This window comes from Micromesistius poutassou (assembly GCF_964030765.1).
Source record: "Micromesistius poutassou genome assembly, chromosome: 10".
In the NCBI taxonomy this organism is placed as follows: Eukaryota; Metazoa; Chordata; class Actinopteri; order Gadiformes; family Gadidae; genus Micromesistius; species Micromesistius poutassou.
Window position 1 is genome coordinate 15,052,091 of NC_140280.1, and position 61,538 is coordinate 15,113,628.

Sequence of the window (61,538 nt, forward strand, 5' to 3'; positions counted from 1 at the left end):
AGAGAGAGAGAGAGAGAGAGAGAGAGAGAGAGAGAGAGAGAGAGAGAGAGAGAGAGAGAGAGAGACGGCCTCTATTGTGGTGGAGGGTGATGATTTTTCCTCAGGAAGTGCCCGTCCCCCGTTCTCCCCCCCCCCTCCCCCCGCCCCCCCCGATCCCATCCCATCTCTAACCCAACCCACCTCCTCTTATCCCGCCCCAGAGACTGCTCTAACCACTGAGTTTGAAGGTGACAACTGCATGGCAACGGTGGATGATGTTGAAGGATGAGATAAAAAAAAAAAGTGTGGAGAAGTGGAGATACAGTTTGCACTTCCATTCCATGTGTGTGTGTGTGTGTGTGTGTGTGTGTGTGTGTGTGTGTGTGTGTGTGTGTGTGTGTGTGTGTGTGTGTGTGTGTGTGTGTGTGTGTGAGTATGTTTGTTTACTTGCTTCCTCATAGGGGACAAGTTGTCCGGGACCTTGAACTCCATACAGAAACTAGAAAAATGAGCAGTCACTCCACACATCAAAAACACATGCAAGAGCGACACGTGCTGAATGTATATATGCTCAAGATTCAATAAGTGGTCTTTAACGTCACCCATTTTATCACCAAAATCAATATATAGTCTAATCTTTTACCTCCTTATATCTTTTTTTCATCAGCTTTTCAGCTTTATCTTTTTTTATTTAGATATATTTTAAGTATTTGTTTCTGAACTATTTTAACTCCTGAATCTCAAGTCTGAGAGCGTTTCTCCAACACATTTCCAATTTCCCGGTCAACCTGTGCCCACTAGTGTACAATCCAGGGAACTGCAGAAACCAACAAGGAAGACGGCATTCCTGTTTTTCAGCTCTTCACTGAGTAACATTCCTCTAATTCCCTGGGGTTGATTTAATTGTGGAACGGACAACAGCAGCCAGTAAAAGGTAAAAGTAAAAGGTTTCCATATTTTATTATTACAAGAAGGATGTATGCGTACAACACATCTCTTGGATGGTTGGTCAATGGTGGTTGGTGAATGAGTGAATCCAATAAAAAAGTTATTCAGTTCAACATTCGTTCATATCAGTATGTCAAACAAGCTCTCATTATGACAGAGAATCCAAAGGGTTTATAAACTGCTTAACATAAGACACATGAATGCTGTTTCAATGCTTCTTCAATGTGATTAATGGTGTTTCTGCTGTCACATTTGTCTATGTTTCTTGAGTGTTAGGTTACATTATCGCATTCCAAAGACTTTTTAGGTTTTTTTTTAAAGGTTAAGGTTGTCTGAGGCAATGTGAAAGATATAGAACAGAACATGTCAGTAGAATATGTTGCAAATATTCTTTTTTTTTTCATTTTAGTACATTGCTTGTATATTGTTTTTTATATGGACATTCTCAACTACAAGTTCACAAGCCAGGAGTTATAGCCATGATAACAATAATGTAATAACATTGGAGAATAACTGTTTATTCTCCTATTATGTTCAATCTAAGTGGTAACATTAACAACAATTGAGGTATTCTCTCGATAAAAGGCATAAACATTTATCGCAAGCTGAACTGGGGCATTGCCTTCCCTTCTAAACAGATGGACCCACATCATCTCACACAGTGCTCCTTCAGTCTTGGCTTTACCAAACCTTTTTCAAAATGGTTAACAATCCCGATGGCAATCACTCAGCTTAACATTATTGATTCACACGAGAGCCACGGATGGCCACGTCAGTGTGGGCATGGCGTCTGAGTTCAGAGGGTCTGGTTGTGGCTTCGGCTCTGCTGGTTCTGCTGGTGTATGTTGCTGAATTGGTAGGGCTCGTGGCGGTAGTGGCTGTGGGAGATGACCGGGTGTTCAATGCCTTCGCTCTGGAGGTCGTCTTGCTTCTGGAGGCCCTCCAGCTTGCCCACCAACTCCTGGATGAAGTCCTGTGCCACATGCCCAGTGGGTCATCCAGAGAGTGGGAGAGAGAGAGTGGGAGAGAGAGAGAGACAGAGAGAGAGAGACCCTACATGGCTAACAGGACTTGAAGCGCATTAAAGTAGAGACCGGCCATTTTGTACTTTCAATGGACATCCATGGGCCAGGGGGCCTATTAAAATCTATGGTCAGATAAAGGGCTCCTCCTTCAAACTACAGTTTAGTACACATAGTTCAGACACAGAAAGAAGGCTAGAAGGCCTAAACGTTGGACTGTCTAAAGAAACCCTTGAGTTTGTGACAAAAACACAAAAACACCTTATCTTACTGCTGTGAACCACATCAAGAAATCACAGCATTCTCCAACATAAACACCAAAAAGTGTAGAGCGTCTGCACTTCCTGTAGCGGCTGTTTGATTTGAGTAGATGCAAATCAATGCTGGTTTCTAAGACCTTGTTTGGACCTTTGTGTTAACAGAAAGCACCACCCACTTGGTCTCTCAAGCAACACCAAAATAAATGACAGACATCCAATCTTTTTTTAACTGCTTGTGACTCTTTGTTAGTTGCAGTTAGTTGCTTATTGCGTTTGCATATATCAACCCGAAGAGACATGTTGTATACGAATGGGACTGTTTACAGAAACCCACATTTAGTTGCTTTCATATCATCAAGAGGATCCACCTCCCCAAGGGCCTTGTCAGGGTTTCCATAATGCCAAAATCTGTTTCCACCATCGCTGGTTTTAATCTCAGCGCTGTGCTTACTGAATTTGCACTACACAGCATGCACGCTACCCGCTGGGTTCAAAAGAGACGTATTGTTCCGAGGGTAAAGCTACAGAAAAAGAGAGAAGGGGTGAACACAAACGGTGTCTGTCAAGACATTCAGACCGACCGTGGCAAGGGGTGTCAGGCACTGCTATTCTATACTTGAGTTTAGCCTCTGGATTATGTCATGTGTGCATAATGTGTATAACATGTCAGAGGCAAAAAGACATACAAGGTAAACAACATGAGACATGCTCAACCTCATTCTGAATGTGGACCAGGACTGTGCATGAGTGTGGACCTACCTTGGTATTGTTTGTGCAGTTCTGAAGTAGGTCCTGTTTTGATGGAGAAATGTAAACCATTGAAACAAATACATTGATATTCACTGGATGAACATACACATTCTTATAAACCAAAACAAAATAGAATACATATGTTTTTAATTGTATTTTCTATCTATCTATATGACTATATTATGTATGATCCATTATTGATAATGATATGTATTATCTATTGCCAATGGGTTTTGTTTTTTTACATTTCTCCTGGGTGTCCTTACCTGCAACTTTTTTACTCTCTCTTCATCATTGGGCAATACTATCAGTTCATCTATGTTCACCTCCTCTGGCATGTCCACCTCCTATTGCACATGCACATGCACATGCACACGCACACACACACACACACACACACACGCACACACACACACACACGGTTTAGTCTCATGAGAATGCATTTCGGCAACTGAGTCAACATGACCTGGTGATAAACAATGCTGATTAAACAACATATTTTTTCTGAGTCCCACCTATACGTATATAAACTATAATTTCTCAGAGCTCAAGGCCGGCCGAAACAGGGACAGAAACAATGTGGATGTCATAGTGTACCACTGCTCTGAGTGAACAAACGGCCTTTGTATGAACCCACTGGACTGGCACGCTAACCCCCGTCCATCACCCAACACTTTGTTAGTGGGATTAGACTGGTGTCCTGGTACAAGGTCTTCCTTCTAGCGATATAGCACAAGGAAACTTTTTGGACATTTGAATACTTTTTAAACTGCAACATCACTAGATTTGTTAGATGAGATGACTCCTTCTTTAGGTTCAGGGCGTTTGATTCCCCTCTCAGTTCGAGTCTCCCACAGCCCCATAGTGGATTTATATTGACGCACCAAACACCTGTTGCAACAAGAGTGCACTGCCCTGGTGAAATGTCCTTTTTTCCACTCTGCTATGCAAATACCTGTTTTATAATGTAAAACAATTCACCAATCCCTACTTTCTGGCCTAGTCTTGTTTTTCCTACAACCTAAAGCGGAACGTATGCGCAAGCACCCCCATAGAGAAATTCAGCATTTCCTGTTTTGCGTCTCCTCAAGGGACATCAATTATAATTGTCTCTCCATCCCAGTTTCCTCATTCAGGTTCTGGGCCCAAATACTACCCTTCTAAGGCAGTGAAGAACCCCGCCCTCCCTTTCTGGAGACAGTGGTCCTAGGTTTCACCCAGTGATGCTTGGCCTTTTAAGGAGAACTGGACGCCTTTATCCATCATCTTCATGCTCCATGGCGATCGGGTGTCAATAAACAGTGCACGGGATCTCACGGCTAACATGGGTTGTTACTTCATCTCACACTCTGTTTGTCTAGAATAATTAATAGGCCTACTCATACATAATATGCCGGGATAAACCTGGGATAAACATATAAGCAAAGTCAAGAATGGTGTACTGTGATCATTGCGCAATGTACACACAGCTGTAAAGTTTTTTTTATAACAGCCCAATGGTCCGTATTACAATTTTCTCTCTCACGTAGCCTATAGGATAACGACATGAAACATAGCAAGTAAAAATCTAACTCGTGATGATATATATGATGCAAACCTCTCTGATAGTCAGTAGATACAATATTGACATTGTTGGTCGACGCAACTCACTTTGCCCAAGTAGAGCTTGTCCATGGACTCGTCGATCCACTTCTCCACGTCCAGCCGCCTCTGCAGCTCCTTCCTGTTGTACTTCACCGTCACCCGAGCCTGTCTCTTCTGGAGACTGCGGTCTGGAAAGTCATCCAAATCGGGATCTGATGAATTCACCTTTTCATCTACTTCGGCCGCGGCACTTCCGACCCGATCGCTAGCCATCTCTCGTCTGACTGGATCTCAGATCTGTGGACGAAGGAAGCAGTGTGTGTGTGCGTGTGTGTGTGTGTGTGTGTGTGTGTGTGTGTGTGTGTGTGTGTGTGTGTGTGTGTGTGTGTGTTTGTGCGTGTGCTTGTGTGTGTGTGTGTGTGTGTTTGCGCGTATGTGCGTTTGCGCGTATGTGCGTGTGTGAGTGAGCGTGATGAAAGAAGACGGCTGGGAGGTGACCATAGAGGCTATATAGCACTGACATCGCAAAAGGACCCGAGATGACGGGCGGCTCCTGCGATGACGCCTCGTTTAGTGAATGTGGCCACATTTGTCAAAAAGTAATTTATAGTCAGTAAGAATGGGCCTCCTGTTTTTGAGATTAAGCCTACAATTCATATTGTGAAATCTTTCATTTGAAGCAGTTTAATAAGGTTGTGTCTACGCCAAGGAGAAGACCGCGTCAAATTGACACTGGTCACTTTTGTTAGCTAGGACACGACGAGACGACCACGTGAGTTCAAATAGTTAATGGTAAAAAGTTGTTGGGCAGCAGCCCAACTAAATCACGAGCGATAGACTTGTGCAGAGGTGGGCTGTTTACAAATCAAATGCTGTCCTTGTATTGGTATTTTGTGTAACCATTGTTTATAACGTGTGTGTTTACTTCAGACTCTAACCCTAACTGGGTTGTCTAGCTATTGAAGGGCTGGGTCCAGTGTACATCCATATATTGATGGATATTATTATTATTGACAAGTTTGAAGTACTCTTATGTATTGTATGTAACCATAAAAAACACTACTTTGAGGCAGGGAATTTCTTGTTTTAAAAACATATTTTTATTCCATATTACAACCACATACAAAATGTAAAAATCAAGTATGAGTGAGAATGTTTGGGGAAACAAAACTTTGGCATGAACTTAAAATGGCACAACATAGTATAAAGACAATCAATACAGCAACATGTGAGAAATCCAATTAAGCTTTCATTATCCCTTTTAGTTTTAAATATCTTTGGGATATTAGATGCCAGGGTGGAGAAATCAAACACTGGGCTTTATTGACCTCAAATAAATATCTCTTTACATCAGAGCAAGGACTTACAAACATAAACTTTCAAATAAATAAATAATATAAATGATGGTGCTCACAAATGATAAGGAAAAAATGGGCAAAGGAAGATTGAAACGCAAAAAGGTTATGTAATCATTTTAGGATTCTGTGTGACAAAAAAAACGATCAAATGACAAAGAAAAAAATCAAGGATATATCTACCCTCATAAAGACAACGTTTTTGGGTGGGTTTTCAAGGGATTACCAGAGTATTGCGAGTATTTGTGTATTTGGTATATGTGATATAGGTCCTAAGAAAATTTTATTATTATAAGTCTCTTTGGGTCATTTTAACTTGAAAGAGCTGTCCCTTCACCCTTATATACATCTCAAATAATCTTTTCTTCATCATACAAGTTCATTAGTAAAAAAGTCATTAAAAAGGTTTTTTTTTCATCGCTTTTTGTATCTTTTTGTTTAACGCTGTGATCTCCGGAACACACAGGCAGCCATGGCCGACTCAAAATATGTCCCCTTCCTCCTCCATCATTACTGAAGAGAGGAGAAAAGAAGTGCTATGGATTCCCCCCCCCAAAGAAAGATCTTCTCTTGTGTGACACTCTCTCCCTCTCTTTCTCAATCTCTCTCTCTCTCTCTCTCTCTCTCTCTCTCTCTCTCTCCCACTCACACCGTCCAACCCCCAGTCCCGTTCACCTCATCCCCGGCCCGGAGCCCAGGGAGGCCTCGTCCCTCCACATGAAGTCCTGTCCGGGGGACAGCGAGTGGCGCTCTCCCCGGGCCAGGCCGCCCTCCGCCGGGTGGCTGGGTCTGTACCCTGGCCTGCCGTCGGCGGCGTGGAGCGCCAGGCTGAGTCTCGCCGTGCTGTTGCTGATCTTGAACAGGCCGTTGGGACCCAGGAAGGCCTCCCTCTCGCTGCCGCCGCCGCCGCCGCCGCCGCAGCCGCTCACCACGCCGTTGACCGTCTCCAGGTCGTTGTAGACCGCCTTGTCTCTCAGTTGCTTCCTGCCCCGCGACCGCCACCTCCGGCGCAGCACCACGACGCCCGCCACCAGGGCCACGGCCAGCGCCGCCAGGACGCAGGAGGCGGTGACGGCGGCGGACGACGGCTGCTCCGTCTGCCGCAGGGCGGGCCTGAGGGCGGGCTGCAGGGTGAACTCGCAGCTGGGGCCCATGAAGCCCACGGGGCACTGGCACACGGGGCCCGAGAAGTGGGTGAAGCAGGTGCCCCCGTTCTGGCAGGGCCGCACGCCGCACGCGTCCGAGCGCACGCTGCAGTTCTTGCCGGCGTAGCCCAGCGTGCACGAGCAGGTGTAGTCGTTCACGCCGTCCTGGCAGGTGCCGGCGTTCTGGCACGGGACGGCCGCGCAGTCGTCGATGTTGACCTGGCAGTTGGCGCCGGTGAAGCCGGCCTGGCAGCGGCAGAGCACGCTCTGGCCGAGGTCCAGACACTCACCGCCTGGGGGGGGTGGGAGGAGAGGAAGACGCGTTTAACCTCCCGTTGGTTGATAAGCGACGCCCGCTGTGTTCGGCTGAAGAGTGTTGATGACTCAAGTCTAGCTCTACTGCAGGCTCTCACTGAATACAATGGCCTATAGGTTATTAGTAAGGCAATGTAAGAACCATTAGCAGACCAGTACAAGGCCAGAAAAATAAATGTACTACAGCCAGCTGTTCACCTCCCTATCACCAGTAGGGGGAGCCAGAAAACCGCAAAATTAAAGGATTTATCAAATGTATTATGAATTATTAAATTATTATCACATTTCTCATCACCACTTTAACAATGTTGATCTGCAACTATCAATATTGCTGGGTAAGTTTACCAACGACATTTACCTATCGTAAAATACTTATTGAACCATAAAATAGAACATGCAGCAATAAACCTGCTACTCATCACTTCTACCAACAGAGGTCGCCAGCGGTGCATCTCCCTTCCTCGGCATCAACGTTTCAGTTGAACAGTTACCAGCAATAGCCTTTGCAGGGACTTACCGTGAAGACATGGGTTGTTGCTGCAGCGGTCCAGTTTCTTCTCACAGTTGGAGCCGGTGTAGCTCGGAGGGCAGCGACACGTGTAACCCCCCGTCATCGTTTCGACGCAGGTGCCACCGTTAAAGCAAGGACCGTCAGCGCAAGTCATCGCTATAATCTCGCAGTTCTTGCCGTAGAAGCCCTGGGGACACGTGCATGAATAGTCGTTCTCGAGGTCCTAGTGGACGACAGAAAGAGAGCAGTACAGTGTTAGGGAAAAGAAAACATTTACAGCACACTTAAATTGTTGTTATTGGTTTTTTTTTATCAGCAGTGCTCTAGCTTTTGTTTTTTTGGTGTGTGTATATACGACAAACAAAGTTCCGCCCGCTTACATTGCAGCTGCCACCGTTCTTGCATGGGTTGCTGTCGCATTCGTTGGTCTCCAGCTCGCAGTTGGTGCCGCCGTAACCTGGCCGGCAGGTGCACGTGTAGCTGCCCTGGCCCGTGTTGGTGCACGTTGCGCCGTTGGCGCAGGGCTTGTGGTTGGTGCAGTAGTTGAGGTCCTGGTCGCAGAAGAGTCCCCCCCATCCCTCCTGGCAGTTGCACTGCCACGGCTGGCCACACGTCCCGTGCAGGCAGCCGGGGTAGCGCACGCACTCTGTGCAGGAGGGGCCCTGCCAGCCCATGCGACACTTGCAGCCCCCAGGGGCCTCGCAGTAGCCGTGCTTTTCACTGCAGTCCGCCGAGCAGATGGCTGGATGGGGGAGGAGGAGGAGGAGGAGGGGGTATTATTACAATGGACACGCCCTCCTATACGTCTATCTTACAAACACACGCACAAAGCACCCCGGCCTGACCCCAACTCGGTTCCAGACTTCACTATTGGTTAAGCATTAAGACAGGCAGCTGGTCGGCACAACGCCACACGCAAATACCCCTCCCCCCTCCCTCCCCCCCACCGAACCGCACGCACGCCTGCACACACGCACACATGCATACGCGCACCCCTGACAAAGCACACACACGCACACACACACACACACACACACACACACACACACACACACACACGAACATATATACGACAATTTCACCACCACACGCCCATCATGTAAATACGAGTGTGCGTGCGCGCACGCAAATTATCTCCAACTCATTCCCCACAACACAGGGGGGGCGCGCGTGGGCCCAAACACACACACACACACACACACACACACACACACACACCGACAGACGCTTCCACACACACTGGGCCACCTTGAAAAGCGTCCCCTAGGTCATTACTCTTTCTTCTATTGTTCCAGAGACGGGACGGCAGATGGAGCCCTGGCCGCTCTGGAGGAGCAGCCACAACAAAACCCGACAGGGGCTCCCCTATAAGAAGGACCAGGCTACCCTATAGGCTCAGGCCAAAGTCAATGAGCTAAGACGTAAAGCACTTTCACTCAAACACACAACCACAACTCAGTCAAACTTGGAGAATATATCACGCAATGCCCCCCGCCCCACCCCCTCCCTTATTTTGAAGGGAAGTTTTCAGACCCCCTTTTTGGGTTCGGACAAAAGCGTAGAGGAACCCGGTGGGTGAACTTACATTCGGAGCAGTAGTTCCCCTTCCATCCCTCCAGACAGATGCGGCTCCCCTCCTCGTCGCAGGTGTAGTGGCCAAGCGTGTCGTCCCGCGGACGGCAGTACTCGGCGCAGCCGTCCCCGAAGTAGTACTCGTCGCAGAACACGTGGTAGGAGTATCGCAGCTCGCTCTGCTCCCCGAAGTGGACGTCCTGGGACCAGTCCTCCCCGATGGCCAGTCTTCTCCTGGTGGCCAGGCGGCTCACGAGGTTGTTCTGGTTGTCTGTCGAGTTAAATTGCAATTTTTAAGATTTGTTCTACAGCCTATACAGGACTTAACCATGCGTAAAAATGAATGAAGCAGTGAGTTTTAAATGACGTTTGGAGGAATGAGGACCGACCTGTGTATTCCGTTTGGGATTCAGCGTTCCAGGCTTCAATGATGAGCGAAAATGTTCCCTGAAAAAGACGAGTAATAAACAATTAACAACGGGAACTGTCTCAATAAACTTACTCAACTTAAATCCATCTATTGTAAACGACATGCCAAAAAAGTGTGTAGAATTGATAAAGCCCATTTACCGGCCACTTGAAATGGAAAGGCACCCGAATGGGGTCGCTGCTGGAGATGGAGGTGTGATCGGCGCGGATGACGTTGGTCTGTCCCGTCCCGAAGGTGCAGGGGGGCTCGGCGGAGATCACGTCCTCCGGGTGCTTCAGGCAGATGCGGAAGAATATGTGGCAGTCCCTGTGTCGCCTGCAGATGCGGTGCGCGGTGTGGAACGAGTGGATCTTCAGCTCAAACACGCCCGAGGACAACACCTGCAAACAAGGATACAAGTTGTGATCAGAGATGGTTGTGCTTCAAGACAACGTGGGGGGACAGTGTGTTTGTATCCGAAACCAAACTATAGCACGACTGAGTACCTACCACTTGTATTAAGGCCAAGGCCACGAAGTATCTTAGAGGATTCGACATTTTTCCACCCCAAAAAAGTTTCGTTCACCGTTAAAAAATAAAAGCGTACATCCGACGGATCCGATTAAAGCGCGAGTCAAACGAAGCGAAAACGGAAAGAAAACGCGATAAAAAACGAACGCAGATGCATGTATACGGAGGTCCCGGGACGAGTTCCTTCGGAGGTATATCCCGGTGCGTGGTTCCCTTGTTTATAATCTGCTGCTGGATGACAATGGAGCCTTTTATACTGCTGATGCTGCGCGTCACGCGCGCGCTGAGGAGGGACCCAAGCAGCCCCAGGGACCTGCGTGGGGCCCGAGGGGCCGTGGGGGGCCCGCGGGAGGGGGCCAGGGGGTTGCATAGACGTGATAACATTTGGCAAAGCAAGGCTCACTATAGCAAGATTTGAGATTTATTTAAATTCCAAATACCCCAAGTCCAAATGAGTGCGTGTTTTCCAGATAGGGATAACAGGGCAGCCTCTGCTGATACAACTATGAACGCTTTCAATGAAGAGGTATGTTACTAAAGAAAACGTGCCATTGTTAAACGAATTAAATCAGCATAGCAAGAGTTATATATGCCAGAGGAATTCATAAAATATCACAGGTAAACTTGACTAAACATTAGACTAAGTCAGGACGACCTGCAACTACACATAGGCCTAACTGTTTTTCTAGGCCAATGATGGTATTATTTGCCTTTACATTTTTAGTTATTTTTTATATAGCCTATATATAGCTTATATAAATATAAACACACACACACACACACACACACACACACACACTATAGATATGCACACACTAGCCTATATATACGTATATAAAATAGCAGTTATTATACTAAAGTAAATCTTTCACTTCTTATCTATTTCTAAAGTTTCTATAGATTTGAAGGAAGTAGAGGATCAAAGTTTTTCCGCCCTTCAATTCTTTGTGAAATACTCTAATTGCTCAGACGCGTGCGGGGTTACAAAAGCGGGCAGGTTAGGGATTCGACCTTTTAATTGTTCACTTCGGATATTCTGGGCTCCTTTGTTGCGTTCTCCAGGCCGGGGGAAGATGGGGGATGACGATGGGGGATGGGGAGGGTCTCGACGAAGATTGGCAGAGCGCTAAAGTTTGGAATATCATGTTGCCTTTGTGTTTGGAGCCCATGCGAACAGCTGTATGATAATGACCGGCACACGGTCCACCGTGTGCTGCTATTGTTGTCCCAAACCGTCTACCCCCTAACAGGCTTCATACCGAGAGCCTTCAGCAAAGCCATATCGATTTGGGCTAAATTATGTTCAGCTTTAATGCCCAGCACCTGTCACCAGCCACAATGTATTAAAATGTAGCCCCGATATTATAACACCATCTGTGACATGGTTGGAAGTAAAAAAACAACAACAACAACATGATGGCGAGCACAGCCTCGCACACTTAAAATAGCCGAAAGACACATTTGGATCTTCACCTAGTAGCCTAGGCTAAGAAACACTTTCTTTTTTTTTTTACTGAAACGTGACTAATAATCACATAGTTATTAAACACACTTGCACTGGTGGCTTGTTTGTTTATAGTCTAAACTAAAACAACTGAGATCGTTCTAAACGATTATGGGGAATCGTTGGTTATCCCTACCTATAATAATAATAATCGTCCAGTTTGCTGAGGAAACATTCTTGTCAAAGCACGGACGGTTTTATATTTGTGTGTGCTGCGAAGGCACGCGTTCGTTGTGTGGGTGTTTTTGGAAGAGGCGCGTGGGGGGTGGGGCCGGCGGCAGCAGGCCTTTGATATGCTAATGAGGGGACGCGTGCCTGGACTGAACATCCTTGGCACGCTCCACTCTTCTCCGAGCTCCACCAAAAAAACAAAATATAAATCAGTGCAGCGAGAGAGAGCCTACAGTTTAAGGGAAAACAATGAGTTATGTTTTGATTTTGTAGGGTCTCACTCAGTTTGCGTTTTTGCTTCCAGTAGGAAATTCTATTAACTTTACCTACTAGAAAAGTAAGTAATTCATTGTGTCTACAAAGATATATTTGACAGATAACATTTATTTTAAAAAGCTGACAACAATATGATAACAATGTGAAAACCACAGAAAGGATTCTGTGGACAAGTAAACAAAGCCAAACCCAAAACCCTGAAAGCAGAACCTTACACAGAAGTTGTTTTGGCATAAAACAGTGACACTTATTCCAGTAAAAAAAAAAACATGTAAAAACACAAAGCATACACATATATACGAATAATACAACTTGTTACGTAACAAGTTGTACACATCCCTCATATGCATCTGCTGCCTTGAGATATGTCGTGGCTGATCTGGGGGTTGGGCTGCACGTCCAGCCTGTATCGATGCCTATCAGGTGGCTATCGGCACAGATGAGGTGGCTATCTGCGGTCCATTGTGTGTCCCCCGACCAGATGGACAGTACACCCTCGCTCAGCCATGTCATCTGCATCCTACCCGGGGGACAGTGTGTGCAAGCGCACGTATGTGTGCACGTGCGTGTGTGTGTGTGTGTGTGTGTGCGTGTATGGGTGCATGTGACACAAACGCACTAAAGGGCATGGGAACCACAGAAGAGCCATGTCATGCCCTGCACCCAACCCAGGAGCTCCTGCTTCCGAAGGGGTCAGCATCTGCCTCTACTGCAGCCCGGCCGGCCCTATAGGACCCTGGCTCAAGAGACCTGGGCTCCCTGGGGGACACTGGGGGAGCTCAGTGTGTGTGGGTGTGTGTGTGTGTGTGTGTGTGTGTGTGTGTGTGTGTGTGTGTGTGTGGGTGTGGGTAGGGAAGGGGTCCTCAGGGGAGAAGTCAGGCTGTTGTGGACACTACTTCAACCCCTGCCTGCTGTCTGCCTTTGGGACAAAGACAAGTGTCTGGTAGGCCATAATGATGCAGTGGCTGTGTGTGTGTGTGTGTGTGTGTGTGTGTGTGTGTGTGTGTGTGTCGTGTGTGTGTGTGTGTGTGTGTGTGTGTGTGTCTGGGTGTGTGTGTGTGTGTGTGTGTGTGTGTGTATGTGTGTATGTGTGAGGCTTATGCACAGGCGCAAATATATGCATGCTTTTTGACTGGGTGTAGAATGCATTGGTGTGTGGGTGATGCCTAAGAGTGATTTATTGAAAGCGGGATGTCGTCTGCATATGTAAATGACACCATATAGGTCCTGCTGCTAATTTCCCTCGAGACACATTTCTTTCTGGTGCATTTATATGTGATCTATCGAAATGATATAACGCACCAAATGGTTGGTGGTGTGTGTGTGTGTGTGTGTGTGAGTCTGTGTGTGTATGCATGTATGCTGTAATGGTATATCAGAGTTTGACCCAAAAGTGAGGTTTCAGGGCGGCAACCAAAGAAGGGAGGGAATCAGCAAGAAAACGTTTGTGTATATTATGTTGGGTGATTTACAAAGGTACACATGCACATTCACATGCATTTTGTGAATCTTTGTGGTACGAGGCTATAAGGGGGTCCCTTTCAAAATACCTCCCTATAGCTTCCCTGTTCCTTCTTCCATCAGCGTATGTAGATTGACTCATTCACACATTGTGGTGCGACACACACAGATGCACGATAATAGTCTAATCCACCTTGCCTCTCCCTCTCCCTCTCTCTCTCTCTCTCTCTCTCCTACTTACCATCGCTCTCCCTCCAGCCTCTCTCCCCTCCTGCGGCCCCTCTGACAGATGGGACATGAAAGGGTGGGTGGGGAAGGGTGGAGGGGGGGTATAACCGAAGGAGAGGAGAACAGGTGGGGGCGAGAAGAGAAAAGAATAGGAGCAGGGCGCGGGGGTCAAATTGGTGCAATAGAAAGAGTGGGTGGGGTGCGTGTGGGGTGCGTGTGGGGTGGGTGCGGGGTGGGTGCGGGTGGGGGGGATAACAGACACTTGCAGGAGGACAGATCGATGGATAGATTTTTCTAGCCTCTTTTCTCTGAGCCTCTCTAATGGCACACACGTCTGTTCCCTCTCTTTTCTTTCTCAGTTGTGACTACGAAGCAATACACGATTTATCTATTCTGGGATGTAATGGCAAACCGACATTAGTTGGGCTTGAAGAAGACAAAGCTCTATCCATTCTAGAGACATCCTTTTTCCATCAAATACATAAGCGCTACAGGCAAAGAGATCTTTACTTTAGTGAGTTGGAACCTCTCCAACACAATGTGGTGAAGGAATGGAGAGGAAAGGAAATGTGCTGAAATGTGCTGATTAAATATGAACCTTATTCAAAAGAACATGTAAAGCAATACAAGAAGACAAACGGTTGACATAAGATTGTGATAAGAATTGTCAACTTAACATTATTTACAGGCCATTGTATACAACCATGTAACTGATCTAATTATTTTTACCCCAAGAATGTTAACAAAAGGTCTGCAATGCGTTAGACTGAAGCAATGACTGGTCTGAGGTGATCCTCGTCCACAGAATGCTACCTCTGAAAAAGTACACAGCATTTTTGTAAAAAGTCCCTCATCACTATATTAACCAAACTTATTATGTACAGTATTTTTCTTTTTAAGAGATCCACAGTCCAAGTGTCTGGTCTACAATAAGGATGGTACTTTATGGTGTCCAGAGTAAATCAAGTGAATAATGAAGTATTTGAGAAGGGCTTAAGACGCTGGCCAGGAGAGCTCTCTAAAGGTAAAGGCTTCAAGGCTCAAGTTGTGAATACAGCTGCCTGTTCAGGGGCCCTGGACCCCCAACCAAGCACCCATTCTGCCCCTGGCCTCCAGCTATGGAGGAGCTACACACACACACACACACACACACATGCACACACACACACACACACGCATGCACACACAAACACACGCATGCATTCACGGCACACACACACACACACACACACACACACACACACACACACACACACACACACACACACACACACACACACACACGCATTCACGGCACACACACACACACACACACACACACACACACACACACACACACACGACTGTACTCCTCCTGCGGTGTCCCGCTCCACAGACCGCCCTATAGAATACATCAGCCCCTGGCAGCTGTTTAACCAGCGAGACATTAGGAGAAGAGCACCATTCAGGTTAAGCCTGCGTGGCTTTGTGTGTGTGTTTAATAAAGAGCATTACGCTGCTAGCTACCTTTCGTGGAAGTGTGTTAGGCAAATGCAGTTCTTATTTAAGGCGTTGGCTACATTTAAATGATGTTATTTGGTGAGCAGAACTAACAGTAGTAGCGGCCCACATTAGGCGAAGCACACTAAAAGAAGAAGAAAAATAAGATGTATTGGAAAACAAGACCAAAAATATTAATGCTAATGCTACAATAATACTGGTCTAATACTCTTTCCTATCATCAGAGTATAATAGCCTACCATTTGCAGTTAGTTTCAACATTCAGTCATAAAAGCAACCTTTACTGAAATATCGCCATATTATCGTAATTTAGTAAGGCTCCTTTATTTGGCAAAAATAAATACATCAAATAAAATACAGATATTTGTTGATTTATTTCAATGTTGGAATTGTTGCCATGTATCGTGATATACTAATGTATTGTACAAATAATAATAATAATGTAAATATGCTTAATAAGAACACTGAACTCCCACCAAATTACATTTGAACCATTGCATGAAGAGGATCCTTGTGTTTCCCAGGTCCAACCCAAAATCAACATGACCTCTTCAAACAATTATAATTTACTGAAAATATTTTATCTTGTATTTTCTCAAGTTAATTGCAAAATGCTAAAACAAAAAGGTATTCATTGTCAACAATGACCCAAAGATTTTTGATGGGATGAGATCTGGGCTTTCTGTTATGGATCCACAGAGTTACCTGTGTTACCAATGAGATTGTCGAAAGGTGAACTTTCTTCCAAGACCAAGGCTTTTAACAACCGAAGAAGATATCACCAATTCTTCCGTTTTACCTACAATATGCCCAGTCCCACGAGGCTGCTGCTTCGATGCTTTACTTTCTTTCTTTTTAGCCATGTTACATGCTGTGGTTTGTACCAGACGACACAGCAGGCCACAAAACCATTGCCTCACATTTCACAAGGTTCTGGATTCCAATCCCAACGTCCACAGTCTAACCTGTAGGCATCTTTGAGCAAGATGACCCAAAAGAGAGGTCAGGGCCTGACCTCCATCCGACATATGTGTGTATGTAAAAATTCACCAAGTAATTTTGGTAAACGGCATCTGCTCAATGATCAAATGCTTTCAAGCAACCAAGAAAGAACCCTGCCATTCTTGGTTCTTTGTGGATTTCCTCATGCTCTAATAGACCTCTAAAAGACCGGTTTTACACAGAGCTCGTGATGTAACTGATAACCACGACACCTTCACCTGTCAGCCACTCAACTCCGTATAACATTGTGTTATCACTCACACAGCTGGGTGCTGTTCAGTCTCTTTTTTTTCCTTCTTCCTCAGGTGGAAAATAAAGTGATCTTATGATTGTAAGCTTTTTTTGGTTTTCTGTGTAAACTCTGCTTATGATTGTTCCTGTTTACCATTGCTTTACTTTCATATTCTAGTCATAGTCCTACAACATATTTCTCTTAAAACTACCATGACAGATGGAATACAAATACTATAAAAAATGACTCACTGAACATGAATCTGTATTAAAACTACCATTTGTTTTTGTAAGGGCGCCTGAAGATAAGGAGTAGGTCTTGTGGTTCACCATGTTTCCTGCAGGTGCTTTTGTGGATCTTTAATGAATGAACTAAGTGGGCCACTGTAACCCACACTATTTACACTCTATTCACCAGGCGGCTTCATGCCAGCAGAACAGATGGCCTGCCACGCTTTGTCACTTTACACCACAGATCTATTTCACATCTGGAAGACGGCGCAAAATGTTTGTGTGTGACTTGGCTTTTTAGGTGCGGTGGCTTTTTAGTACGCAGAACATACAAATTGCCTTTATTTTTCTGCGGACTGTTTAATTTGGTTTAGCTCTTTTGTTTTCTACTGCGATCACTGTCCTGTTCGAACAGTTGATACTGCACACCAAATATATATAAATTTAGTCATTAGTGTACCCAATTGATCTTACTTCTAACATTTGAAAGAAATACTAGACCAAAGAAATTAAAAAACGGGCAGAAATGGCAGGTTCACCGATCTTTAGATAGGGGCGCCCCCTGCTGGAAAACACGCGAATCATTATGGTATAAACAGTAAAATTGCGTTCACCATGCGTTTATCTCGATTGTACACGTCGTCTAACTACATATTACAAGCTGTTCCCCTACTTGGTGTGGAATATACATATAAATATCCAATAGTTTATACACCAGACAGGACATAACTTCAAAATCGTGAATGAATCAGAAATTGAGGTCTATGAGGATTTTATTGTTTTCAAGGAACTTCAAACATAGCTTATTGAAATTAACAAACAAAGAAATAGTAAAAGTCAAAGAGCTAAATGTGCAGAACTCCAAAACTGTATTGAAACAATGGACTTCAGTGTTTAATCATCTGTAAATATGATCAGTTCCTCATATCCTTTTGACCTTATTATTATTTTACCTCTCCACTTAAGGTATAGCATTGTTTTGAATCAAATATATATAAAAATCCTGCCTTGCTTAGAAATACACACAGAAATCTGCCTGGCACAAAAATACTGACCATATAATGGTCACAGGCAGAAAGAATGTATATAAAGTGTAAAAAAACCTGACACCCACATAGCAAACAATCTTTGCTCACATTAACAGACTGCATTAAAAATACACCTTATCTGTATCTCTACAGAAATTAATGTCTGGGGAAACGTCGCTAGCAGTGAGACACACACACTTACTCCTCCATTATCATTCCACAGGTTGGAAAGTTCCTCATCCCGTGGCTCTGGAAGCAATATAAACGGTACGGTAAGGTGATTCCACTGTCATAGGCCTCGAGTACGACACTAGTTGGGTCCAACGACCTGCAAACGAACAACACTTAAACCGCATGGCCCTTCTGTCGTTCCTTAACCCCCCGGCCCCCTCCACGCGCCGGCCGCTACAGCGGCGGCTTCCCGTTGAGTTTGTCGTGCATGAGGGCGACGGCGCCGCCGGCAAAGTTCCGCAGCACGTCCACCGTCTCGCGCTGCAGCTGCAGGGACTGGCGCACAAACGAGTGCTGGCTCTCGGCCAGCTGCTGCAGCGACTCGGCCAGCAGCTCCAAGGAGCGCGACACCGTCTCCAGCAGCACGTTGGTGGCGTGCTGCTCCTGCAGGCTGAGCGCCGCACTCTGCAGCATGGAGCCCTGCGCGTCCAGCACGGGCGCCGGCGTCTCGGGCAGGACGGCCGAGAAGGAAGAGGTGGACGTCGACGGCGACGGGTCCTCCGCCGCCGCCGCCGCTGCTGAGTAGGAGGAGTAGAGGGGGGCTGACGACGTGGCGTGCGGACGGCGGAAGTGGTCCGGCGACGGCGCTTTCGAGTCTGAGACAAAGGCGGGAAGGAGGGAGATTTGACTGAGGTGCCGTGCACAGCACAGAGCAATTAAAAGACTCGATATAACTTTGCATTACATTACTTAAATGTCCGTCCATAGAGTGTGACCTAGGCCTGGGCAATATGGCTGAAAGACAGATCACGATATAACTTGATCATATGGATCGATATCGATAACTGTAATTAATTAAAATCTAAATAATTGCATGACCTAAAAAAGACTAGGAATTACCATGCTGGATTTAAACACTTCTGTATAACACTTAATATGACCTTCCACTGTTCTTCATTGATAAATACTCGATACAACAATGAAAAACACTCAAATATTGTAATTAAGTATGGAACCGTGTTTGTGTAACAAACCCAGCTGCTAGATTTGGTGGCGCAGTCTCTTATCGATATATATTGAACATGTTTTATATTGATATTGATCAAAAGTCTATCACATTACGATAATTTATTGCCCAGGCCTTGTGACGGAAAACATCTGAATGAAGAAGCAAAGAAGCACTTACATGCGGCGACTGACGGATCGTCTTGAAGGTTCCGGATGGCACGCGTGTCCAGCAAGTACGAGGCAACAGGCGGCCGCAGGTCTAAGTCAGGGGGATTCCCACCTGGGTTCCAGTCCTCGTCCTCCATGAGAGAAGTCTCCTCCTGATCGTCCAGGCCGTCCAGCCCTTCCTCGCCCACCGGACTGTGTTCCTCGGGGCTTCCCTTTTCCGGGCTGTCCATCTGTAGGATCTGGTGCACGATCTGCTCCGTGGCGGTCAGGTCCCGGGTGATGCGGACGCCGAGGCTGTGGTTGGCCGGGCTCGAGGCACGCATGGCGAACAGCTTCCTGCGGGTGTCGCACTTGAGGTCCGACCACTTCTTGACCACCTCGATGACCTCGCGCTGGCACTCGCCGATCTCGTTGATGGCCGCGGTGACTGTAGCCCACGTGCGCTTCCTCAGGTCACTGTGTACGCTGTGATTGCGTCTCCCTGTTGAAACATAAGCAACAGTCAAAAAGGATCAACTCATCAGATCATTAACTATAGGCTCGTTCTCTGGCTCAATTTAGTGTTAGACTTCCTGCACACTTTTTTTTTTTAAGTAATTCAATCAAAAACCCTGCAGCACTATTTCATTTTCACAGAAGAAAATATAAATTGCACAATTTCAGATGCTTTTCATGAAAAGCCAAAGGCTTACCAAATCAAAACAAGAGTACAAAAGTTAGGAAAACCAAAGAATTGCTCTTACTTACCAACAAGTATATGGTGATGTTTTTTCACTTCATCCAACATGATGTGTACTTCACTGAAACTGAACCGCGCTTTCCTTTTCTTGAAGCGTACACTACCATCTTTGGTGTAGTAGATCTTTGAAGACATCATTCAGGCTGTGTTGATAAGGAATGTGTTCTTTCGCCTGTACCTCCACGTGAGGCCTGTGGAAGCAGGCTACTGAAAAGTGTAAATCATAGGCCAAGAACAGGAGTGAGATGTGGGGCTTCTGACTGCTTCAAGACTTCAGACGTCAGTGAAACCCCTACGATATTTTCCAGCAGTAGCGCTCACTGGTGTGTGTGTGTGTGTGTGTGTGTGTGTGTGTGTGGTGCACTATGTTGATGTGTGTGTTTGGACAGAGCTGATGTGCGCTGGTGCAGAGAGGTTGGAGTTTAATCACTGATTCCAGTCTGTTGCATTCCAACAGATGTTCTCATAGAACGTGATTAAAATATAACATAACAAGAAGCAGCAAGTGAGCGCACTATGTGCATTAGCAAAATGGTTGTGACATTAATGATCAAATAGTTTTCAGTCTGCAGTTTGTAGTCATCACATCGTCTGGGTTTCATTCATTCTTCTGTTATACACACTCAAATATGTATGCTACTTTATATTATTAGGTCACTTGTTTTACTTTTTCTCTTTATGCCTTTTTTTGTAAAAGCATTCATGAGCTATTGCCCCCTACAGCAATTTTGCTGTCAGTATACAACATAGACTATATTGTATTGTAAATGTGCAAAACATGTACATGTAGGTCAAACCTGCATTGAACATGTTTTGTATCGTAGATGATTGTATTTCGGACAATCACTATTCCGTCCCAACTCGCTGGCCAACTAAGATAAACCTGAAAGCCCTCAACCAAAATTTTAGGTTGTGCATTTACAAAAGGCAAAGACATGCTGCCATACACACACGTTTGCCGTATTGGGGGTAAAAGTGGATAGAGAAGGCCATTTATGTGGAAAAATAGTATCTCCCAGCTCAGCTAGATCCCAGGCTAGCTGGACACTCCTTCAACAAGCTAAGCCAAATTTAAATTCTAGCGATGGTATTAACAGTGTTGAACCTACACCAACTACAAACCAATACGAGTGTCGATTGCGTTACAATGCCATTACATTAAAACGTAAACAATGCATTGATAACTACCGACTCTGTAGTCTGAGCTCGGTGACGTAAGCTAACATGGCTAACATTATTATGGTTGAAAACTAGTAGGATAACACAAATTAAATCGGGTTCTGAATGAAATCGTGAATAATAAAGGTTTACCTGAAAAAAACGTTAGCATGTGCTTCTGTCCGTAAACGTGATTATTATAAAATAAACGAAAACATATGCTTGTACTTTTTAGAGACCGCGCGAATGTCCCTACTCCCTAACCAAGCATGTCCAAATTCTGCTCTTCTGCGCACTTACCATCTGCGCACAAACCTGCGTAGTTGTCTTCTGCGCAGTCTTCCTATTTTTTTGGGATGTCAGGCAGCCTAGAAAGTCTTCAAGCGTATTGCTGCCGCCCACATTTTGGGAAGTTTAAGAACGAAAGAAAATCCAAATAGAGAGATAAAAATAAAAATAAAACAATATCACGTACGGTTTCAGTCATCAGTCCTGTGGCGTGTAGGATTCTAAAACTAACCTGAATTCACCATTTATCTGTTGCAATGCAGACATATGGAGCACCGTTTCAAGCATCCCACACTCAGCACATAACCCATCTTGATGCTTACCCACCAGCATCAGACCTGCTCCAAAACCACAACCTCATTCTGGCTGCCACTTGGCGTAACCCTCCTCTGAACAAATCACAACCTCTGGTGGAACCAGGCCACCAACAACAACCTTTGGGAACTTTCTAACCTAACCAATAACCCCTATTCCTATCCCTTACCGCCTCATCACATGCCCCAATCACCAAGGCCCTAGCTTCCTGGGCCTCAAGCTGCCTTCGTTGAACATCCCCGGAAGGACCACCAGCAACAGCAGGGAAGAAAGCAAGGATCCCGACACCGCCTCCAAATTCATCACTTACACTATCTCCAAGGGTAAGATAGTGATGAAATAGTGGAGGAACGTAACGCCTCCAACAATTCATCCCACTATCTAACCCTCTATCACACGTTTCTCCAAATGTTTCCCAATCTGCCTCCTTATATTAAATGGTCATTCCCTAGTCTCACACAGGAGGTTTCCTCCCCACCTGCAGAGTATGGGGAAATGATTCCTGCCCACAGTGTATACCCCCAACACAGCCCACTCAGCCTTACATGCCATTGCAGCCGACGCCCATGTCCAATAAGGACATGACAGGCTGCCTCAACCCACCTGAAAGCTGAGGCATGACCACTATTTACCCAAACCAGCCAACTCCATCCCATAATTTCATCCAACGTCCAACCAACACCATCCAATCTAGAGCTACCCAACAAGGGGAATTCTAATTATAGTCACCTACCCAGGTTGCAGGCAGTGAAACTCCTACACTTTCTGGAGTTTGTCCACCGACAACACCGCTTGTAATAATTTGACAGAGAAAACTGACCCATATAACCTCATACCTCCACCAAAACATAAATAATCCTCCCTATAAGCTCGCCCCTGCCTATACTGAACACAATCTCTGATAGAGATGAAGGCCTCCCACACCTATCACGTTGAACACACACATATACATGCCCTGGGATAACAAATTACACTACCAAAACAAGGATAGTTATTTCTTGAATGAAGGATTCACACAGATGTAATAATGTGTTTTATTTCCAATATAGCACACATTTGTAGTATTAGACATTTTAGTAACAGTTCAGTGAATTTGGCAAAGACAAACATGGATTTTTTTTATGGCGTCTCTACTCTCCGCTGCATGCAGCATTGGCATGGTCATGTGTTGTGTTATCCTAAGTTCTAATGTTGTGCTGTTATAACTGTGTAGGCATTCCAAAAAACACTGCAAACCCTATCAAGATACAGACATGGCAAATCCTGTGGCCATGCACCAAATCCATAACAAACAAAAAAGTATAAAAGCTCCACAGATGGTACGATATCAACTTTCCCAACCATTGCTAACAGAAAACACTAAATATTTGTTTTGACTTAAATGGTTGCTCACTACTCAGACTGTTGGTGTTTATTATGGGATAAGAACCAGTATTGGTTCATGACATACGGATAATCCCAAGAAGAATATACTGGTATCCACAGGTATGGTGGAAATATTGTGTACGAATATCAGTGGGGGTCCTCCTTGTGAAAGTGCAAATGTGTTAGTATGGCTAACCCTCATTATTACCTAGAAAAATACACACCACCTCGCAATATATAAGAAATGAAAAGCCTGTGCTATGCTATAAACATTCAAATAAAGCCCCAATCATGCATGGCGGACCAGATATCCATGCTATATGATTGAGGGGGGAATCATTTTGCCCGTTTCTGATACCATTATGGGTGCAGGTTTACACTGAAGGCACCCTTTTCGGTCTTCCACAGATGGCACAAGATGTGTGTTTTGAAGGGACATGGTTGGTGCGAATTCTAGGTTTTCTTAAATTATTGCTGACACCTATAGTTTTTCTCCCAATAACCCGAGCACTACGCTGTGTATAAAAAATATTCTAAGATATTTATCTATACGTTTCCCACATTCAAATAAAACCTGCACACATATTGGTTCATAAACAGTTAATCGCTGCAAAGGTAAAATATATACGGCATTGTCGCATATATAAAGTTGTTCCCAGTCGTAGGCCGTTGCAAAATTCCCATTCAAGAGTACATGGTCAACTGGAGCCACTGAAACGACAAGGTAAAAAGAAAACATTAAAAAGAGAGCCACTTCACTTTTTAAACTGAGCTAAAACACCTTTTAACTCCAACTATTTGAATGTCAGAGGACCTTTTTGATTAAGTTACCTCTTTAATGTTGACCTTGATGGTCCCATTGTTATCTTTATCCAGGGTTTTGAAGGCACCTGAATTAAAACAATAGAAGAAATGACATCAAGATTACAGAATAATATTGCTCATTTTTCCCAAGGCGATGTCTTGAACTCCTCTTTGTATCAAAAAATACACTGGGTTTTAAATGAATAACAAGGTTGGGCTTCAAACCACTTACGACACATGGCATCCAGCCTGACGAGGCATCCAATGTAGTTATCAAAGTCCAGGTTGCCGCTTTCATCACTGTATCTGCGGACGATCATCTGACACAACTGATCGTTGAGGGGGAACCCTGTAGAACAGGAAAAGTGGGTAAAGCCGATGGCTGCCAGTGGCCTGTTTTGCCTGGCAAATGGACTTGTCTGGAGATATCAATGGGGTCATTCACAGTGGATTTCAATAACCCGTTTTATGATCTTATGCTGATTTAACTATTGCAGGTGTCAACTATTTGCATAATGAAATGATCTTTTTTTTTACCTGCAGCGCTGAAAGCACCAGGGAGCTCCTCTGCACTGATGACCCCAGAGCCATCCTGGTCAAAGTTCAGGTACACTCCCTAAAAGAAGAGAAGTTATTAGCATTCATATAAAAAGATACGTCTAATTGACTACAACATGACCTCTATTTCCCCTCTGACAAAGCTTCTTATCCAGCTGGAAATTGAGGTACAACATTATCTTTCTTGATTTGTTGTTGAGGGGCACAATCACAACTGGGAAACAGCCATGACACTTGCCTGCCATTTCTTGATGTTGTTCCAGAGGTATTTGAACTCATGGAATCCAAGTTTTCCGGTGCTGTCGCTCTAGATAAAAAAAGTTAAGGAAAATAAAGAGTGCTTTTCCTACCATGTGTACTTAAAACAAAACACATAACCACGACAGTGAGCTTCTACACGGCGACGATCCGGTTTAAACACGCTGCATTCAGAATTTTGACGACCTGACCTTAAGTATTGTATTATATTATGTGCATGAGTGAGCCCTTTGCTGTTATCAATAAACAGTGGTTGAAAAATACATTTGTTTGGTGTCAAACACAACGGTTGGCACATCAATCGTGGCACATCAAGACAGCGGGGAAAGATACATCCATGACGGCCACCATGCTCCGGCAGGACTCAATGCTGAAACCATCCGTCTTCAGGGAGGCATCTGAAATAAAAAGCCCAAACCAAGGCCGACATCAATGTGGGCTCTTGTGCGAACTTCAACAGCAAACAGTTCATAAGTAACCAATGTTAGAATATGCTGTAGGTACGATTTTATAGCCATAATTTGAGTGTCATTCGTTGGAAAGGGCATGGCCATCTGTAAGCCATTAGCGATAGACATGCGCTGTGAGAATATCTGTTTTGAGTTTGCTGAGCCTGCCTCTGTATGAGCCAGCTCTTTGACCACTCCCTGCTCATACCAACCCCTCAGGGCTCGAGATACAAGAACCACTCCATGGCGGAGAAACAGACGTATGAAGGGTGAGAGGGAACAGAGAGGGGGGGGGGGGGACTTTTTGGTTGGTTGTTTTCCTCTTACATATAGCAGCTTTGAAGAAAGATCAAACTCTAGCGTCCCAGGGCCCTTACGTTTAGAGACGATCTTGTTCAGGATGTCCATCAGTTCTTTGGGGCTCACCTCCATGTCCTACAGGGAGAGTGCTCAAATCAATGTTCAAACAGGCTTGTTGGAGTGGTATTCCACCACCCCCATCGATGCATTACCTTGCGTGCCATTTAGCGGTCACTTAGCTGAAGTAATTGTGTTGAGTTGATAAAAAAAATATGCATGAGACATTTCAGGCAACGCTCACATCTCCAGCGAGCTGCTTGAAGACTCTGCGGAACCTGGCGTCCTCTTCAGACTCATTGTGCTCTGCGTACGCCAACGGTCTGCGTGGTGGGGGCTGATGGGGACACACACGCCATTAAACAGTGATCGTTCAGTAAACACAGAGAGATGGCTGATAATGTAAATAGTTTGCTTGTGTAAAGTTGTTGTACAATAATATGAGTTATGCTTTAATAATCCCCAGACATAAATAAGGAGGTCACAGCATTGTAGTAAAGAAAGTTATGCTCATCTCATATGTAGTATACTTAGCAACAGTGTTGTGCATGAACTAGTTCATTGAACAAGTTAATTTTTCTATGAACTTTGAACTGAACGTAACATATTTTTAACTAAAGAACTTGAACTAGTTCAGATTTTGTGACATTCCGAATTGATGCTTAGGTCCAGATGACATGATTATTAAATAGAGTTACTGCCTTAGTTGTGATGAATGAAACAGGTGTACAAATAATATCCACAACAGTTTGAGATTGTAGTGATGGGCAGCATGTAATGGAGAGGATTCATTTAAAAGATAAGCACAGAATACAGTTTTTCTTCAGTTTCTAAAAAAAACTGTTAATGAACTGAACATGAACTAGTTCAAAACTGAATTGGTGAACTATGAACGTGAATTTATTCATTTTCATTTGTATGAACTGAACTTTGAACTAGTTCATGTGAAGTATGAACTTGCACAACACTGCTTAGCAACGTAAGAGGAAATGCTTGCAACTTACAGGGTCAGAGGGAACAAACTGGGCTGGATCGATGTTGCTGTAAGGGCAGAGAGGGTGAAAATGTCATTGTCTACATTCAGCAGAAAAGCCATTGTAACCTCTGTATCACATCTAAATGATGAGTAATCTACAAGACCTGTGGTTTTATAATATAAAATTAGAATAGACAGAAGCTCACCTCACAATATCCACGAGGCCCCCGAGAAGTTTTTTGGCTAAAAACATCTTCAAAAATGCGGAGAGCACAATAACATAAATTAGGCAACAACTTAATGCTGCAAGATGAATCACGTTTCAGTCAACATAATTATCATTCGAGCAAACTTGTTCTGTGTTCCAAGCCAGTAACTCAGACAGGAAGTCAATCGATTGCCAAAACTATGTTCTCCAGTAAAATATTTTATTTAGTCCATCATTGATGACATAAACACTTACAATGTAATCTTATAGACTGATATGAAACATATCATATCATGTTTGCTTAAGGTAATCGCATTGCAACCAACGCTTTCAAAACACACCTTTTGGATACACCCAACAGTTGTTGGCCGGAAAATATAAGTGGTAATGATTTAATCAAAGCTGTGTGCAGAGATCTGTGTTCAAGCCTTAGTCACGTGGCTCTGACAGAGACGATGAAGTGAAACTTCTTTTTATGTGAACAAATAATGTCAATCCGGCTTCAAGAAGCATAATTAATCCATATCAATAGATCGAAAAGCGTCAAGCTTCTTTTAAAATATACTCCTAGGCCTACATACACATCATAAAAAGCTCTATTCCCTTCCCTGAAAGTAAACATGCGAACAAACAACCGCATTGCTTGTAAAATTTATGGACTAATTCATACTTCTTCTAGTCTCAATCCTCGGTTTTAATTAATTTGGTCCTTTATTTGACCAAAGTACGGGCTGGCTGTTAACTATGGATAGATCCTCCAGTGTTAAAACGCCTCATGCCATGGCTCCTTTAGCCAGGAAGCTCACACCACTGCCACAGACAGGCTGTCTAGTTGCGCAAGGTATACAATCAACGACAACGTTGAGATCGAACCATCGTTGATCTGCAACGTACCTCTTATCAATACGTATGCTAAAGTAGTGCATTAGTAGTGAAACATGAGAGCCATCTTTCGGGTGGAGCATGTATACTGACCTTAACGTAAAGTACTTCGCAGAGTCGACGACGAACATGAAACAGCAACTGGCTCTGAATACCACAGCTGGCACGCACTTCCGGTGACACGCCCCACTCCGAGGAGACGCAACTCTCTCAGGAATACTCCCTCGAATCTCTAACAAACAACACGTTCAACCTGTATATACTGTGTTTTTATATAGTCGATGGTTCAACCTATATGACCCATAACCTAAAGTAAGTTTCATACACAACGGAGCAGGACACTCAGTTGTTCCTTTTTATGATGAATCTGTTATCGAAGTGTTGGAAAGCCTATAGGCAATACTACGCGGGCAGAATTTGCGTCATTGTCATCAACGTAGGATGCGGTGTCGGATCAGTGAAGTCCGATTATATTCAGTTATTGCGATTCAGTACTGCAATGTTCACAAACTTATGGTGCAATGCAAACACCAACGGCGCATATTACCGCCATCTTCTGGACGGTAATGTAAATCGTAGATGCAAACCAGCCACAAAACAGCCACTTTTACCAAAATACAGTCGTTTAATCCAGTAGCGAATATCTCATCGATGAGAACAAGAGGCGAACGCGTATTCTTTGAATGAAACACCGCCAGGCGTCCAGAAACCAAACACATGGCTATACAGATCCACCTTCACGTAGGTGATGGATTTAAACCATCAAAGACAAGTAAGATCATCATGTGTAAAGTGAAAGGTGGTTTATTGTTACCACAGCTATCAGAACAAAGCTCCAAAAGATTCTGCATACATTTTTTTACCCTAAGAGAAAGGGAAAGAGAATAGGCTTAGGCTATGCCTCTTGCTTATCTTAAGAAACCGATGATTAAAAGCAAAATCACAGAGCTAGATATTGGATACCAACTCAACTCACCAATTCCTACAGTCTGCCTGTGCTGCAATCACGAATCCCGAAGATAGGGCTACATTTAGTGATGTGGTTCCGACTAAATCCGCCAGGTGGGGTCATTTATAGGTGCAGGATATGAATTAGAAATCTTCCCTAGCCTCATAGGGTTTACAGGCGGACTACAACATCAATGCCATAGAATTGATTATTTAAATAATGTATAGATGATTAATTTCTATCCAAATAAACATTTACATATGTCTTAACATATAACGTAGGCTATCTCTTTATATATTTTTTTATATAATTGTAATAATGAGTTACACATAGATATGTATTCTTTAATAGTTACAAGCAATGAATAAAGTGTGTAGGTTTCTGTAATGTATAAACAAAGTGGACAGTAAAATAGGAATATCAAGTTATGTTTTCATTCTATACTTTTGGTGCAATACATTATTAAGGAGTGACACAATTTAGCTGAGTCAGGCCCTAACCATTTTGCAATTGAGATTCTATTGGGTAAAGCCTGTAAGTGTTATGCTACAGTATATGCCATATGTACGTGCACACTATTTTATCAAGGGAGAGTTAAGTTTTGGCTGCTGCTGCTGCAGTGTGTGTGTGTGTGTGTGTGTGTGTGTGTGTGTGTGTGTGTGTGTGTGTGTGTGTGTGTGTGTGTGTGTGTGTGTGTGTGTGTGTGTGTGTGTGTGTGCGCACAGGCACACACACGCCCAGTTGAAAGCAAGGGGGCCTTTATTCAATTGTGATCCTTATGTGCCCAGAAATCTTAAATGTAATTTAAGATTCATTCATAATAAAACAATCTATCTACAATCTATCAAGATATAAACATTTAGCCACAATACAATTATGTTCTCTCATCTTCTTTGTTCTTCCTTGTTCTCCTCCTCTCAAATGTTTAATTCCTCTTTAAACACAGCAGCTAGCTGGGCTAACCCTAGAGTCACTCACAACGTACACCTTATTGATGAATGTGACAACCAGGATCCCTTCCCTCCATCATGACATATACCAGAGATGCTACATTAGCTGTCATCACAGACGTATGAGTACAGTGATACACTGATCTGTTTATGGTTTCCTATCCACTAATAAGAGGGGACCAAAAAAACAAACCCCATACAACAACTGACAGGAGCACGACAGGGTTCTATAGAAACAAGATATCTACCCTTCAAATCCCACTTCAGCTCAAATCACTCCATCCATGAAATAGAGGTATCCATGGTTACACCAGGAACCATGTTTAGTGATTCCCTCAGTGACTCTCTTCATCCTCCAGCAGTCTTCACCTTTTCATCTCATTCAACGGTGGCTTCCAGAACACCCTCTACTGCACCATCACCACAAGGCAACGCAAACACCCACTATTTGAGTTTTTTTTTTTTTTTTTTAAGTCAGGATTCAATTATGAAACAATACTGTGTATTTATACTGATTCGATGAGAAAAATCTAATGCGGGAACCTTTTGTATTATTAATGCATCCAAAACATCATATTGGTGGGTTCACCTGCCTATATTTCTATAGGGGGTAAATTGGTGAGCCTAAGTAGTGCCTAGTTACCAAGGCTACAGGTCGAAGTCTGGCAGGAGCATCCCCAATATGACATATTTGCAGTCTTCAGAACAACCTGTTACCTTGACAACGCAATTTTATCATTCAAGCCCATTGCTACCTTCTCCCACAGAATCGAATGTACCCTAAGTGTTAAACGCTGCCAATTCCTTTCAGACTGCAATTCAAGATAGAGAGGAGGAGAGTAGACAGGCTGAGGAGATCCATGGAAATATTCCTGTTATAATGTCACTCTGGGATGGCACATTGAACAAACATTCGCAGATAATAGGCAAAGAGATAATAGGCTCCATGTAATGAATGGGGGAGCGCTGCAGTTAAGAAGCCATTCACCCAAAGCAGCAAGACTCTATAATTAATGTTATCAGGCCCTTTTTTCTTCCTTGTCCTTTATTTCGTAACTATAATAAGGACCACCCCGAAAGAAAAAAAGCCAATGTTGATTATCCTTTCTGCTACAGCTCTGAGTGAAGCAGCAAAAAATAGCCTATCAACATGAGTATCAAATGATAGGCTGCGAATGCTGCTGGTTGAGGAGTTAGGATCTCTTCCTGGTTGTATGTCTTAGCACGGACCTTAATAAACTACCCCACGTCTGCAATGCTGCTTATTCGTCTGAGAGGAACAGTGCATCTTACTCCATTCATGCTGATGTATAGCAAAGAGTGAAGAGCTTTGTAGTAACAATCAATATTACTCATTATTATAATAAATGAACATGAAAATATTGAAGTAAAATATATATATTAAAATATGGACAAAATATTATTTTGTCAAATATTGCACCAGCATCTAAACCTCATTTACATTGGTGTTTCATCTTGTTTCCAGGAGGTGATTTAACAAACAGACAGTTAACTATAAAATGATATACATATATTATTTCAAAATCATTTTCATGAATTTTAAATACTGGATGATTTTTTTCATTTATTTTCTTATTCTTTTACTATTATTCTAAATCTATGCTATATGTATAGGTACATAAGGATAACTTTTTTATTAAGGTTGAGGGCAAATCGAATAATTTAATCTGCTATAGCTTCAATCTATTAAAAGAACCCTAGTGTTGAGCGCATGCGTCACTCAGTATGTCCACACGCCAGTCAGTCGTTTATAGACTTTGCTTGTCTGTTCCTCCAAGTAAATTTGATTGCAATCATGTGAAACACACGCTGAATCTTTTAGCTCTCAAATGGCAAATAATAAAGAGTGAGGAGTCGGTGAAAGAAAGGAGCAGAAGACAGGTGATGTTAAAATGAACATTTATAATGAGTCTTTGTTGCCGTCGCAAAAATAATCTTTAAAAAACAATTCAATTATTAACACTGAAATGCTGACTTCACGGTAGTCCACGAGTCATAAAACACAACTCACTGAATTTTGTTTACAAACACAGTACTACAGTTACATTAAATAGTCATTACCCTTAAATCTATTAATGAATGATGATCAAATGAACCAAGAACAGAAACACATGTGACACTTTTAAAAATCCTCTCAGTCCTTCCCCGTAGCCGCTGTTGTCCTTGTTAAACAACAGTGTTTAGAATTCATACTGCTTATTCTGTGTTTCTCTGGTAAAAACAGAAAAACAGACTGGCAGCATAACAACAATGGTATATGAGGTCAAAGGTCATACAATTGGGAGGGGGGTCATTTTCAGGGGGCGGGGCATGGGGAGAAATGGGCAGGGTCATGCCATTTCCAGTGATCTAACACTTAGTATGTAAGCTGGCTGCCTTTTGGCTCAGTGTGATTTTATTTGGCACTCGTGTTGACAGTTATTCGCTACTTAAAACAGTTTTCAAACAAAAGGCATTTTCCGTTTTAAATATTTCCTACTTTGTCATTTTTAAAAGGCATTAAATGCTGTTAGAGAAAGCCCTTAGTGTAGCTTACATTGTGGACTTTCACAAAACGTCACTATTAGATCTTATGCTGTCAGTCCATTTTTGTCTGATGGAAAGAACAAACGCACCAACAGAACAAATAAAATAAAAAAATAAAAACAGTCTTGCTAGGTTTGACAATACAGTTGGCTTAAAGATGTCCAACAGGTGAAGGAGTCGTGTGAATGTTAAGGTCAACCAAGTACATCGGAGGTTCAGTGGTTCAAAGAAAGACGGCCTGGTGTCTGGCTGGCGAGGATCCTGCATTACTCAGACAAACGGTCTCGGAAACATCTTAATCCGTTTAAAGGGCAAATATGGTGGCCGGAGTATAATGCGACACAGATTGGTTGTAAAGTTCGAATAATGAAGGGTCTTTTAAACAGCTTGAGTCCGTTGTTGAGATTGTAAAACTCCCAAGTCCGAGCCTTTCCCGAAGGGGGCTCCGCAGAGGGGGGGGGTGCAAATGTCCAGAGTACATTGACAATGAAAACACAGACAAAACTAACTGACAAAAAGACGGTGGAATGCTTCTGTTTATCTATCAGCATTCAGTTTAGATTTCTGGTTTATTATTATTGTGGAGAAGTGACAGGGTTCTGTAACAAAAGTGAAAAAAAAATCATATTAACCCTCATAAGACGCCGTACACTCTTTAAAGTCACCCTTTATTGAAGTTCACGTATTTTGCTGGTGTCGTTTTTCCCTCACAGTTCTGACAATTATATTAGCAAAACATTGAGAATTCATCATGTGCCATGAATTGTTTTGGTAAAGATCAATACTAGTTTGTTAAAAAAAAACAGGAAAAAGAAAGCCAATTTTTGTATGGACACAAAGTGTGGTGTTGTTGTGGTGGTTATCTGCCCCCTGGACTGTGATTCACGACACCACATATTTTAGAGGAATTCACTTAGTGATTGACACAAACCTCTGCCACAGGGAATGTGAGGGAGAGGACATCGAGTGAGGAACAAAAGGTGCCACAATTGAGGTGAATCCAGATACTCCAGCCCCTTTCCATCATTAACCAGACCAGACATAAGGGACAAAAACAGACGGACAAACCACCAGTGCAAGAGCAAAGTATGGCAACGAAAACCAAAACAAAAATAAACCCTTAACTATTGAAAGTCAGCATGGATTCTCTTCATTTCACACCCAATATTTTGATGTTATTCATAAGACGGATATGACCCATTGATCGGTAAAGTGCATTTATGCAACACCAAACAAACAGGATAATGTTGACAGCGAATCGGAAGCGGTTTTGAACATGTATCTGGGTTATGACTTTTGGCCTTGTGTGGCCTACCTGACTATAGCTGAATTCTTGTCATTGACATAGATATTAACTCTACATGTATTGTGACATTCCTGCCCTGAATTTACATTAAAAGACATTCAGACAGAAAAATAAATGGGTACATTCATAGAATAGATCTGGGCTTTCAAGCTGTAGTGTAAAACAAAATCGTTTCTGAAGATAGTATGCCACAGGTTATGGGAGGTGTAACGTGATTTAACAAAGTAAACTGAAAGAAAACAAAACACATGCGGTGCCTGATCGTGTAAAAAGGCAAAACATGAGTCATGTAGCCAATGCACTGAAAAACGTCTTCACCTTTGCTTGTTTCACATTTTTTTAATACTCTTCACTGGACCGAAAACATAAATAAAAACAATAAATAAATAAAGATATTCTCTCATTAAGTGAAGAGAGGTGGACTTTATTGATGAGAATTATGTGTGGTGATTCTTGGGCCAACATGACAACAATGGGTTCCCACCCAACTTACAACAATAAACAAAACATTATTATTATTTTTTTAACATGAAGTGAGTAAACTTAAGTGCCTTACAATTGACCGCATGCAGTGTTATGCCTTTGAATGTTACGAGACACCTTGCAAATTTTTGTTAATTTTTTTTCCTCTCCAACCCCCAATAATTCACTTGGATATCATGCAATAGAAGACGTGCAAAAAGATAACACCTAACTCCACAAACACATTGCTGATTGTTAATGGCTATGTTATGAATGCTTATAACATGTTATGCTTAGTGCATGCTGGCCTATAAAGACATTTTTGTGAGAAAACAGCAGTACTTAAGCCACAGGTCAAACGAACACACAAAGGATGCATGGAGTGTAAAAACACATGGATCCATAAAAATCACAATTGTTAACTCTTACTCTATGTAACTATGGGATAAAACAAAGAGCACAAATAAGGTATCTTTGTCCTTTTGTTTTCTTAAGTAATGCATTTGATTATCTTTTTTTTTTCTTAACTTAAAAGACAGTGTTTGATTGGCACTTGATCAGCACTTCTAAACAAGTTATTGATATCTAACATTTGATCGCACATCTACAATTTTCAGAAGCTGCAGAGGTCTAGTTTGGCACAGGTTGTACTATGGAGTCTATTATTACTTTTACTATCTTATCGATACTGTATAGTTCTCTATACACCTCGCTTTATGCTCTGAGCATCTCAGAGCATACTTCTTCTAATCAACAGACCAGACATCTTTTCAGCTAAAATATTTTGTATAGTTTACTTTACTTATCAAATAGCAGCATTTTCATAACTTACAAAAAGTACATGTAAACCTATTCATTCAAAATCTTAATAATTTCAAAGGTTCATACAACAGACATGAAACACAAAACAGGACGACATGCTACTATATTGCTTCCAATATCTTTACATTTTCTTACTGTCAAACTAAATCATCTATGACAGAAATATGGACACCACCCGTTGATGATGAATCATCATAATGCACAAACAAATTTTGCGAAGCTAATCTTAATCAGGCTTAGTTGGCACTCTCATCATCCACACAAATATAACATAGTTCACATTGTATTGACAACGCTGGACTGCATTTGGACTACAAACTAGAATAGCTACAATAAAGTACATATAGATCATATGACATGACATATTGTATTCCACAGAAATGAATTCTAGTCATTTTTCAGATTAGAGGATATGCATAAAGGATGTCATTGTTTTTCAGCTTGAGGTCACAAACAGGTTACCTTTCCCTTTACCCTCTATCGCGTTCCTTCAAAACGTTTAGGCTCTGCTTTTTTTTTTCGAGGCTGAACCAAAAAGCTCATCTAGTTTTCCACCAACAGATGAATATTCACTACCACCGCCATGTCGCAGGTTTTTTTTTTCATCTTCTGGCAGAAAAATGAACAGAACCTTCCCCAGCCCTAGCAAAAAAAAAGGGCCACAGTTCATGATAAAACCCTTTTCTGAAGTCCTAATGGTTCTTCCCCATGGAAGGAAGTAGGATTGGTTGAGCTAATACTGCTGGTTCTGGTCGTGTGGGGGGGGTCACAGCTCTGAGGGGGGAGGTGGGCAGGTGTGTTCTGTGCATTCTCAGCCCGTTGTCACACTACGGCAAACATTCGGGAAAACATTTTCATACCCTCGTGACCTTTAGTGCATAACTCCCCGTCAGTACCGGTATGCCCATCACCGCCTCCTCCCCCCTACTACACTACCAGGGTAGGACACTTCCACCCGGGAGAAGAGGAGACAGGAGGAAGGAGAAAGAGGGGGAGAAACAGAGTGAAGGGAGGACAGGACGGGACAAGAGGCGAGCGGGCCGACGGGGGAGGGGGGGGATCTGTATATATATGTTAAACGGTAAAGAACGGCAACAGCAGGGGTAGTATTAAATGTTGAGAGAAAGAGGAAAGAGGATGGAGGGGGGTTAAGAGATAATAGTATTTGGCACAAGGTATTGATCAGACAGCTCTGAGGAAGAATTGTCAACAGTCGCACACGTCTGCTTGCATTGATAAACCTCATCTGGTTTTGTGCTTGTATCTCAAGATACCCTAAAAATTCCCGGGCAGTAGCAAGTCATCCTTACGCATCGCTGTTACAGAGGTGGCCGGATGCTTTCACGTATCTTTAACGGGTTGGGATGTTTCTTTAGCAAGGAGGAGCCGTTCTGCTCTCTAGGTTTCGACAGAGCATTGTGCAATGCGGACGCCGTTCGTTAGTGCTTGAGTTGAAGGGGACCATTATTAAAACACCTATTTTTAAAGGGGAGCAAGGCAGGTCTACGTTTAGAGAAGACAGCACTGGCATATGCAAGGGAAGTATCACGGGAGTTAACAACGCTTCGCAGATTATACAAAATCTTCCATGAATTTTAAGTATGCGTAGCCACCCTCTGCAGTGCATCGAGAAAATAAATGTAAAATAGGTAAACACAAACATCACAAGATGTCGACGTAGAAATGGTCTTGTGAAGATACCCATTCCATTCAACACGGACGAGTGTTGTGGACGTTGGCCTACATCTTCTTCAGGTCGAATAGATGTGTACATCAAAATACTCACATCCCACCAGGGATAGATACGCCACATAGATGCATGCGTCGCATCTCACAGTGCAGTCGTCAGACCCAGTGTACTCAGGGTGGGGGGGGGGAATTTGGGCGGGTGGGGGGGAGGTGAAAACCATGAATAGCAGCATGGAAGCAAGCCAGGGTACTCTATATGCCAAAACTGTCCGTCAACATGGATTCTGAAAGCCATTTAATAAAAAAAAATTTAAAAAGGGGTTATTTTTACCTAACATTGGGGGCTACACCCAATACGGGCGAGCATTGCTGTGTTTCTAGGAGAGGAGAACAAGCTGCCTCTGCAGACTCCACTGCAGAATCATCCCATCTGTCTGAATGCAAATTCAACTAAGGGGTGGGGGGGGGGGGGGTGGGGTTCACTTAAACCTGAACCCCAACCTTTCAAGTTTCACTCCATTTCTCCCCGATTACGTATGTCTCGTTTCTATTTGGTACCCTTAATGTAAAGGCAATGGTTTCTTTGTTCACAGATACTGGTTCACACAGCTCTTGTTTTCTGATCGAATGCATTTTGTGGGATTTGCGTCTCCCTTTGTGAACGGTCATGGATGAACCCTGCCTCTGGTGAAATGTGTAGTCTATGTTGCTACAAGCTTGTGTCTGTAACGCCGTCTCCGTAGAGTTAACTTTAAGCGTCTAAGGCAAAACGTATCGTCAAGTAAAATCGAGCGCGTAGCCAATTTTTTCAAGAAAGAAATGAAATGCATGACTTGCATTCGGAATGAGGAGCAAATTGCTTTAATGGGATTAAGACTGGATTGCTTTGAGTCGTAAAAAGTAGCAAATCACTCACTATCTTATTGAAGGTGTCGGCTGACAGTGATCCAATGGACTACCAATTACTGGAAAACCTCTCAAACCAATTTTATAAAGCCGCAAGATTCAGATTTTGGGTGTCGATGGTAACGGAGATTCGTATGCCCAATGGTATAGCACCAAGAAAGGGTTGGCTAACATTTGTTTCTGTCCGTTGCTGTGGAGATGCGAAAAATGTTTGTGCGTTTGTGGGAGCTTCATCTTAGTGTTCATGTAAAATATATTTATACATTCCTGTGTGTCTCCTCTGTCCTCTCACATTGTTTTTTTTTTTAACCCCTGAACTATACGCGCTATACACGACAATAACTGTAAAAGTTCAGACTGGGTTCAGATTATACATTTTGTTCACTGCAACACAATATTTGATCCCTGTAAATAAAAAAAGAGCAATAGGCTAACGTTGTTTTTACATTCAGGTCAACCTGAATTCACAGGCTTAAATAATCTATTTGTGTTTGAATGAGACCACGTCAATAATAAATAAAGAAAAAAATATAAAATACCCCCAAAAAACTTGTTTGAAAACTTCAATTATGCTGTGAGCAAGAATTCAACAAAATAGATACCGACTTCCTTTTTTTTTTTCTTAAATGATACTTGGACATTGCTCCCTCATAGCCTGAGGTGGCCTCAGGTGCTCGTCACAGGAACCTGGTCCCCCTGGTAAACAATGCCGTTACGCCACTGTCTACAGAGAGCGAGGTGGGCCGGCCCGCTTCACAAGCCGACCGGCCCTTCGTCTGGCGCGCTCCACTCACCGGAAGCCTAGGGGTTCACGGCTAAAGATCTGAAATCAAACCCCGACAAAAACAAAACAAAAGAAGAAAAAGAAAGATACAAAATAAAAACAGCTCGAAGGTTTTGGAGGAAGGGTGAAAACTGGAGGCTCAGCCGTTGAATCTGCAGCTTGGCAGTGGACCAGTTCAGCATTACTCTGATCACCGTCGTCAAAAGGACTCGACAGACTCTTTTAAAAAACATCAGGACGTCACTCCTAAAAACACATTCACATATCACACACATTTATCTTGGTTGTCTCCCCCCCCCGCCCCGCCTCCTCCTTCTGCGATTCCCTCGATTGAAACCGAAATATTGAACAGATATTTGGGCGTTTCGTTATTTTTTCTTTTTCTTTTTTTCTTACCTCCCCCTCCCCCATCAGTGACCCTCTCGACTTCCTTCCACCTTCATCATTCCTTTTTCTATCCTCTTCTCCTTTTTTTTTTTTTCAATTTTAGCCCACCTTCTGTGGGTTGGTGGCGCGCACGCCCTGCTCGTACGTGATCCTCTGGCTGATCAGGTACTGCGCCGCCTGCGTGGCGGCCGGGGACCCTGTGATGGTAACTTTACGGTTCCGCGTGCCCGGGATGAACTCTCCCTTTTTGGAGATCTGGATGCGGGCGCCCGTTAGCTCCTGGTACTCCACCAGCGTCTTCCCTCCTTTCCCCAGGATGGCGCCCACCAGGTTCTCTGGCACGGCGATCTCCACCACGTCTTTCGCCCCGTCGCCCAGCTTCTCGGCGGCCAGGAGGGAGGACGCCATCAGCGGGGACGAGGCGTTCAGGTAGCCGTTGGAAGCCCCGGTGGCGGCGGCCAGGGAGCCCAGCGAGAACCCGCCCAGGCCCGCCGCCGGGTGTCCGCCGCCGGAGGCGTCGCTAGCGTAGGAGGCTAAGAGGTTAGCTGCGGCGGCGGCGGCGGGGTTGGCGCTGGCGGCCACGGCGGCGAGGACACCGGAGGCGGCTGCCGGGTTGAGGCCCAGGCCCAAGGTGTTGGTGTTGTAGCCGTAGCTGGCCAGGGTGTTGAGCGCGGAGGTGATGGCCAGCAGGTCGTTGCCGGAGAAACTGGACATGGCCGTCGGGAACGTGCCCATTCCCGTCAGGCCGGCCTGGCCCAGTAGGCTGGAGGCGGTGGCGGCGGCGGCGGCTGCGTTGGGCAGCACTTCGGCGGAGTTGGCGTAAGGGGAGCCCGTGGGGTTGGAGTTGGCCACGGGGCCGGAGATGTTGGAGTAGGAGATGTTGAGGCAGCTGCTGCTCTGGGGGTCCTCCTGGATCTTCTGCACTATGATCTCCACGGCCTTGCGGTTCTGCTCGGGCTCCCCGCTAATGGTGACCACACGCTCCTGCAGGTTGATGCCCTCGGGCTTCTGGGAGAGCTGCACCCAAGCCCCTGACTGCTCCATCACTGCTTTTACTGTCGCGCCACCTTTGCCAATGATAAGCCCAGCTGTGCTATTGGGCACTATCAGTTTAGCCTGCAGGAGGAAACGGAGAGATTGAAATCGAACAACAAAAAAAAAAAAGGGGGAGAGGAGATGGGAGTCTTTTAAGAGGAGCAATGAGGGGACAGGGGAGACGAATCTCACTGAGTTTACTACAGCGGCTCTGGCTTTACTCAGCACTTCACTAATCCCAGGGGTTTAAACTGCAGCTGCCACTCGGCTAATGTCTAACTATGAAAGACTGGGGGGTAAAAATAACCCTGTGGCCTTACATTCTCCTGACCTCTGCCACGCTACGGGGTCACGGCCTCAGGGCACCACCAAGACTAGTGACTCATAAACACAAGACGCCAGGACCAGGTAAGGCATCCTAATGATCCGTCTATGTGGACATTAACTGCTAGACATAACGGAGACACGTACGGCATGCCATTCACTCGAGGTGTTAAAAGAGTGATTTACACGCAAGGAGCGGGGGGGCAGGCCGCATAGCTCATGCGGGGTTTCAGTGTGTCGCTACGGGGTTGGCGGCGGGCGAGTATTGTACCTGTTTGACGCGGTCGGGGTTGACGGTGGTCTGTGGCTGCAGTATGCTCACGGGCTCACTCTTCTGGGCACTCTGGGGCATCTCGCGGACCTTCTCCGCGATGAAATTGTGGACGCCATTCAGAGCTTCCACGGTACCCTGTATCAGACACACGCGCTCTGTTGTTCCTGCGTCGGGGAGGGAAAGAAGAGGTTAAAGAACCACCCGATCCAGTAGTGTGGATGGGCAACGTGCCAAAAAGGAAAACCCAGGTTTTTCGTTTATATATTTTTAGATTAAAAAAAAGGGCAAGTTGCTAAACCAACCCCCTTGTTTTGTTTTTTCCATTCACACATTCAACCGAAAAACAGCTGCATGAAAGAAAAAGAAGAAAAAAATAAAAGAGGAAGAAAGAATATGCGTGGTTAGCAAGCTACAGAGATATAAAGAATTCCCCACTGATGACGTAAACTATTCAGGGCTCTGGATCTGTGGAAGTGTGTAGTGGGCAGACCACACACTCTTCTCTGTCTATTCTCTATCTATAAGTAGGGTCTTCCACGCTAAAGACCCTTCCAGCATTCCGTTACCATGGTGAGGGGGCCATGTAGTAGTAACAGGTAATGCAACACCAAATCCCTTTTTAAATGCTTGTGTGTGCCGTTTCCTTTTTTTATTGCGTTCACTCTCTCTTTCTCTCTCCCGCACTCATTTTCTCTCTCTCTCTCTCACTTGAACACCCAACTCTGCGGCTTTTTATAACAGCTATAAAACTAAGGGGCTGTTGACCATACATTAGTAATGCACTGCACTGGCGATAGTCTCCATGCGCATTTCAATTGCTACAATCCGAAGCTTAGTCATATTGAGCCAAATCCTAACGGGTCGCAGACTACATCATTTGATTTGCACTAAAATCCGGTTTGATTACAGAATGATTTATAGAACCAAGAGACTATTTGAATTTGTTATTAGATATGTATGATTGAGCAAGGATACTGAAGAAGGGAAAACACGCACACACACACACACACACTACACACGCACTTATGATGAAAAAACAGCAAACAGAGCTGGCTAATGAGAAACTGTTAACACAAATTACAGAAAGAGAGCACATTGTAACTGGGATTTTCCTCAAGAAATTAACATCCAAAAAACTCACATAGATGTCATTTACAGATGGTTGCCAATCCATTTTGAGTAGCTATTTTGTATGTGCATTTTCATGAAGGAATAGGCATTAGCAAATATCATTTAAATGCTGCTTGACCATGTTTAACAATTGAAGCACAGTACAACAGTCTGTTAACTCACATCAACGTACATTATGAGTTAAACAGTCTTTTTCAGGCCACCCAGATTAGACAGGGGTTGCCCCCTCACACGGCTGAGCAGAAGGGCAGCGTTTTTGCGTCCGGTCGACGGTACAGACTTGAGTGCGTTCCTCGTTTGGTTCCCTTCCTAACCTCCAATCGTCCTCAAGTGGAGCTGTAGCCCCAGGTCGACAGAGTGATTCATCACCACACGGCCCAGCCTTCTCCATTAAACTCTGCTAATGGTCACCAGTCTGAGCTAGGATTCAATGTGGCGCTCATCTAGGTGATTTCTTACATGCCTGCCGGGTGGCACGCAACGTCATTCAAACTCTCCACGTCTTGTTAATTGGGAATTATTCATCTGAATTTTAAATTGACGAGCAGAGAAAAAAACAGCAGGCTAGGATCACCCGGTGAGAAATGTTTTATTGTAAGTTGTTTTACTGTGTCGTTCCCTTTGCGTTTGTGTTCCTGCTTGCATTTTAACTGACTTCAGTAACAAATGTACTAATCTAGTAGAACCATCATAACCAATATACACCAGTTAAGAGCATCTTCCACACAACCCCCCCATGTCATATAATACATACAGTACATACCATTTTCCATATATACATACTTTTTTTCATAATTTTGTAAATCAGGGCACTCTGCTATCCAAAGCATCCCATGGTGAGTTCAGCTGCATCTCCCATCTTTAGCTGTCTAAACGTGGCTGGGTTCCAATCTGTGCTACTGCCTGACGTGTTTGGGTAGGACATGATGGACAGCATAGTTTTTCACCGCACTCATCATTTTGTAGAGCTCGCTGTGCGTGTGTGTGTGTACTTGTTTTTGGCTTCCTGTAGGCGCCGGGTGAAATATGGTGCAGAATGTCAGTGCCGTCTGCCCGGGTGGATGGGAGAACGTACGTACTGTACATACGAGGAGGCCCAGCGTGACTTTTGGATGGTGCAGTGTTAAAAACTAACGGATAATTAAGTTTTTTTTAATCTTCCCATGTAGGCTACTTCGAGGGGTTTGTAAATAGCCCACGGCTAAATTGGACAGAATGGGGAATTGTAGTCAGCACAATTTGACCTTGGAAAATTCCATGATGCTAAATAAATAAATAATACAGTAAATAGATAATAAACACGTTTCACTGTAAAATATGACACTTTCTTTGAAGCAAACAAAAGCCCATTGTGCTGAATACAAGAGTTTATGAATGAGTTTAATTCTAGCCACATAGATAATATCAAAGCTCTCCCAGTATAAGGTCACACACTGCTAATGATGGTAAAGCTAGCTGGGCTGATGGCAAGCCAGACAAAGCACTTTTTGTTCAAATTAAGAATCCACACTGCACTATTTGCAGCTGCTTTAATTCCATGTGGATGCATAGACGTGCGCGTCCGTGAATGGTCGTGAGCAGTTACGCATGTGGGTGTGTGTGGGTTTAATGTGAATCTACAGTACGAGCAGTTGAATGCGGAAACATGTTGTCACATCGATGCAGACTGGGGTAGATTTGCACCAGGCAACTGTTGCGACAATCGAATCGCAACAGTAAGTCACGTGTGAAGCCAGAAACGGAGGAGAATCGCGTCAATGCGATGTCGCAACCTTCCAGATTAAAAAACTTTTGGTAGGGGCACAATGTCTTTCTGTCATCTGGTCCCGACTCTAACAACTATTAAACTTACGTGAGAAGAAGAAGAGCAAGGGAGCAAGACAGAGAAGGAGTGGGGGAAGTTGGCTAGCATTGAGGCTGCAGGAGTACAGCTGGGACAGGGTCACGTCCACAGAGAGAGGGATTGGAGCAGGCTATTTCTGGGCCTAAAACCCCCTCCCCTCTAAACTACCCCTCCAGCAGCTCCGCCCCCAACACACACACACACACACACACACACACACGACACACAGACACACAGAAACGACACACACAGACACACACACACACACACAGAAACGACACAGACACACACACACACACACACACACACACACACACACACACACACACAGACACACGACAGACACACACACACACGACACACACAGACACACAGAAACGACACACACACACACACACACACGACACACGACACACACACACACACACACACACACACACACACGACACACACAGACACACACACCTTACAAAATAATCATGCATCATCCACACCCTTCACTATCTCCTGCCATCCATCTCTGTCTGTAACAGCAGGGCCCAGCGGTTTGCACAGCTCCCATCAAAGAAAAACCCTTTGAATTCACCGGGCTCTCGCTCTATTCTCTTTCTTCTCATGTCCAGGGGAGGGATCCCAGAAAGAGTGGAGTCACCGCAGCATGGCATGCGAGTGAAAGAAAGGCAGTATCTATTGTGTTGTCTCCTCCAGCTCATTCGATTGTCGGGAACGATAGCGGCATTTGCGCGAGCTCTGGGATAAATCTTCCTAAGCCATATATCCCCCCTCGAAAACAGCTGAGGGCATGACCTAAGTGTAATGGCATTAGCGTGGCACGTTAGCCGGCACAAAGGGCAAAATAATTGATTATGTCAAATGAGAAGAAATGCGAATAGGTCGTGAATCGTCCCGATGGTGTGCTCCATACAGCTGGGGCGGCCTGCGTTAAGTTCAGTGGTTTCTTTTTTGTTTTTTTTAAGTGGTAGCCTACATTGACGCCATTGTAAGAGGCCCTGTAGAGAAACCATTGTGCAGTGTATGGTAGTGGTCACTTTACTTGGTGGGCCAGGACAGCGTCCAATCAAAAGCTTGCCAGCACCCCTCTCTCTCTCTCTCTCTCGCTCTCTCTCTAAACTCCTCTTCTCACTCATCACAGTAATGAGTAGGGGGATGGGGAGAGCAGGTGTTGACTACAGACTAAAAGCAGAATCAAGAATACATGTAACTCCTTTCATTGGTTCCCATGCCAACCAAAGTAACAATTATTATATTTTCTTCTTTTTTTTTTTCCCCCAAGACATAGCTGTACACAAGCGTAGTCTCTTTCAAGGCTAGCTTATTTCCAATGGAGGCAAACACAAAGGCGACTGGGCAAGAAATGCGTGGACGCACGCACACGCTTGTCCATCCTATTTCTCCCCCATCTGGAACTGCGGCGCGATGCATCGCCAAGTAAAATGCAGTATTTCACACGTAACGCTCTATAATAAAAATAAAAGGCAAGTTGTTTTTGCCAAGCAATATTTATTTTCTACTAACAAAATTTTAAATAATAAAAAATAATTGAGTATTAAACAGAGTGGAGCTAGTATAGCTCCACTAGAGATTCATACGATCCCATGTGTTGTGCAATGATATCAGATGGATTTGATCATTTGATAGAAGTATTTCATGCCTTCCACATTCCATCGACTATAAATCCTGGTATTAAAAAAAGGAAAAGCATAAACATCTCTGGTATGTGCGTTTCACTGTAGTAACACTTTACAGTGACCAATTTCCCTGCAGTGAAAAACTATAACAAAATGCACTGTGCATCTATTTTTAAAACAGGAAGTATTTGGCTTCATCAGTTATCACAGAAGACATCTGGACCTAATCAACCGACTCTCAGCTCCTATTAATGCTCAGCAGGTTGAGGTGTCCTCTGAGGCATGAAGGACAAACACACACAGACCTTCCCTACAAGACCGGGGCGTTTCTGTTCCTGGGCTGGGGCGCTCGGCAGTGGGTGGGTCCAGCCCTACGTACAGTAGAGGCTGGACCGGATTCCCATCCCTTTCCATGTTTCTGCTTCCTAGAATGTCTGACTCTAGGGAGCAGAAACATGGAATGTCCATGACTCATGCGGTCAGTATGTCTTCTGCTTGTGAGCTTGTTGTTTTTTTCACTGCGACCGCTCTCAATTCAATAAAATGGCGGCTACTATTTTTTTTGCTTTTGTGTGCATTATGTTGTTCTGCAACAGTTTAAACAGATCAAAATAGCTCCACGATAAATACTGACCCGTGCACCAGCAGCTGACCTGCTACACACACACACACCCACATACCGGCAAATTTAACCAAATTACCTTCAGGGTTGAATTGCATCTGACACAGTATTCACTTACACGTGTTACCCGATAAGAATGTGCGACCTATGTTGTGTTTTACGGTCGTTCGAACAAACATAGCAGCACTGCATGGCGTCATTTCCAATCGCTGCCCCATGTTGGTCGATACACAGTAGACCACATATGTTTGAATGGCGTCCAAACAGTGATGTCGCTGGTGACTGAATGCGAGTGCCTACCTGGGTAGAAGTCTTTGGATTTGGACAACTTGATGGTGGCGCCCGTCTCTTTCTGCAGTTGTACGATGGTCTGGCCGCCCTTGCCAATTATAGAGCCGGCTGCATAGCTGGGGATCAGAACCTTCAGGAAGTACTCACCCTCCTCTGAGGGATGGGGAAATAGAGGTGCACACACACACACACACACACGCGCGCGCGCGCACGCACACACACACACACACACACACACACACACACACACACACACACAAACACAAACACACATACACAAATACGTTAGAGTGGTTCTTATCAATATAGGCCTTCCAAAAGAAGCATGTAAAAATTGTGATATGGTAACATGAGGCTTTTTGGTGTAATACAAGTCGTCTGGTTGTTGATGTTGTTGTGATGTTGTTTTAGACTCGGTTCCTTGAGTAGGCTGTCATAAAGTGAGATTCTTGGTGACCTTCAGTACCACATAATCAGAACCACATCGCTATAATCAGAGATTGGTGGCATGCTCTATGTTCTGTCCCAGATTTCCAGTGGAGTAAAAGATGACCTCCTTTCCAGTTTTGCAGAGGACTAAATTTAACTGTTTTCAAGTTTTCAGCCACCTCTGAAAACCTGCTGTATGGAAACCAAAAAGGTCAGTACAAAACCTTGTTTAGAGTCCTGTAGCATTCCACGATAATCACAGAGAAGCTTGTTTAGGACTCATACTCACTTAATACAAATTAAACAAGCTATATACCTGGGCATTGTTACACAGACATACGCACACATGCACACGCACACACATACACGCACACGCACACACACACGCACACGCACACGCACACACACACAAACAAACGCAGACAGGGTTCTGGACAACGCGATACAATACACACACACACACACACGCGCACACACAACCGATATCTACGCTGTGCGTTGTGGGAGCCAATACGGCGTGATCCAGAGTAATGAGAGGAAGTGATGAAAGCATATGGGATACAATCCCTCAGATTTGTTCCGAGGGTACACTGCCAACACCGCCTCAATCTCCTCCATTTTGGAAACCACTTCAGTGGCTTACATAGGCTCAAGCCAGCCAGTGATTGATGAAACTTAAAAAAGATCCAAAACAGAACAGGACAGAGATGCTACAATTAAAACAATACCCCTTTCTTGCCTTTTTCCGCCACTAATCAAGACTTTAATCAGCGGGGTGAGAAGTGCGTCCACAGAATTCCCCATCCACAATTAGCGCACTGATAATGAAAGAAGCAATCAGCCACACGCCGTGCATGGACTCTGACTTAGCAGTCATCGCGCAAACACACCGAGACGGGGATGACGAGAAGGGATGGAGAGCGTTCGGCCCCCTTTTTTCAGCCACGGTGACTCCTCACCAAACACATGCAATGAAGAGTGTGCACGATTGACACACTTCAAAAGGGGCACCACGACGTTATAAGGCACTGGGAGCGGGGTGCCTCTCGCTGCCAATTCTTGACCTCTGCTTGCAATGCTCCGATTGCAATGACGTCATGTCCAGACCCTTTTTTCCCCCCTCGCTGCCTTGAGAGGATGACATCACTCCACTACGGAACACATGTACACGACCAGCTGCGCATTCACACACCGACAACGCTCATACAACAGTTCATTTTATTTTTTGATGGAGAATGTCAATGGCACAAGGTCTGTGACCATTCCACTGCGTGCCATCTCTCATTTTGTGGTGGGGGGGTGATGCGTGTGCGTGAGTGTGTGTGTGTGTGTGTGTGTGTGAAGACGGATGGACAGAGGTTGGAGAACCCTGGGCTGCTGACTTGTTGCCTCTGTAATGCACTCATTAGTTTCAGATCATAATGAACATGACACTGTGACATCGAAGCATTTCACAGCCGATATGTACGCTGTGCTCGCCCGCTCCCATTAATATGCCCCTCGCGTTGCATTCGGTCTTCGTCCATCTCCATCTTTCTCTATGCATGATGTCTGCTGAACCGTTTACAATCACCAAGATACATTCACAGGTGCTCGCTAATATGTTTACCCATGAAAGCCATTGAGCGGACTCATGCATGCGAGAGTGTACGTTAAAAGAGATCTATTTAATCGCTTGCGTATGTCTGCCAACAATTGACAATAACCCATCATTTTTTTTGTAAATGATTGGGCGTCACGCTACTAGTGGGTTTATTTGATGCCTCTTTCTGCACACATCTGCCCTACGTGGAAGTCAGCTGTCCGTTTTACTGGCAATGAATGCCAATAAAGATGACCTTGGTGAGAAATCGGCGATGGACTAAGGTGATCAATGGAAATTCTTTGTCGAAAGGTCCCTTTCTTTGGCCAGCAAGGCTGCCCAGATGATTCTGTGGTGCATTGTGGAACTATCTCCAGCGTAGGAGCTAGACCTGTTGTTGACGACACCTACGACCCACTGCGTAACTTTCCCCTCCGTCTCCGGCCAGGGGAGCCAGAACCCCGACGGCCACGGCAAGCCACTCGGGGCCAACCTCCGTCACCCAGCCTGCAGCCGTTCCCGCTGCCATTAGTCAATAATGAATTCCCTCCTTGTGTTCGGAAATCACAGTAACAGGTTTTAATGGTGTCATGTAACAGAGTAAACATGACAATCTGTTGCTGCAAAACCCGCCAGGGAGCGGGGAGAAGTGGGGAGAAGGGGAGCAGTAGTGTGGGCCCACTGGGGACGACAAACGCCTGCCGGGTTTGGCAGTCCCAGTACACCCCCCGCCCCCCCCCACTACCACCACCCACCCACCCCCGAAGCAACAAACCCTTGCAGCCAAGGCTCGGAAGAGAAAGAGTGGGAGAGAGTGGTGGGAGAGAGGGAGAAAAGGGACACGGACACTGAGCCAAACGTGTTTAGTTAAGTCACCAGAGGGGGGTGGGTCAGGAGGAAATGCCTTGTGACTGTCCTCCCTCCTCCCCACTATAACCCCTCCAAGTACCCACTATGCATTTCAATAGGCCAACCTGCCGCTGACGGACGGCAAGGACGGTAGCCCAAAAATGAGCAATTTAAATGAAACAAATTGAACTGCGGCGAACTGGCAACGCTGATTTTCTTTTTTTTGCAGAAGTAGTTTAGCACAACCGGATCAATTCAACAAGTCATATCACCACACCACCACCCCCCCCCCCTTATCTCCCCCACCCCCCCTTAACCCCCCCCCAAAAAAAAAATGTATTACGAAATCAAGAAAGAGATGAAAACGAGTAGAATAAAGAGGTGGTTTGACTCTTACCCATTCTGAGATCTGCTGTTTCGGTGCCTCTCTCTGTCAGATGGCCATCAATGCCGGAGTACGATCACTAAAGCTTTCCTTAGCGTTAGACCAGGCATAGGTGCAACGGTGGTGTTGAGGAATGCGACCAGTCAACCCGTTTTTTTTTTGTTGTATTTTCGACGGGATTCTCAATACATCAGCGGGCGCGAGAAAACAATAAAACAAAACAAAAAAGAAAAAAAGAAATAGGTTTCACCGTGACATCCAAGCCATGCCTGCAGCTGGCCAGAGCCTCAATTGTCTGAGAAAATGGTAATGCAGAGTGTTTCTCAGTGAAAGACGGCACGCATTGTTCGAGCTGCATCGGTTTGAAGGCAGAGGAGGAGGAGGAGGAGGAGGAGGAGGAGGAGGAGGAGCGGGCGGCGGTGGTGGTGGTGGTGGTGATGGCAGGGAGGGGGGGTCTTCCCTGCCGCATCACCCTTTTCACTTGCTCTCATCCATATTCATCGAGTGGCCTGTCCGTCTGCGGCAGCGCGGCGCAACTGACGCCTGCCTGGCCCAATCAGCAGCCTGCTCCCCCCCCACCCAACCAACCCCACAGCACGTCATGGACCCGCCCCCCTCCGATGCCGGTACCAAAAAAAGAATACATTTTCTCCCTCCCTGTGCTCCGCCTCTTTTGACGCAGCACTATAAAGTATGGCGGCCCATTCAGTCCCCCCCCCCCTTTCTCTCACCCCTTCACATGCACACTTTTATTTGTGGAAAGTGACAAAGGTGAGGTGGTCGCGGGAGCCGTTGGGTGGAGTGGCGAGCGCGTCTTGAGTGACCTTCAGTCGCGTGGATCTCATAAGCCGCCGATGACGCCGACATAGCGCCGGTCTGAGAGAGAGTGTGTGTGTGTGTATGTGTGCGTGTGTGTGTGTTACGCCCCCCCGCCCCCCCCCCCCCCCCCCCACCCCCCGAGCCCCCCCGACCCCGCCCCCGCCAACCCTCTTTCTTTCCTCTTTTTTTTTTTTTCCCCCACCAACCCCCCATCCCAAATCCCTGAGACGGCCATGTTTGAGCGGGGCGGAGGGGCTCATCAACCATTGCAAATGGCAGTGCCGCAGAATGGTGGGAGTGGGAGGGGGTGGGGTGGACCGGGTGGGGTGTGGGGGGAGAGGGTGGGGGGTGATGAAGCCAATCACTACGCCTATAAATCTTACGGCGGGAACTGGAAGTATCCTCGGTGAATGGTATAAGTGTAATGCGAATGGTGCAATGGGCATGTCGGTACGCCGGGGGTCCGTACCCTGTACGAATGCTTTTGCTTGGTGGGTGGGGGCTCTTAAAATGGGACTCGTTTTTTAAACAAGTGCATTTTTTTCTATTCAACTCAAGGACTGTGATCGTGGCCCCACATGTTTTTTTTATGGTGGCGGGTTGTGTGTGTGTGTGTGTGTGTGTGGGGGGGGGGGGGGGCTACGCCTCCTTGATAATTCAACAATAACGCTTATCTTATTGATTGAAACATCCGCCGGCTTTACGGACACAGCCGGCACTGTGAAGACTGCTCCCCTTTATTGTCTATCCATCTCTGCTTTGATTTCAGATTCCCTCTGTCTTCATCTCTCTCTCCCCCTTTCCTTCTCCCCTCTCCATCTCCCCTCTTTCTCCCCCTCTATATCTCTCTCTCTCTCTTTCTCTCTCTATCCATCTCTCTCGACGCCACCTGGCAAATTCACAGTCCGCTCACGTCACGGCACTCTGCAAGGGCACCTGTGTCCTTCTCCCCCCCAAAAAAATAAAAGATAAATAATAAAATAAATGAATTCAAACAACAGCTCCCATGTCCGTGCCAACCTTCCCATTAGCAACATTACGGGATCATACTAAATCCTTTTGGTGACACGACCTTTCTGGAGGAAGACGCTTTGCCAACGTCATGCACTCACATCTGCTAGTTAATTACAGGTTAAATTAGAAAACGGGAGCAAAAAAAATATGCGGGATGTTCATTTAGAAGAGAGAACAGGGCAGCTGATAGGAGTGTAATTTCCCCCACCCCATACCATGTCTATTGTGGATTAATTGTCTGTCGAACCTGGAATCCATGTGCAGAGGCTCTCGCTTGGAAAAAGCACAAGCCTACTATCCCCTCTTTTGTTGTATCTGCGGTCATGTTAATGATCAATTCAGTCCGAATATGGAGATCAATATCAGACACAGTCAAGGGTTTGCTGATTAAAGGGAAGGGTGCGTATTAGCTAGGCTATTTACCTCTCGGCAGGCGCTAGGTTATACAAACCTATGAAACATTGAGTGAGGGTTGGTGATGTGAGGTTAATTTGATCATATTTATGACAACGTAACACACACCCTGGTGCTGTGTATTTGTAATAGCCTCTCTATGTATATGAACAGCGGGCAGTTCTTCAATTGCATTTTTGTGGGGAGGGGGGTGGTGGGGGGGAGGGTGTAAAGACATGGTTGCCATGGTTGGTTTCTGGGCTCTTCCTTTGTGATGCTTAAAAACAAAAGCCACATCAGCCACACTGGTTCAGCTAATATACACGAGTGGTGCTGAAAGAACAAAGCAATGTTACAAGTGAACCACTCACAGCCAACATTATTAGTTTAGTAATACAAAATAAATGCGGATGGGATTCATTTGGATTGGATTGTGGTATTGAGTGTAAACCTGTACAAGGCTGCATGACATTTAAAATATGAGTTTTCCATATCTTACATGATCTTTTTGCATTATTAACATCAATCTTAATAAACATTGTGCCAGTCGTATTTTCCCAAATTGGTTAAAACGACATGGAACAATAAGCTAACATCGGTATTGAGCCTGTATAAGTATGGAAAGGATTTTATCCTACGTTGATTCACTAAGGATTTTGCACCAAACAGCAATGTCTTGTTTTCGTAGCCATCTGGAAAATATTTACCCCTGAGAACAAAATGGTATCCTCTAGTGATTTAAAAATTATACTAGTCAATATTGCTTCCAGCCCCTCCCCACTACAATTCATTGTGAAGAAATATGGAGAGTTTTGGAGTTATTTTAAGGACCCCACCAGTACAATATAGTGCCTCTTTTTCCAATCAAAATGTCTGCGCCTTCTGTTCATCACGACTGGCCTATAGCATATTGGAGTGTATCAGGTTGAATCATCCATTTTAAATCAATTTTCAGTCCATTAAAATAAGAGGCTTCTCAGTATGTTTTCATTCTTGGTTGCGAAGGTGAAGTCGCAAACGGGGAACAAGCAACAGCACAAGCATAATCTAAAAGATTATTATAGGAGTTATAATAGTCCTTTGAGATTACATAGAACATATGTAACCACATCTTGTCCTAACCATTAAATGTGATGGCCACGTGCTAACCTGCACACAGAAACACCATTGGTTGGAAGCCACCAACGTTGACTAGCCTACAATCTGATAGCCGTGTACATGTGGGATGCACAGACAGACAAATTGAACATACCATCTGTGGAAGAAATGGCCATGTCTATGCTCCATGACAGATAACACACCACTCATTTAAGATGAGCTCCCCATGGGTACTGTGCAGTTCAAAATGACCGGTGAAGGTGAAACATGGATATGGATAAACATGCTACTAATGTGTTGACCCTTACCCAAGCTACCACACTCGGATTACAAGCCTTGTTGCTACTGATGAATGATAGCCATGTTGTAGGTGTGGAATGTGCAGTCACTAGCAGGACTTCTGTTGGTCTTAAGGCGGTGTGTTGGCAGTACAACATGCTCTATTTGGCTATGATGAAGCATCATGACGTGTAGCAATATCCCATCAGGAATAGCTCTACATTTCAATTTACTCCTACTTTCGTGGGTGTCTTATGCCAACTTGATTCTCAAGTTAATCAATTTGCATATAATACGCCTTGAACACAAATTAACTGTATACAATTAAACCTGTGCTGTCATGATTGTCAAAAGGGAGGGTTCAACATCCCACATATTTCAAATGATTTGCTTGGAAGGTCAGGCCCGATGCAGGTCTACTAAAGGGGTCTACTAACAGCTAAGGTCCCTTTAGTCTATGTATCCTTTCATAGAGCTGAAATAGTGGCCTGAGATTTATGTTAATTGTAGGCCTACGTCAAATTGTATGTAATCTTAAAATACAATGTTTATTGTTTTTCAACATGTGTCCAATATTACAGCCCGAGGCAGCAGTAACCAAGGACAATAGTTATAGTAGCCTGCATGAGCTTATTATATAAGAGTTGGACTAATTAATGCTGTTCTGTGTTCCAAAACATCCAAACCAACAGTAGGACTACAGTCAATTCAATCTCGATATTTTGAAAGGCATTTACTTTTTGGAAACCACATAGTAAAATGTTTATGGTTGAGCCAGTGGAAAGGTCTGTTGTCGTGGCCCGTAGTCAGAATAATTCTGCTGGGACTTATGTGAAACTTTCTCACCTCCCTAACGTTACACCCCTCACGTTTCCATTCAATGAAATATATCCAGATGTGGAGCTGCAGTGTGACCGGGGTTCATGTCCATAGCTGACCTCAGTGTTCACCATGCAGTCATAAACTAGGTTCAAGTCAACACCAAGCGGAGAGGCTGCACGAATCAGTGTAACTCTGAAAACGGACAGGTGTTATACTACAACACTTGCCTACGGACCGCACTGTTCACTGTGTCATCTCGGCCTGTGGCCGATGAGCGAGTTAAAAATAGTCTCCCAAGTGTCCACAAAGAGACCCCTTACGACGCATACCGTGTGATGTGCGGGCCTCAGCCGACGTGTCGACAGGGTGTCGATGGGGTGACTCATGTCTCTCTTACCTCCTGTGTTGGTGCGTTTGGTACAACCAGCCTCCTCAGCCGGAGTTTCCAGCGACCGTTTTCGGGAGTCTGGCAGCTCAGACTCCATGTGGGTCGGTTGTTCGTGAAGGTTGGCATTTGAAAATATCCCGTTATGTTCCACGGCTCCACCGGCCATCATCATTCCGAGCCGTTAACGCTGATATATATTTAAACAGGAAAAAGTGTGCGGGTCCACGGCCCCCTCAGCATGTAAAAAAAAAGCGCAGCGAGGAGAAAAAAAGGGCGAGTTTTCTCGATAACAACGGCAAGTTTGGACCGTTTTGTTTTCCCCCTTCAAATGTTATCAACCGCGAACGACGGACGAGACAGTCGGCGGTGGCCGCGGTCGTGCTGCCAGGAGCTCGGCGCTAAAGCTAAATATAAAAACCCATTGAGGGAAATGAATTCATTAGCGCGCGCACTACACTTTACTTTAAAGACAGGATCTCCTCCGCCAATTCAGCACGTCAACGTCCTGCTGCAAGTCAACGCTGGACTGTCCCCATGGCGAACTCGCAATATATTATATTACCGCAGAAAAAGATGTGGGATAAATATTTTTTTTATGTCCTCGCCATCTTCCGTACAGTGTTCTTAAGTCCCGGGTCGGTATCTGATAAGTAGTGCAGCTGTTGTTATTGTTGCCTTTGTAGTGCAAGAGAGCGATCTCTTCTAACGAACATGAGCGGACCACAGTGCCACTGGCAGGCGAACGAGGACATCTCCTGTAATCAACGCACATATAAAACGTCTTCATCAGCCCCAAAAATGTCATGGGGTTTGAATGATATGTCAATTAAATCTGCTACAGTAGTCACAATGGCACAGGCAAGTTATACTGTCCAGTTTATTAAACGCAATACATTTGAGGTAGAATAAACAAATACTATTGAAGTAACATCAATTTATTAATGTATATGTGATTTTTTTGGATTAAGTTTCAATCAAAAGCAATGCAGTGAATACAAATAAGAGGCAGATATGGGTTAGGCACCTGGATGAGGAGTTGAAGGTTCTGCCACATTATGTGCAGTTTTATTTATAATTTACAATCAAGCAATATATCAATACAGTATGTGTTCATGTGGGCTACTTTAAGATAGCCTACAAGGCAAATATTTTGGTTTGCCAAAACATTCCTAAAAGTTGTAACTAATCAAAACAAAAAGTTAATTAACTTATTTCTTTAGCTTCATCATAAAATAGCCCAAAATTGCAAATGTTGACTGTGGACTAGGCCAAGGAGATTGTCGTAATCTGTTATTTCATGGCGGTGGTGGTGGTGGAGGTTGGCAAGTCTACTCCGGTGCCCTGACTGTGTCTGCCTTATCCTGGTTGTCTTGACCCGAGGACAACTCAGAGCCAGCAGTCAGCATGGGCAGCCTTCTGGAGAGTCTCTGGAGGACCAAATCAGCAGTGCTGGAGAGGGAATGCTGGGTAACAAAGAGGGAGATAAAGTGTTATGAACAGTATTTCAAAAGGGGGACTTTCGGACTTCAAATGTCTGAAAATATTAAAAAGTTTTACAAAAAGTTGAATTTAGGAATAACACATTGGATTCCATTTGGGTAGTCCTAAATCCTCTAGCTGACGCTTTTATACTAAAAGCTTTTTCATATATACCTTGCTCAAGGATGCCTACAGGTAGGCCGTGTGGATATTGGGATTCAAACCAAGAATCGTTCAGCTCAACCTTGCCAAAACACTGCCTTGGAATTTAATTGTAGACAAGTGGTGTTTGTTTTAAGTGGTCGTTACAAACCTGCATAATGTGCAGTCCCTTCAGTGTGAGAATAGCCAGCTCTTTTAGCCCGTCCCCGGTCAGGTCTGAGTACGTAATGGATAGCACTGGGCTCTTGAAGCTCCGCCTCCACACCATTTGAAACAGCCTTTCAGACCCACTGTGTAGCTGCTCCTGGAATTTATAGCAAAGTAATTCCTGTTTGGAAGAAGAAAAAAAAAACAGAAAAGCATAATTAGTATGGCATCCATTTCTATTACGATGAACTCATATTTCATTGTTAAAACCGAGAGGTACAATTCGTCAAAATCATTTTCAGGTGATAGCTCTCAAGAGGCCCCTCCCCCCACGGACCTGCCCATAGGTTCCAATCAGCACTTCCTTCTGCCCGTCAAAATCCAGGTCAACGACCATGGCACAGAGCACGGCATCCCATTGGTCGCTTTCCAGGAGGAACACTGGGTGGGACATACCGTGCTCCTGGATATCTCTGGTAATAACACACCACAAAACAGCATATGCCTCTGTGAGAAAGTGTGTAAGTCTGTGTTTGAGCAGTGGACACTCTCGGGTTGCCATGGGGACCCCTCCAGGTCAAGCATAGGAGGATTAAAACAAAAAAACTATTGCACAATGGAGGAACAATGCAGTGGATTACACAATAATAGTTATACAAAAATCAATTAATTCACAAACACCTGTTTAGAAAAGCAATATTTAAAACAGTTGTATCTTGTTTCTCGCTGGCATCATTTTTACCTCTCTTTTATTCAATTGTGTGCTTTTACCTTTATGCAACTAAAGGGTATATATCCACAATGAATACCATATATACGACTGATGCTTACCTGTAGACAATAGCCGTCTCTATAGTGCTGGTTACCAGAAGATTGTAACTACCCATTTCTTCGCCTGTAAAACAAACACCATTTATCTTTCCCAAATGCTGTTTATTTAAAAAGATACATTTTAGGACATATGGTTGAATGAACATACTAAGGGAATCCATTTAAAACAAAGCATTTCTTGAAGGCAATAATTATTGCCTTCAAGAAAGAAGCAGTGAACCTGTTGTCAGGTTTTAGTGAGCGGACCAATCACAGCCCTTGCTGCTGCGTCGCCTCGACACAAGGTTACAATTTTTGGGAGGCGCACGTCAGGCCCTTACGGTGGATGCAATAACTATGCCTAAGGGAGGGGAACTAAGCCTTTAGGGAGGGGTTGGGCCACGCAGGAAGCATCCAGAATGACTACAGGAAGGCTGCAGACCTTTTGTATCATACCCAGTAGCTTCCCTTTAGCCACTACACAATCTAGCATTGAGGTGTTATCGTTGTGTAAGAGGAATCAGCTACCTTTCACCTCTGCTGTGGTGCTGGGGGAGTCACTGCTCAGAGAGAACAGAAGAACTGTGGATATAGGGCTGTCCTGTAGCACCCGCCAACTCTGCAACACCTCTGATACAGAAATTAATGGCAACACAGCCGAAAAAGAAGCACACAAAAAAACACATTTTCAGTACGTGAAGGGAGTTTTTGAAGGAATGGAGCCTTTACATGCAACTTGTTTGGTATTTGATAATCCTATAAATTGGCCTTGTTATATGGTCTATATTCTATAGTTATTTTTAACTTTAAATAAAATAACTTAAAAAATACTCTAAGAGATCAGCATTGCCATATTACGTTATCTGAAACCTTTTTCCTCTCATGTTCACATGAATTATGATGCATCATTTATTTAGACCCAAGTGTAGACTGCACCATGAATCTTGGCCTAAAGCCCCTATCCTTTTCTCACATCCCACCTGCCAACCTACCACAGTCCCATCTCACCTGGCTTGCTCTGGTCCACCAGCGCCAGTCCAATGCAGCCATTCTGACAACCGTAGGTGGAGAATCTCCGGCCCCCGGGCACACTCAGCATGTCCAGCCACAGGACACTAATGGTGGGGTGCAACCAGAGAGAGTGAACTTGAGTGGTTTATGTTGTGCTTGATTCGACCAGTACCTGGTCACTTCGTGCTGTGGACACAATGCTGGCTTAGCAAAGGTAGCCCTCTCCTGAGGAAGTTTTTTGAACTGAAAGTACAGTTATAATATGTCAATAACAAAACCCAATTATCTTTATATTATTATATTATATCCATTACCCACTCCACTGTAAATAAGTCTGAATTGTATTATGGGTTAGGTGAGAAAAAGTGAAAAAAAAATCGTAACTTTCAACCTGCTGTGCATGATTACACAGTTTGCTGTTTGAAATGAGAACCTTTTTTTTATTTATTTGTTGTTCATATCAGACATGCCTTTATTAATAAATCCACAACTAACCATATTCCGGGAGGCATTAAAAGGAAGTGCTGGGAGGCAGACTAACTTGCTGGGCAGCTCCTGTAGCTCTGGAAAGAGCCTCTCCACTGGCTGCTCCTCAAACTGGTGGAGGGACGCATTCTGGTGGACACAGGAGGTCTGCGGTCAGCTTAGTAATACTACTTTGAAAAAGATCAACAGGCGAACGCACACAAGCTCGGTTTCTGACCTCTTTGTAAAGGTGTATGCTCTGGTCGTGGCCGCTAAGCAGAAACACTGTCTCACGTCCTCCTCCTTCACAATGGACCCTAAAGATTGAATTATAGACGTTGAACATTTGATAGAAATCGACTGATAAACACATTAAGCCTGCCCTTCTGTTTCTACGTTCACACGATGACCTGAGAGCAAAATGTAAAGGTCATGAGGTTATTTTCTCAAATATTTAGCATCTGTGATAATGATGCATCACCATTTTGGAAAGAAGTTGGTCAACCAATCCTGTGTTAATCAACTTACTCTGTGTGGTAGAGTTGGAAAGGAGTAAACTGCAACTCCAGATTAAGGCAACTCTCTATTCGGGTAATGGAGAAGAACGTCAGTAATCACAGGTAGATAAGATCGGTGATGATTTGGTGGATTAGATGAGTGAATGGACATTATAATAGATGATGGATGAGAATAGATGAGAGAACATAATGGACATTATAAAAACATAGAACAGTTAGACTCACGTGCGATGGACTCCAGGTTGAACTCGGAGCCAGGTTCATAGTCACAGTAGATATTCAGGAACGGAGTGGCTTTGTCACCGGAGTCCTGATGCACATTGAAATGAACAGTGACGGACTAGAGATTGACACAATTCCACATCATCACAACGGTATATGGCACACTTTGAAATCAAAATACCTTTATAAACGTGATCCCTACAACCAGCCCTCTGTTTGGTGCAGATTTGTTGAAGGCATCGATTGATACAATCTCGGCATCAACTAAGACAACGAAGAGGCAGATATACGCGTTTCACAAAGTCATGCCGTGTCCATTTAGTGCTAGCCCATGTCTTCTGGGAGCCTAAACAGTCTTCGAGTTGATAAAGTGTGCAAAGTGTTCCATTTGTGCGTGCTCACCTGGGATGTACGTGAACTGTACCTCTTTGGCAACAGGTCGTATTTTTTGTTGGAGTTCTTGATACCTGAAGCACACCACTTTGCCTTTGAGGGTTGCAGCCAGCAGCTCTTGCTCTCCAGCCTGACATAGTCCATATATATTACTTTGCGAAGGAAAACGTGAAAAGCTATCCTCGACAAAAGGAAACGCGTCCTTCTCTTCAGGTTGCATCCTCGGGAATATTTCACGACGGCATGTTAAGATTTAATACTTTTTTTTCATAACCTGCAAATTGTAAATATAAAAACATGAATCGTGAGCGTCTATAACAGTACATGCAGTAAAACATCCGGTTTGGGCGGAGTCTTTCCCACACCGACCAATCAGGTAAAGCTGACCAGTTCGACTCTCTCTCACTTTCTTTTATTCAATTGTTTATTACATACCTTTGCCTTTATTTCTGTCCTCCATAAATACACATTTATATCACAGACAGTCATTTAACGTGTCCGTATAGAAGGCCGTCTGTTTCAAGATTGATACATGCTTTACCATGTCTTACAACTATTCACCATGTTATACTAAAATGTATTCAATTATTCTTTAATGAAATAATTCTGTGTGTAACCAATACCTTCTAGCTAACGTTCAATGACAATGGAGAAATAAAAAATAATATTGTTTTTGGATGAACCAATCATCTTTGTCCACCAGAGGTCAGTAAAGGCCCGTTAACTGTTCCAGCGAATTAATTAATTTAAAAAAATCGTTTTACGTTTATACAGTCAACATATAGAAATGATTATATATAATAGTCACATTGGGAACGAATTGACTATGGTGAATCGACCTAGTCGTTGTTTTGAATATGATTCATTAGTTTATGTATTTATTCATCTCAAATGATGTTGCTTGAGACTTCTGCAATGCATTCAACCCTATCAACCAGCATTTGCCAGTTGGATAATAAATAAATTGTTGCCAAAAGATTTCGTTTATTTATGTAATCATTTATTTGGATACATGGTAATTTAGTAAGGTGCAGCAACATTTCTTCCTCAGGTCCAAAATAGATTTTAAATAGGTCTAGTGCAGAACAGGATATCAAAAGCTATCTCTGCATAACACAATTTTTTGTGTTGTTTCTCAAATACTATGAACATATACATACACACTTAACACAGTATAACAGGTCCAACCCATTTAATGCATACACCTGTCTACATGTCTATTTGCATATTCTGCACTTTATAAAGGTTATACAATAACAATAATTGATAATAATAATAATAATAATAATAATAATAATAATAATCTAACTGTGAATACAACCACCAAACTTAGATTATCATTATGAGATAGACCTAATGAAGGTGATTACAGGCCAAGGTCTTGGAAAACACACACACACACACACACATACACAGACATTCTGTACAGAGACCTATGTATCCATCTGTCTTGTCATTTTCTTCACCAGCTTATTTGTGGCCAGGGTTATGAGGGGGGGCAGCCAGTCCTGTCTTATGACAGGCTAGGCAGAGGGGCCCACATGGGCTCCCCGGTCTCACATGTATGACACTACGGGGTCCCTGCCCGCCGGACCCACCCTGAGGGGGTCGGGAGAAGAGTGTCAAACTCTAGACGAAGACGCTTGGTTTCGAAAAGGATAGTTTGAGTAGAAAACACACACGTCGTGAGCCAGCTGCTCCATAGTTTAAATGACTGCTACTCCATCTGCTGCAGGGCGGTACTGCTACTGTTGAAGAAGAAGCCGACAGACTGGTGTAGGACACTCCCGGTAGTCCTAGAACCGCTTGCTAATCCCAGCGCGGGATTACTGCCCACTGTAATCACTTATCCTCCCCACGGACACCGGTACACTGCACAGTCCAACTTCTGACTCATCACACACACACACACATACACACACATGCACGTGCACAAGCACGTGCACACGCACACACACACACACACACCCACGAACACATGCAAACCTGCAGATGGACACACACACACACACACACACACACACACACAAGCTCACGCACATGCACATGCATGCACACATACATGCATGAACACACACACACACACACACACACACACACACACACACACCATGTATGTATGCACACACACACACACACACACACACACACACAGATGGACACACACACGCAAACACACACACATACACACACTGTGTGTTTATATGCACACAATGTGCATATAAACACACATATGCCTGATGAACACATCAGACATCTGGTAACATATGCATTGATTGACAATGAATACAAACCCACAGAATCCTAGACACGTGCAATGATATCGACATGCACATATGCACTAACGCACAGAGACATGTACCAAGTGGCCAATAAGACACTAGTAATAATTCACTAGTTAAGATGATACATTGAAAAGGAATGCACATGTCAGATAACTTAAAAATGACAATTTGACATGCAATAACATAATATATGTGGAGAACATGATCACGCAATACAAGGAGTTTACTGTGACATTTCACTTGAAATTGAATTCAAATTCAACCACATAGGATGGCTGTACACAGAGCAGGTGAAGTTTA

At 44.2% G+C, this 61,538-nt stretch overlaps 6 protein-coding genes across 7 annotated transcripts; all 6 read right to left on the reverse strand.

Moving 5' to 3' along the window:
- Nucleotides 1-943: 943 nt before the first annotated feature.
- ppp1r14aa (protein phosphatase 1, regulatory (inhibitor) subunit 14Aa) lies at nucleotides 944-4,816 on the reverse strand (the record flags this gene model as incomplete). Its single annotated transcript, XM_084474427.1, has 4 exons — nucleotides 944-1,900; nucleotides 2,969-3,001; nucleotides 3,226-3,306; nucleotides 4,610-4,816. 4 exons carry the CDS (start codon nucleotides 4,814-4,816, stop codon nucleotides 1,724-1,726), a joined length of 498 nt encoding a protein of 165 aa, XP_084330553.1. The 3' UTR covers nucleotides 944-1,723.
- A 1,753-nt stretch (nucleotides 4,817-6,569) lies between these two features.
- dlb (deltaB) lies at nucleotides 6,570-10,408 on the reverse strand (the record flags this gene model as incomplete). Its single annotated transcript, XM_084474118.1, has 7 exons — nucleotides 6,570-7,336; nucleotides 7,876-8,092; nucleotides 8,250-8,611; nucleotides 9,455-9,712; nucleotides 9,831-9,888; nucleotides 10,012-10,251; nucleotides 10,361-10,408. The coding sequence occupies 7 exons, from the start codon at nucleotides 10,406-10,408 to the stop codon at nucleotides 6,570-6,572; spliced, it is 1,950 nt and encodes a 649-aa protein (XP_084330244.1).
- Nucleotides 10,409-17,852: 7,444 nt separating this feature from the next.
- On the reverse strand, nucleotides 17,853-21,526 carry LOC311354890 (uncharacterized protein). Of its 2 annotated transcripts, none has more exons than XM_084474759.1 (4): nucleotides 21,411-21,526; nucleotides 20,108-20,306; nucleotides 19,371-19,841; nucleotides 17,853-18,840 (listed from the first exon to the last, which is right to left on the reverse strand). In XM_084474759.1, the coding sequence occupies exons 2-4, from the start codon at nucleotides 20,235-20,237 to the stop codon at nucleotides 18,419-18,421; spliced, it is 1,023 nt and encodes a 340-aa protein (XP_084330885.1). In that variant the 5' UTR covers nucleotides 20,238-20,306; nucleotides 21,411-21,526; the 3' UTR covers nucleotides 17,853-18,418. The 2 variants fall into 2 exon arrangements, with proteins under 2 accessions (XP_084330885.1, XP_084330886.1); XM_084474760.1 differs by having other exon boundaries at nucleotides 20,108-20,303; nucleotides 21,411-21,510.
- A 1,354-nt stretch (nucleotides 21,527-22,880) lies between these two features.
- Nucleotides 22,881-27,902, reverse strand: LOC311354153 (calpain small subunit 1-like). Its single transcript, XM_084473948.1, has 11 exons — nucleotides 27,811-27,902; nucleotides 26,834-26,880; nucleotides 26,656-26,692; nucleotides 25,896-25,988; nucleotides 25,672-25,729; nucleotides 25,179-25,243; nucleotides 24,826-24,894; nucleotides 24,567-24,645; nucleotides 24,262-24,378; nucleotides 24,057-24,115; nucleotides 22,881-23,936 (listed from the first exon to the last, which is right to left on the reverse strand). The coding sequence occupies exons 2-11, from the start codon at nucleotides 26,878-26,880 to the stop codon at nucleotides 23,910-23,912; spliced, it is 651 nt and encodes a 216-aa protein (XP_084330074.1). The 5' UTR covers nucleotides 27,811-27,902; the 3' UTR covers nucleotides 22,881-23,909.
- Nucleotides 27,903-38,618: 10,716 nt separating this feature from the next.
- Nucleotides 38,619-53,918, reverse strand: LOC311354205 (RNA-binding protein Nova-1-like; the record flags this gene model as incomplete). Its single annotated transcript, XM_084474003.1, has 4 exons — nucleotides 38,619-39,635; nucleotides 40,150-40,316; nucleotides 45,698-45,841; nucleotides 53,756-53,918. The coding sequence occupies 4 exons, from the start codon at nucleotides 53,916-53,918 to the stop codon at nucleotides 38,619-38,621; spliced, it is 1,491 nt and encodes a 496-aa protein (XP_084330129.1).
- An 829-nt stretch (nucleotides 53,919-54,747) lies between these two features.
- Nucleotides 54,748-59,283, reverse strand: kptn (kaptin (actin binding protein)). The gene is made up of 12 exons (XM_084474593.1): nucleotides 58,963-59,283; nucleotides 58,742-58,824; nucleotides 58,564-58,648; nucleotides 58,349-58,403; nucleotides 58,059-58,137; nucleotides 57,897-57,970; nucleotides 57,353-57,459; nucleotides 56,873-56,974; nucleotides 56,366-56,429; nucleotides 55,872-56,007; nucleotides 55,539-55,715; nucleotides 54,748-55,209 (listed from the first exon to the last, which is right to left on the reverse strand). Exons 1-12 carry the CDS (start codon nucleotides 59,171-59,173, stop codon nucleotides 55,075-55,077), a joined length of 1,308 nt encoding a protein of 435 aa, XP_084330719.1. The 5' UTR covers nucleotides 59,174-59,283; the 3' UTR covers nucleotides 54,748-55,074.
- Nucleotides 59,284-61,538: the final 2,255 nt, after the last annotated feature.

What these genes read in the sequence shown, in the direction of transcription:
- LOC311354890 (XM_084474759.1), bottom strand. Translation starts at nt 20,237, where the DNA reads ATGATGTCTTCAAAGATCTACTACACCAAAGATGGTAGTGTACGCTTC. An exon ending in ACATCACCATATACTTGTTG is followed by an intron (nt 19,842 to 20,107) that starts GTAAGTAAGAGC and finishes ATGTTTCAACAG; the next exon opens with GGAGACGCAATCACAGCGTA. An exon ending in CGATCCGTCAGTCGCCGCAT is followed by an intron (nt 18,841 to 19,370) that starts GTAAGTGCTTCT and finishes CCTTTGTCTCAG; the next exon opens with ACTCGAAAGCGCCGTCGCCG.
- LOC311354153 (XM_084473948.1), bottom strand. Translation starts at nt 26,880, where the DNA reads ATGTTTTTAGCCAAAAAACTTCTCGGGGGCCTCGTGGATATTGTGAG. An exon ending in AGTTTGTTCCCTCTGACCCT is followed by an intron (nt 25,989 to 26,655) that starts GTAAGTTGCAAG and finishes TGTCCCCATCAG; the next exon opens with CCCCCACCACGCAGACCGTT. An exon ending in GCATGGTGGCCGTCATGGAT is followed by an intron (nt 24,895 to 25,178) that starts GTATCTTTCCCC and finishes TTTTTTATCTAG; the next exon opens with AGCGACAGCACCGGAAAACT.
- kptn (XM_084474593.1), bottom strand. Translation starts at nt 59,173, where the DNA reads ATGCAACCTGAAGAGAAGGACGCGTTTCCTTTTGTCGAGGATAGCTTT. An exon ending in CTACAGGAGCTGCCCAGCAA is followed by an intron (nt 57,460 to 57,896) that starts GTTAGTCTGCCT and finishes CCCCACCATTAG; the next exon opens with TGTCCTGTGGCTGGACATGC. An exon ending in AGGGACTGCACATTATGCAG is followed by an intron (nt 55,210 to 55,538) that starts GTTTGTAACGAC and finishes TTTGTTACCCAG; the next exon opens with CATTCCCTCTCCAGCACTGC.